This window comes from Cibotium barometz, chromosome 9, assembly GCF_041138505.1.
Source record: "Cibotium barometz isolate CiBa-2024 chromosome 9, ASM4113850v1, whole genome shotgun sequence".
Classification (NCBI taxonomy): domain Eukaryota; kingdom Viridiplantae; phylum Streptophyta; class Polypodiopsida; order Cyatheales; family Cibotiaceae; genus Cibotium; species Cibotium barometz.
In genome coordinates this window covers 40,934,125-40,993,893 of record NC_141054.1, presented here as the reverse complement: position 1 = coordinate 40,993,893, position 59,769 = coordinate 40,934,125, and the positions used below count along the sequence as shown (strand labels likewise).

The 59,769-nt window shown below is 41.8% G+C and overlaps 1 protein-coding gene across 2 annotated transcripts; it reads right to left on the bottom strand.

Annotated features, from left to right (window-relative positions):
* Positions 1-35,854: 35,854 nt before the first annotated feature.
* Positions 35,855-57,720, bottom strand: LOC147635585 (uricase / urate oxidase / nodulin 35). 2 transcript variants are annotated; one of them, XM_086802937.1, is made up of 8 exons: positions 57,221-57,720; positions 56,678-56,770; positions 37,552-37,627; positions 36,958-37,067; positions 36,774-36,865; positions 36,511-36,660; positions 36,307-36,388; positions 35,855-36,200 (listed from the first exon to the last, which is right to left on the bottom strand). In XM_086802937.1, exons 1-8 carry the CDS (start codon positions 57,422-57,424, stop codon positions 36,168-36,170), a joined length of 840 nt encoding a protein of 279 aa, XP_086659063.1. In that variant the 5' UTR covers positions 57,425-57,720; the 3' UTR covers positions 35,855-36,167. The 2 variants fall into 2 exon arrangements, with proteins under 2 accessions (XP_086659063.1, XP_086659061.1); XM_086802935.1 differs by having other exon boundaries at positions 35,855-36,228; positions 57,221-57,715.
* Between the last annotated feature and the right edge of the window lie 2,049 nt (positions 57,721-59,769).

The following is a 59,769-nucleotide window of genomic DNA, read 5'->3' as shown; positions in this document are numbered from 1 at the left end:
TTAAATTTGAAGGTATTTTTCAAAATATGCAAGCGCGCAACCTACACTAAACTCGGGTTTTTTTCAAACACTGCTTTGAGCCCTAATTTTGTACATTTTGTTCCATTAATCTATGGACTGTAAAACTTTTTGGTCATGCAAAGGGGTGGTCGGGCAAACCCACCCCTTGCTTAGGTGCATAGGCGTCACCAAATCACCATATTGTAGTTAATGGGGATATGCACACGCACCCCACCCCTTGCTTAGGTGCATAGGCATAACCCAATCACCATATTGTAGCTAGGGATGTGCACACGTTGTGGCCACCACTGGTGGCTTGGTTGGACAAGGGGATCAAAAAAACCAACGGCACTAAGGCCATCAATGGCCTTGCCACCAATGGCCTCTATGAGAGCAGCCTCAATGAAGACCTTGTGCACCACCATGGACATCACCCTACAGAATTGACCACCCAACTACGTCGTTTTTCAAGTTTCCAAATACTAATGGGTTCGCACGACCTTGTTTACAAAAAGAATCCTTTTACCCATTGTCAATGTGTCACGCTGGCATGGCAGTGAAAGGCCAATAATCGGGGTCGGTCTCCAAAAAAATAACTCTTAACTATCATCATTCATCATTCCTTTTGGAAAATGGCCTCCCAACAGTCAATCCCTGCACCGTCATGCTACAAGGTTGTGGGAGTGTAAATCTCCACCACAAATTTCACTTGCTTTAAAAATAGGAATTTACCACTTGAGTAAAGGAGATCATGACACATCAACAATTGCAAAATTTAAAATTTCCTTTTTACCGTTTGTTAATGTGTCATGCTAGCATGGCAGTGAAAGGCTAATGATCGGTCAATCTCCAAAAAATAACTTTTGACTATCATCATTCATCTTTCCTTTTGGAAAATGGCCTCCCAAGGGTCAAATCCTTACACCATCATACCTCTTGAGTAAAGGAGATCATAACACATCAACAATTGCAAAATTTAAAAATCACAAGTGAATGAGAGAATGGCATGCCATCAATTGAAGAATTTAAAAATCTCAAGTGAATGAGAGAGTGACACCTCAAAATTTAATGTTGGCTATTTATGAAGTAAAGGAGTGTGTCCAGTGGTGTGTGTTCGAACACCCTCTTATTAAGAGGACATAAAATATGGCCTTGGTGCTTGTATATAAAGCATTGTACACGGTGTGGACGTATTATCATGATATAATCGTTGTTGAGCCCTCTCTCTCTCTCTCTCTCTCTCTCTCTCTCTCTCTCTCTCTCTCTCTCTCTCTCTCTCTCTCTCAAAGTACTATCTCCATGGCTTGGACCTCCATCACCATCTATCTTTGCGCAAGATCTACTTCTACAGTCACATCATGGATATCCACCCACCATAGCACGATCTCTAATCCTGTGAATATGAACATGGTATCAAATCATGGGTGAACCCACCATCATACCTATGTTTTTCTCTACTGCCCAGCCTTCACACGTATTTGTTTTCCTAGCATTTTTTAAACTCATGAGCTCTCACGTTTTTATGTTCCCACCATCATCTTTGCTGTGTTTTGCTTTAGAGCTGTGTTTTGCTTTAGAGCTGTGCATTTTTCTCATCCTACCAACATCTAGTAGAGCAACCAAGTTCTCAGCGTAGTACTTCCAAGCAAGGGTGACTAGGTCATAGTCTTTAGGTAGCCTTCACAGAGCATAATTCTCAGTTCCAGGGCATCTAACACAGCCTATATTAGGGCAATAGTAACGCACAACAATGGCAACCATATTTACATCAAAACGCACCTAGAGTAGCAGATCAAGGCAGCTCATAAGGGCAACAAATATAGCCCAAGGTTAGCCAGATTGACCCCGAAAACCAAAGGTCCAAGTCAGCCCATGACAATCCAAAGCTAACTACAATCTACTCCTTTGCGCCCTGTTGCACCTACTATGACCATTATTTTCGCCTCACATCACCATTGTTATTGAGGCCTTTCACACCTAAGGTGAAAATTTACTAATTACAGTTTTTCCATTCATCAAAATTTAGGGCTTTTGCAGAAATGTGGGAATTCTACAGAGAGATAGAAAAATTGAGTCTTTTGCAACTTTCAAATTTGGGACTTTTCTCAAGTACGGAGAATTTCTTCAACTTGGAGATCTAGCACCCACCCAACTTTTTGGGGCTTCCTTTGAATTGAGCCTCGTGCATCAAATCAAAACCACTACATCAACAAAAATTTGGGCCTTTTCCCTTAAAACTATTAATTTAAGCAAATCCTGGTGGCCCCGAAGCCTAAAATGATACCTAAAGTGTCATCACTTGGCAACGCCAAAGGCCAAATCTTCATTGGTAAAGCATTAGGGAGATTTTCAAACTTCCAAAATCCTCTTCTAGTTATTTGTGAGTCAAGGGTTCTCTACTCGGGATGTCCCCCAAAATATGAATATTTTGTAGTCATGGAATCTTTGCATGGGATGTCCCCCAAATCTGAATAATTTGGATGTCTTTTTTGTAAAGCCTTGTTTCTATAAAGACTCGGCTCCTTTTTATCTTACTTTCCCTACGTAGAGCTAGGGGGTTATCTATGGATAGATTGATGTAGGCATTATGTATGGTCAAGCTCTTGTATCAAGCCTGACCAAGTGTTGGAATCATTGTGTTCTTTTGTATCACATGATTGCAGTCTAAGAGCCCAAATCATTATACTGAAGGTCTCTCTCTTAGATAACACTCCTTCACTCTGAAGAGGGGGTTTGTTGGATATTTTTGGAGTCTAATAGTGTGTCCATTGGTGAGTGAACACTTTAGGTGTGAACACCCTCTTATCAAGATAACATAAGTTAGGGCTTTGGTGCCTATATAAAACATTGTACATAGTGTAAGTATTATCATAGTACAATCATTATTATGCTATGTAATCTCTCTCTATTGTTGGCTATCACATCTCTCTCTCTCTCTCTCTCTCTCTCTCTCTCTCTCTCTCTCTCTCACACACACACACACACACACACACACACACACACACACACATACACACACACACACACACAACTATCTCCATGACTTGAACCTCCATCTCCATCTCTCTTTGCATAAGATCTTCTCCTACACTCACATCATGGATATCTTCCAAACTTGAAATTTAAAAAAAAACCACTCCCCTAGACCATGTGGCTAGGAATGGTCCTCTTAGGAAGCTTTTCCCAGTCATAAGTTGAAAATGGCTTCCATCCTACCAGCTAGTCCTCATCACCATGTGTCTCCTCCCAAGAAAAGCTTCATAGGGACAATTCCCTAATCCTTCAACACTGCCAACATATTTTCACCCTCCTATATTTTTTTTTGGTTCTACTAAAATAGTATTACAAAATTACCTTTTTGAGGGACTAAAACGGGTAGGTAAGCATAAACTTAAAGGCCACCAATTCCTTCCAAGTCACCTCTACCTATGCATGGCACCTTGTACATGGGCACACACTTTGATGAGCATGGTCTAAATGTGTAAACACCTTACATTAACACTGTGAAGACACACGGATCACCGTTAACAAATAAGGTTGTTTACATACTTAACCCTTGCAACCCTTGCCCACCTAGAGTGTGTGACAAAATGTCAAAATGGGAAAGGGAAACATGAGAAGTTTTGTTGGTTTAAAAAAAGGGGAAAATAAGGTTGCTTACCCCCGCTAAGCCACACGAACCTAAAGTGTGCAAGGGAAATGCGAAAGTGGGCCAGAGATATATGATAGTTTTTGCGAGACTGAGTAAAAGGTTGCAACTACGTGCGCCCCTCATACAAGTGTTCCCCAACTAAACCAACCCAAAACTTAGTCATTTACTAATCTTGAGAAAAGAAAACACACTTTTAGTAAACACTCAAATAAGAATAAAACAAGCAAAAATTTGAAGAAATTTTGCTTCCATTACATGCTCACAAAATAAAGAAAAAAATTAAAATTCACAATAGGCTTGCTTTTTTACTCTCTTTTTTTTCAACTAGCCTTTGGCCCAAGATCCTCCCATAGTTTCCAAATTTTACCGCATGTATAGACAGCGGCTCGTAGGCCCTTATTTATCCACTCGTATAGGCGATGCCGCCCAAAGAAGCACCAAGGGGTTTTTGAACCAAAGACCTCCTAGTTCTAGGAAAACACCTTCACCACTTGAGCTATCACCTCATTGGCAGCTTGCTTTTTTACTTACTTAGAAAAACAAAGGTTTATTGTTACATAGTAAAACAATTTTTAATCATTGAAAGATTAAAAAAGAAATTGCTCTAAAAATTATAAATGTTCATAGATTTTCAAGCTTTGAAAAATGAATCTGTGAGAGAGACAAATATTGATGAAGTAGATTTGAAATTGCTTAAAAGAAAATTGAACAAATATTTATAGAAAAGTGAATTTAAAAGAGACAAGGAGAAACAAATTTGAGAGAGAGAAATAGAGAGGACAAACAAAATTCAGCATGTCCTTTAAAGTCTTTACATAGCTCTTAAATGGACATAAGCCACTCATGGTTCATGTATGATATTTTGATTTTACAATCTCGTTTATCCTCCAAGTTTTAGATTTTTGATGTGTCATGATGTGCGTTCACACCTCATTAATGGACATAGCAAGTCTCAAGCCTCAATGAATCTAGTGTTTCATCCTTGGCAAGGTTATGGTTTGATGTTCTATTGGCCAAATAAGTTGGTAGTTTGCTATTGAGAGAGTTAGATAATTATCCCACATGTATGAATAAAAACAACACCCAAGTCCTATATAAGCAAGGAGGGGATTCACCTTTTAGGATCTAGACTAGCCCTTGAGGTGAGTTTAGAGATGTCAAACTTATAGGTTGGTATCATGTGTGATATGGGACACGCATGGTGGTCTTTAGATAGGAAGGTGTCATGCTATTATGATGTACATGTCTATCTTTGGTGAACTTGTAGATTGGTATTGTCTGTGATATGGAATGTGCACGGTGGTGGTTTGTGTGCAAGGTGGCCTTAAAATATGACGGCCTAGTGATATGTGCATGTGTCTCTCTCTCCGGAGTAAGAGCTTATGGGAAGCTGAGCCCACCTTGTGTGATCTATGCATATGCATGTTTGAATTTCCTGATCATGGGGATACATCACTAGGATGCTAAAATTGGTATCAAGCCCAACTTCATCAAAAGAAAACTGCCCCCCCCCCCAAACACACAAAAAAGGCTCCCCCCACACATTTATTTGAATTAGGAACAATTGTGAAGGCCCAAGTGGTGGTGTTGACGCTGCTCCGGAGTTAACACAAGGAAGTTAGGCTATTCCAACAACGACATTCTTGAGCATGTTGGCATTGTGGATGGAAACAAGGTGGTGATCTGTCCCTGTGACATAGTGGCGACATTGATGGCTTTAGTGAGCGCAACGACAATAAGACGCCCTATGTGCGATTAACTTCGTTGTCGCCCAAATCATCAAAGAGACTGGCAGCCCCTCCTTTGGACTATGGTGGAGAACGTTGTGATGGTCGAGAAGTCTGTGAGCAATTTTTTGTGATTGCAATTGTAATTCTGTCTTGCGCCGACGAGCAGTTGAGGTTTCTTTAAGAACCTTATCGGATTAAGGTTTAAGCCTTCAAGTTGGTGCTTGCATGTCTATGTCCAATCTAGTGGTGCATGTTTTCACATCTTTGTTTGGGGTACGTTCCACATGAAGCGAGTGGATCCATGTATTGGTGGTGGGCACCCATGACCAAGTTGATTTATGGATCAAAGCTACATACAACCTTGTAAGTTAGTTACTATTTTCAATGTGTACAATCACATAAGGGCCTCTCTTGGCTTGTTGCGGTCTGATCTCACTTGACACATAATCATGTAGTATGTGCTTGTTATGACCATGTGTCTAAGGCAAGAGACTCTTACACAACCAAAGAGTCTATTGGATGGCCAATGAGATTGTAGGAGAAAGACTAATTGTGTAAACATTCAAGTGCCTCGAATGCATTCCAACCTTTGCACAAACAACTGAGAAGGGAGATTGCTTTTACTCATACAACCCTAAATGTACTACTTTTGGGTAAGCATTCAATGATGTTGTGGTAACTAAGCAAGTGGATGTTGTGGTAACTGAGCAAGTGGATGTTATGGTAACTGAGCAAGCGGTCGCTATGCAGAGCTGCACGCATGTAGACCTATGGTTGGGCGAGCGACTTGGGGCCATTTCCATTGAGAAATGTTTTTCCATTGCATGTTATGGAGCCCATGCAGCCTACGATTGGGAGGTGAGTCCTATTAGCTAGTGAGATCTATGAATATGCACGTGTCAGTACTCTAAATGCAATTTGATCATAGAAGGTGGATCATGAGGATATTATATATGTTCGGTATTTCACCTTAGTCGAGTAGTGTGTCCTTTAGTGTAGACAACCTCTTATGGTGTGAACATTCCTTATTAAGGTATAGGTCAAAAGATGAGGATTAATGCCTATACAATAATGTACACAGTGGAAGTATTCATATCATTCATTCATTCATCATTATGTTGTGTAATATCTCTCCATTGTTCCCCCCCTCCCTCTCTCTCTCTCTCACTCTCTCACTTTCTCACTCATGGCTTGAGCTTCCATCTCATCTCTCTACTTGCACTCTACTCCTACACACCTATCATGGATATCTTTCATCCTCCATAGCTGCTGGATATGTGTGATCCTTGTTTCCATGATGCATTTTCTTTTGCTACCTCCCATCTGCGTTTTTTTATTGAGACTTGCAGAGCCATTTTGCATTTTTTTGTTGGATTGCTTGGATCTCTGTAGCCACCATCATCTTCCATGTCATTAAGGGCTGTGTTTTGATGTCGCCGATGTCCACTACTATGCTACGGCTTCTACTACTGGTGATGCTGCCAACAACACCAGAGCGCTGCCTAGATCTCCGATGCCACCACTCTAGTCTTTGCCTCTGTGCTATGTTTTTCTCCCAGCTTTGTCATCGGCCCCTAACAACAACAAATTACCCACACCAGCTGTCTTGGCGGCTTCATTGCTACTAAAGTGCACTCCAACTTCTTGGCTTTTTGCTCTTGGCCTCCTTCGCTCACCTCTTCAACAACTTGCATCTATCAGCAAGGTGGAGGAACTCATTGGGTCCCTCAAGCAAAGATTATAACCATCACTATTGAAGCATCTATTCTTTATCAGTGCGATCCCACACTTGATCTTGGAAATGATGACACATTGGCATTGAGGGTTTGTAATGCTCCATCATTCTCTTTTACCTTGCCTTGAGAGCGAGGGGGGGAGATCACTCTGTGAAGTGGGGTTTCTTGTGTATTTCGGAGTCTAGGAGTGTGTCCTTTGGTGTGAACATCCCCTTCCGGGGTGAACAACCCTTATTAAGGTCTATGCCAAAAGATGAGGCTTGATGCATATAAAAGCAATGTACATGGTGGAAGTATTAATATAATTCATTCATCATTGTGTTGTGTAATCTCTCTCCATTGTGCTCCCTCTCTGTGTCTGTCTTTGCTCTGATGTAGAATATTAGTAGCGGCATTTGTTAATCCCAAATGGGTCGTAATCGTGTAGAGTAGTTTATTGTGGGGAGAATTGAGAAGTTGTGTTGTTACTTTCGATATTGAGTGAATGTTCAATGGTTATTGTTCCTCTAGGGGAAGTCCGGTTAGTAAATGTAAAAAGTTAGTGTATGGTGGGAATACCTAAATAGAGTGAGGGCCTTTTGTGAGTGATTTGCATTTTCTTATTTTATGAGTTGTTTCTTTGTTTTTTTTCTCTCTTAAAAAAAAATCACAAACATGGTAATGTTCTAATTTTGAAGTTAGTGGGAATCTAAGGCACTTGTTAGCAATGGAGGAGAAGAGATGGGGGGGTCTGGAGGAATGCAGACTTAATCATTAGAATGAGATCAAAAATCTTAGTTCCTCATTATTGATACATTGAAGCAACACTGTGTAATTAGATTTGAGGAGAACATGTCCCTGCATTCTTCTTTCCATGTGCTTTTTACCTTTTATGTGCTTGGATTAAATTTCTCTTACAAGTAGAACTTCAATGAAGTGTATGAACTGAGTCCATAGACTCTTGATGTGTAGTTGCTTCTTCAAGCTAAAAGCATCCCTAACCTTGCCGAAACATGTGTTATTGGGAGCTTTGCCCTAGAGCCACAAATATAACTTCACAGTTGGTGGGCGTGCTACCCCGTCATCATCATATCCTCACTCCTTGTCACATAATAGAGCTCCATAGCCATGGGTGTGAAGGAGCGCTTGAATCACCTTGATATGGATCTCACTCACAAGAGGTGAAAGAAGAGGGGAAGCTATGCATGAGAGAAACCTGCAGCCAATCTTATCCAAACAAGCATCCACCATCAATGGGTAGGCAAGCATGAACACCTCTAATCACCCATGCTCACTCCATGCCTAAATCTATGATTTGAGTACATGGACACCATGTAAAATTGTGAACTAACACTTTAGTATCTGTATGTATCCAAGGTGCTTTAAAGATACTTTGAAAAATTGAACCCCATTTTATGAATTGAATCCCATTTCATGGTGAAAATTTACACAGAGGAGGAGGTTCAAGCTCTAGGCCTTGCTATGACCCTTCTTCAAAAACTGATCCCCTTAGACATAAATTAAAATATTCATTCTTTTACATTCAAAAATTGATCCCAAAAAATTCTAAGTGAGTTTCTACACTGACAAGGGGGATTGGATGAGGTCTTTTGACAGTAGCCTTGCTATCACCAAGCAATTTACAACTAAATAATATTAAAATAAAAAAATATTGATACATATGGTTGAGAGGAAGGTTTACAAAGGCAAAAAGACCCCGAACCTGAACAGGGCGACATTTTGCCCAGACAGGCTGAAGGCTTAGAAAAGTTAAAAAAAACCCCAACCTGAACAGGGTGACTTTTGCCCAGACAGGAAGCCTGTCTGGGCAAAAGTCACCCTGTTCAGGTTGGGGTTTTTTTTAACTTTTCTAAGCCTTCAAAATGTACATACTAGCAAGTGAAATATACAAATCACCCTTGCAAATGAAATATACGAATTAAATACATTTAGATTTTTTAAATACAATTTTGATACAGATACACATGCAATAAAGGCCTTGATGGACAACTTAAGAAGCACCAAAAAAAGAATATATTAAGTGAAGTTTTACATTGTCCAATCATGTACATCATAAGGGAGAATATTTAGACATCATGTCGAATGGTGCATGCCAGCTTCATGTCTTTACCCATGATTGTGACCCGCTTTGCATGGACTACATAGGTTAGAATCCTCAGACATGGTGACCAAAAATGCCTCCGTGCATTCTTGGATTACAGCCAAGGCAAGGCTTTGCATCCTCTTGTCTCGACCCCCAAAGTAAGAAATTATGAAGACAAATGTTCAATTTATGGAATTTTAGTAAGCAATTTCAATGGTGATTAATGAACGGTGATAATTAAGATGAGAATATCTTACCATGTAATATGTAATGGAGGTATCTCCCCAACTCTCACTAACAAGCTTGATGAATTCTGTCACATCTATTTTGAACACACTTTGTTCTTCTTGAGTTGTGCTGCTCTTTAACATAGTTGTCACAACCTTGTCAAAGTAAGCCCACACCTTCTTTCGCTTGTTTCGTAGAGTTGGATCCTTGTCGAGATCTGTGATACACTTGCAAAGATCCTTCCAATGCTCCCATCGTCACAGGCTCCTCCCTCGATCGTTCATAGGACGCAAGAATCACCTCACCTTTGCACCGCTCATTGACACTTGTTGAGCAACAATATGATGTGCCCCATACTTCTTAAGATCTTTCACAATCTTTACATTCCCGCTATGCACTCTTAGAGAGTTGAGGAGCTCCTCCACTTGCTTTATTGCTTGGGCTGAGCGTGAGGTTGGCCGCATAGTGAATGCATAGTCAATGTGAAGCTTAAGCAACCTATCAAAAATCCTTATCATGGCATGCAATGTGCAAAAGTGTATACTTTCCATTGGGAAAGGAATAATTGGTGCCCAATTTGGATCCTTTGTGTCCCTATTGGGTGTTGCATCTAAATTAGAAGACAAGATCCCCTCCACCAACCATCGAAGCTCATCCTCGCTCTTTGGCTTGAGAATTGACTACTTCATGCACAATGGACACGGATGGAGGCATTGTGCACTATTGTCACAATTACACATGCATTTTATAGTCTTCAAATCACCACCTAGATGCCAATCCACACAAAAGGAGCCCACACCATCCACTTCAAGCTCCTCCCCATTCATCTGTTGTTTGATGACTTCTAGAATTTGAGGGCATCATTGAAGCATCCAATTCAACACCTTAGTGTTCTCCTTTGGAACCTCAAAGGCTCCAAGCCACCAATTATCCTTCTCAGATTGAACACTGATGACAGAAGGGATTTTATCCTTGTCCTTTGCATATGCCATTGCTTCATTCATATATGTGACTCCCATTCGCTCCAATCTTTTTCCTTTTACTAGTTGAGTCTTATTCAACTTCAGTATAAGCGATAGGACTCCCTCCAATTCTACATATCACATAAACCAAGCCAAACAACACAAGTAATTCATGTCATTAATAAGAAAAATTTGCAAGTTAAATGATGAATGCTTAAACCCAACCTTGATGTGAAACACCTTATAGAATCGGATCATATGTCATTGAAGGTACTTTATGTCCACAAAGAGGTTGTTGTATGTGATACTATACTTCAAGCCTATCCTTGGACTTAGGATCTAAAACCATTGTTCCTTCTACATGAATATACTCACCAAGGATTGATTTAACATTTGCATTGCTTGCCTTCTTTTCTAATGATACTTTGTAGGAAGGAGGAAGAAAGTACTCTTGAATCCCTCGGGCACGAAGAGCTCCTTTGATGACTCCATAAATTCCCTCGTAACCCTTACGACTGATGCCGGCTTCATCACATGAATCTTGTACATCCCTTGCACTAATAAGTCCCTTGATGTCTTGCATAATGTCCTTTCTATAACCACCTCAAGGACCCTCTTATAATTTGGATCACGAATGATTGATGTTATCTCTTTGTTCTTCATTTAGGCTTTGAAAACGTGCATAGTATCTCCCACACCATATGCATCAACTAAGAAATTCCCGAGACATAACGAAACCACCATTAGATCTGTCAGGAAAAACCTTTAAATTAACACATACAAAAAAAATACAAACAAAAAAATCCATGAAAACATACCTTGTTTCCATGACCCTCTGTTTCCTTACGTTGCCTTGCACCGAAAGATTTTCAATATTAGAAAGCTTTCATTTACGCTCACGTGCACCAATTGGTGTGTGCTTCAACCTCCTTATTTTTCTTTGTAACCTAGACAATTTATCTTTGATTATTTATGAGTGTTTCTTGTTCCTTATTTTTTATGTCTAGGTCATGTAAATGTTTTTTCAAATCTTCAATACTTGATTGAAGACTTGAATTAATTGAGTGTAAGTACTGGTTATGAAAGACCACCACTAATAGAAAGTCTTTTACAATAACCTAAGAGCCCATTTTCCCCACCACCTACATATCGAATAAAACTAGTCAAGTCACGAAATGGTGGACTGTACAAGGTTAAAGGATCATAGAGAGAGATTCCCATCCACCCAAAGATCAACATTCTTCTTCCCCTCATTTCTTAGTGTGTGGACATGGTTGAATTAGATAATGGTTGCCTAACATATGGACGTTTTGCTAGTGCATAATCTTCATCTATACGAATGTGAATGTCTACTTTACGCTTTCTACCATTCGTAATATCATCTAAAGGCATGCCTAATTCAAGATGATAGAAAAATAAGATTAATAGAGGATTAAAAAAGAGATTTAAATTAGATAATAATATTCTAACATTTGGAATGGTCCTAGAGAAATATATATTAAGAATATATCTCTCTAGGACACTCTAAAAATAAAGATTCGTCTCATGATAAGGAGATATGATAAGAATAAAAGGAGTGGGGTGGTTTTTTATCTCAAAATGATAAGTAAAATTCAATTTTGAGCTTATATATTTTTTAGAAAAAAATTGTACATGAGAATACATCAAAATATGAAAAATATCTAAAAGTGAAATTTTTAATGGCCTTTAAAAACGACCTTCTTATTTTGGTATTAAAAAATAGATGAAGAATAGTGCAATCTTACAATGATTAGATTTCTTGCTTTAAAATGAGTACTAGTTTGAAAATGACATTAAAAATAAACTTTTCAATATATATATATATATATATATATTTGGGAGAAAAGTTTTACATGAAAATACACTAAAATGTGAAAAGTATCAAAAAGTCATTATTTTAGTGGCCTCAAAAAACACCCTTTTATTTTGGGATATAAAATATTAGAATGCATCTTGTAATCATTAGATAGCATAGAAGTTAGGAAGCTATAACAAGAGTGAAGATTCTGAAGAAGTTATGACATGTATAAGGAGAGTTTTTTGTATGAAAAAAATAAAAGAATAAAATTTTGAAAAAGTCAAATTTTTGGGCACCCTTATGGCCGAAAATTAAACTCTTGGAAATGGTGATGCAAATTACATCCTTGTTTTTTGAATTGATATATTTTGGAGTTAAGGTTTGAAAATGACATTAAAAAATATTTTTTTAATATATATATATTTGGGAGGGAAGTTTTACATGAAAATACACTAGAATGTGAAAAATATCAAAAAGTCATTTTTTAAGAGGACTCAATAAACGCTCTTCTATTTTTTGTATAAAATATTAGAATGCATCTTGCAATCATTGGATATCATAGAAGTTAAAAAGATATGATAAGATTGTTATAAGGTAGTTATGACTAAGAAATGATATAAAAAATTCACTTTTTGGGTTTATATATGTATAAGGAAAGTTTTTTGATGGAAAAACTCAAAAAAATGAAAATTTTAAAAAAGTCAATTTTTGGGTTCTCCTTATGGCCAAAAGTGAAACCTTAGGAGGAATGGTGATGCAACTTGCATCTAAAAGTAGTGGGTTAAAATATTTCAAAACTATAGACTATAAAAGTATGAAAAGCTAGTGAGTGAGTGGATAAAATATAGATGGTAGGATCTAAAAAGTCTATAAAAAATAGGGGAATCATTTGCTTTGTCTCCCACTATGGGGTCAAAATTAGCATTTTTAATTAAAAGATTACTAAAATTTAAGATTTCTTATAAGTCCCATTTTATAGTCTAAATTTTCCCTAATGTCATGGATGAAGTCCACAACCAGATGTTTGAGCCTCGAAAAGACTTCTAGAAGACACTAGACACCAAGGATACCACCCCAATGCTCAGCTCGAGAAACTTTTATGAAGGCTCAAGGTTGGACCCAAACCCAAGAAAATCACAGTGGCCACCACCACCAAGAAGAAGATAGACTTCTTGAGGATGCGACCACTAGCCACCCAAACCTTGCCATCCCTCCCTAATAACCACCCTCAAGCCTCCTCAAGCTACAACACTTCACAATCTACCTTAAACTCCTCCAACACAACATTTTCCTCACCATCCCTCCCTAACCACCCTCAAGCCTCCTCGAGCTGCCACACTTCACCCTCTAACTCGACCTCCTCTAGCACAACATTTTCCTCGATGAGGAGATCCCCACCACCACCACTTTCTCCACCATCCTCTCCAAGGTCCCTTATGCCGCTCACATCACCCTTCCCATGCTCTTCTTCCAAAACTCCATCTCCCTCACCGAGCTCTCTACCATCTTCCGATTCACTCACTATGTCTTTTGCCTTAACCACCAATCCTGGTGTCACATCCTCAACTTCTTCAACTGCCTAGATGAGAGGATTACATCAAACTCTTTCCCACAACTTCTTCAACTGCCTAGATGAGAGGATTACATCAAACTCTTTCCCACAAGAGTTGTGTCCATACCCCACCTCCATCGAAACCATTAGCCAAGCAATCTAGTGGTGCACAAACACGGCTAGCATGCCATTGATGAGCCTATCACCATCTCACCATCAAGGTGAGCACTGCTTATACCCCCATTGGAATCCTTATCCACCTCTTCGACACAGTCCATGTGGCTTATCCCTAGGACATCTCTGACGAGAAATCCTAGGAGGCCCTGGAAGTTTATCAGTCCATGAAGCCTGCACTTGAAATCAAGGATGAAGAAGAGGACATCACTGACGTTGTCAGGTACAATGGCGATGATGATGCTTCCGGTAGTAAAAGACCTATCCTCCAGCAGGCCCTCTAGGCGAACAGGTGGTCCCAGTGTACCTTCCCAGGGCCCTTCACCAGTAGGCAGCCCCTCTTCAACTGTACCTACTTTGGGCACTTTCGCCAAAGGCAAAGAGAACAAACAAGCCTCGGTGCCTTTCCCCCTCGACCAACCCTCTACCTCAGCTACACCTCTCCTCGCCTTCATTTCACCACCTACCACTCCTCCTTATGGATATCCCCACCTGTCTCTCCAACTTTTCCATTATCCCCCTCATCTCCAAAGCCAGTCCCACCATCAACCTCTCTCAGAGTTTTTCTCAATGGACTGCTGACCAAGTCCTCCACCTCGAAAGCCGACCACCCCTTTCTCCCAACACAGGTCTTGGAAGAAGGTGAGATCCCCGAAGCCTCCGTCAAAGAACAGAAGATGTGCCCCCTTGAATTCCCATTCAACTGGCATGATCCTCTTGATAGGATAGATATTGACTGCACACTCCAAATATTGGACCAGAGGCAATGGCCGAACCCTACCCCAACACTAACAAGATCGTTGATCCCCTTGTCAATCTCATTGCAAAGCGAGTTAGGGGAGGATATAAGCAACCACAGAATAGCGATCACAGATGCAATAAGAAAGGAGAGATGGAAGCACAATACTCAAAGTAGATTGATGAGAATGGAAGAAGTACAAGTGAAAAGACATGGTAAGGTCACTTACACACACTAATATGAGTGTGCACACAATCAGGAGAAAATGTTTAGAGAAGTTGTAGCTTCTCAAAAAGCTGTCTTCACTAAGGAGTACAACCTGTCTAGAGCAAACGATAGAGCTAGTACTCTAACCTGAGTGTTTAGTTCCGTAACTAAGCCATCGCACTTTTGCGGAAGCATACTACTTGTGTATGGAAACCTCAAGGGTGGTCAGGCCCTCAAGCTAGACAATCCAATGTTTGGACCTTCGTAATCTAATCACTCACATGAGGGAGAAAATAGTAAGATTCCCTCAAGATTCCTCTCTTCTCACTCCATGATTAAGCTCGATAGTTGATTGTATTAATGAAAAGTGGCCTTACACACCCTCATAAATCACTTATATACAAGTGGACCTTCCTTAATCGCCCACACTTATGGGGTGCCCAAAACATGTTCTCATTATATATTTAAGCCTTAAATGGTTGGGTTTTATTAAAACCCAACCATATAAGGCTTATAATAAAACCCAACCATATAAGGCTTATAATAAAACCCAACCATATAAGGCTTAAATATATAATGAGAACATGTTTTGGGCATCCCATAAGTGTGGTTAGCTGAGCACAGTCCACTTATATATAGGTGATTTATAAGGGTGTATAAGGCCACTATTCATAATACAATAAATTATTGAGTTCAAGCTTGGGAGCTCCTTCCTTCTTACATGTTTTGTTCCTTTCCTAATTCTTGCATGCTTCTGTGTTTATGTTTGTCATCAGCTATATAGAATCTTGTTTAGTTGCTTTCTTTGTATATGTGAGTGCTTGAGTGAGTGTGTGTGCTTGAGGTAAGCTTGCTTGATTATTGCTTGTGATTAACTAGATGTGGAATGTGATTATGATTGATTGAGAGAGAGAGAGAGAGAGAGAGAGAGAGAGAGAGAGAGAGAGAGAGAGAGAGAGAGAGAGAGATGAAGTGAGAAGAGAGGAAGCCTGCTAGATTCTCCATCATCAGTAGATTACGGAGGTCCAAACATTAGATTGGTAGGGCTTGAGGGCATGACAACCCTTGAGGTGTCCATTCCCATGATCAATGAGCTTAATTGAGAAGCTACAACATCCCTAATCAAGAGGTGGCACTGCTATTACCGAGGAATAGAACTACTGCTACTCCTTATGGTGAAGACAAAGCTTAATTGAGAAGCTACAACATCCCTAAACAATAGATGGCACTGCTATTATCAAGGAATAGAACTAGTGCTACTCCTTGGTGAACTTGGAAGGGAGAAAGCATATGTTCTCTTTACTACAAGGGAAGGAGAACAAGTAGACTTCCAAGGGAGGAAAAAGAGGAGATGGCTCTAAAAAGCTTACTAAGCCTGACTTGGGAACCCATAGGGTGGTTTTAGTTTGTTTTAACTAGCTATGTGGCATTGTTATTGTGAGAATAAGCCGACTTACAAGGGAGAAAAAAAGAGGAGATGGCTCTAAAAAGCTTACTAAGCTTGACTTGGCAGCCCATAGGGTGGTTTTAGTTTGTTTTAACTAGATATGTGGCATTGTTATTGTGAATATATTAACTTGGCAGCGCATAGAGTGGTTTTTCAATAGTTTTTCTTAACTAGCTATGTGGCATTGCTATTATGACTATATTAATGGGGGAGTAGAGAGATCCACTAGTTTTATTAAATTCATTTTGAGTTTGTTATGTGCTCTAGGAGGACTCGTTATAGAGATGGGGTGTGGCATTGCACCTCATGACAGCATACATGGTATTTGGACACCCATGATTTTCTTTTGATAATCATTCTTCTATTAAGATTAGTGTGGTGGAGCCCCTTTTGATTGATTTTAATGAGAAAGAGGTGGAGATAATGTGAGTACATTGTGATGGAAATCCTTATGACTCATAGTAAGATACTTTTATCTTAGACATCACTATATTATGCATGTGTGTGACTTTGGTTATGAATTTTTGCTTTTGACTTTGGATTTTGGAATTTACCTTTGGGTTTCATGCAACTACTCATGTGGCAAAACTTTTGGTGATGAGTATGGTACTTTGAATTGTTGGTGTTGTGTGTTGATGCTAGATAGCACATGAGCACATAAGAGTGATGCTTCCAATGTTGAGTGCTTATATTTTTACATAATAAGGAAGTGTAGAAGAAAAATATTGAATATAGTTTCAAATGGGTATAGCAATGTAAATTTGCATGGTATTGTGCTAAAGAAAAATATATGTTTGATTCATAGTTGCATTAAGTTAGAATATGGTTGTGTGATGTTAATATAGTTACTCATAGTCAATTTACGCATTTGTGTTGCTATGCTATTGTTTCTTGGTTACCAACGTGCATGCTATTGTTTTAAAGAAAAATATATGTTTGATTCATAGTTACATTAAGTTGGAATATGGTTGTATGATGATGTTAATATAGTTACTCATAGCCAATTTATGCATTTGTGTTGCTATGCTATTGTTTCTTGGCTACCATTCATTGGTCACTTTGATTTGCCATGTGTATTATTTAATGTGCATGTGTGCAAAGCTATTAATATTAAACCACTAAATTCATGACCTCACTTTGATTTCCATTGTGTATTTTTTTATGAGCTTTCTACCATGCTATGAGGAAAAGGTTGCAAGAGCAATGTCAACTAATGCCACCTATGATGCAAGGCTGAGAGAGAAGAAGACAATGCAATTCTTATTTGTGGATAAATGCTCAAGGATGATGATCATGAGTTTTAGCTCAATTAAGTTGATGCAAGGCTAAGAGAGAAGAAGACAATGTAATTCTTATTTATGGATGAATGCTCAGGGATGATGATCATGAGTTTTAACTCGCATATGTAATAAGATACATTGATTACATGTAATTTGTGGAGGCACTTGATATTTGTGGATAAAAATAACTATGGAAAATATTTTTTTTGTATAGTCAACTTACAAAAAGGCTCTACAATAGCCTTTCAAGATAGCAAAGTTAAGCCTTACAAAAATGCCCTATATTGCCCTGTCATCAAGACACTTTGAAATCGCTAATAGATCGCTCGATTTAAGGACTCAATCGATTTATGGCCTTGATGGATTTTTGCTACTTAGTTTTCTAACTAGCTCTCCTACAGTTGTTGTTGACGACATAGGGGGATTGGTGTAAGTTTAGGGTAAGGGTGGAAAGGAGCTAGGGAAGTGGGGATTTGAACCTGGGCACACCTATTTTAGCTTGCAGTACACTGGATCTTCTTCAAGGTTAGATAGAGTCTTGTTCACTCAACAAGCCACCTGGGCTCCTCATACTATCTACATAGAAGTCCCTGTTCAACTCTCTGTTCAACTCTATCTGATCACATGCCACTAAACTGGGGATGGCATGTGGCGAAATGGGGGGAGGAAGAACTGAGACAGTTCCCTACCACGAAACTGAGAGTTAATAATTTGTTATTGAAGAATGATATGTTTGTAACTCTCACCACTGAGGAGGCAATTAGAAGGTTGAGATGCAAGGGAAGGGATAATAGATCTTGGAGATGGTTTGCTAATGAAATGCAGAGTATTATGAGAGTATGAAAATTGAGAGCAAAGGAGAAGAGGCAAGCAAGGAGGGAACTAGGAGAGTTGATGGAGAACTTTCAATGGAAGAGGCAGAGGGGGGGCTTGTCTGATGCTGAAGCTAATCAATATGCTTGGTGTCATGCTCAATTGGGGAAAGAATGTGATAGGCTGGTTGGAGAAGGGCAAAAGGGGGGATAGTTGGAGAGCTTTCAACTAGAAGAGGAAACCTACCAAATACTTGTTTAGATTGACTAAAGAGAAAGGTGGCAAAGGAAGTAATGGATCAAATTAGGGATGAGAGGGGACATGAGACTGGGGATATTAAACAAATAACTCAAAGGTGGGTGAGATTCCTAGGGGCTACTCTGAGTTTAAAAGAAGACAGCTCTCAGAGGAGGTTCCTGGCAGAGGGGATTATGTTAAGTATGATTAATAAGAGGGTGGAGTCTGATAGGGCTAACTGGATGGAGAGAGATTTGGAGTTGGATGAATGTGAGATGGCCTTGTAGAATTTGGGAAAGGAAAAGTATATAGGGTGGGATGGATTGACTGTGGAATTTTTCATTGCCTTTTGGCCATCATTAAAAGATCTAGTGTGGACTACATGCAAGGAAGCATTTGCCACAAGGATGATGGACAAAGATTTAAAAGAGGGGATAGTGAAGTTGATGCCCAAGCAAGCAGCTTGCCATATATTTAGTCACTAGAGACCTATCACCCTGCTCACAATTATACAGAAGATCTTGGCCAAGGTCATAGCTCTAAAGATTGGACCTATTCTATAGAAGGTGATATCCAAAAGGCAGTATGGGTTTATAAAAGGAATGTCTATCTATGATAACATCTATGCTACTATGATGGGCAAAGAAGTGGCATAGAGGTCAGGACAAAAGTGTGTGCTACTACAGCTGGATGATATGAAAAAAGCCTATGATAGGGCGCATTGGTCCTTCCTCACTAGAACTATGGAGAAGTTGGGATTTGGAAGAAGAATGACCATAGTAATCTATGCTCTACCTGCAGGGGCTCAGTCTAAGTTGTTGTGAAATGAAAGACTAGTAGGGGGATTTGAGATAAATAGGTCAATAAAGCAAGGGTGTCCTTTGGCTCCATTGTTATTTGCTATTGTATCTCATCCTCTGATAGTGGCTCTAGAAGATACATGTGAGAAGGGATCGGTGACAGGTCTGAGAATGAAAAATGGGGAGCAATTGGTGGTGCAGTGTTTTGCAAATGATGACTCATTACTATTCCTACAGGCTGATAATGACAATGTAAGACAAGCCCTGTAAATAGTACAAATGATGGCTGATGCTTCTGGGTCCATATTTAACATCCATAAATCTAGAATTATTAGCTTGACTCAAGAGGATGACTTTGATATGGAAAGGTGGGGGTGGAGGTTATAAGGAAGGGGAAAATTTTGTTAGGCACTTGGGAGCTCCTTTTGGGGTTGGGGTGACTAATAAGGATGTAGCTAACTGGGCAATAGATAGGATTCTTGACAAAATAAAGAAATGGGAAGGAATTAGGGTGTATTTTCATGATAGAGTGGCTATTGTAAACTTAGTCTTGAATGCATATGTGATGTTTTTGTGCCCCAGTTGGTTGACTTCATAAAATGCCATTAGAAAAGGATCATGGCTCCAATTAGGAAGTTCATCTGGAAAAGGAACAAGGATGGCAGGGGATGTTTAGCTTGGCTGACTTGGGAGAAAAAGTAAGTATGCCTAAAGATTTGGGAGGGCTAGGAATACATCTACCCACTCATGCCAAAGCCAGAGTGGCAACTAGCCTACCTAAATGCTTACAGCAAGAGGAAATTTGAACTAGAATGGTACATTGAAAGTTCAAAACTCTCCCTTTTATAAATTTCTTTGTTACAATTGGAAGGAGGTGATGGGTTTAATGAGGTGGGAAGGATGTACAAGGGTTACAAAGAAATCTTTGTTTAGCTTAGGGATATGGTGAGCCACACGTTTACTCCTCCCTTATCCCAGTTGAATGTAAGAGTAGCTAGGAGGTTGAACAATAAGGGAATGAGATGGATTAGAGATTGTTGAGATGGGTCTCAGGTGGGGTGGAAGGATTTAGGGCAAGTAAGTGATGAGTTTGGGTTACACTAGAGAGACCTAGAGGTGGCAAGACAAGCCTTGGAGGAGGTGGGGAGGGCCTGGAACTCTACAGGCTTTAATGAGGCATCTTGGATGAAGGATTGGACTTGGATAAATGGGGCCAAGTTGGCAAAGCTGACTGCTTTGGGGTAGGGTGGAGTATGGATACCTAGAAGAAGAGGTGGCAATTGCTTTGGAGTCTGAGCATACCTTTGAAATCCCAAACCTTTTTGTGGAGAGCATGCATGTGGGCTCTCCCTTTTGGCTACAAGTTGGTACACATAAACTTTACCTCAAGGGTTTGTCCTAGGTGTGGATCAACAGCAATAGAGGATGGGAAACATGGATTTTGGGGATTTCCTACTATCAGAGGGTTGTGGATCAAGATAGATAAATGGGTGTTTACTAGCATAGGTTTAAGGGGTTCCTGGGGAGACTAGTTAATGCGAAAATTGTCTAGATCAGAGGCAACGGTTGATGTGGTGTTCAGTCTGGAGATTTACTAGTTTATGGGAAATTTGGATCTCTAGAAATTGTATGGTGTTCCAAAAGGGCTTAAGGCAGGGATTGGATGCTTTGGAATTAATGTATAGTTGTGTGCATTACTGTTGGTCTGTATACTATGTGAATAAGATGAATGATAGCACATTTTTGGAGCTGGTGCTGTCATTACAAACTAGAATAGGATGAGCCACTCACTTGATGATGGGATAGTTACACATACTAGGGGAACTCAACAAATTCATTACATGTGGGAGGTATATGCAGGGAAAGATCTGAAGGGGTCAAGCCCTTAGGGGTTTGTTCCTCCATAGCCTCCTTCTTGTTCCATATCTTTACATCAGGCCTCTATCCAATTGGATACTTTATCAATGCCAAGAAGGAGTGTGTTGGTTATTTCTCCTTGGATACCATCTCTGAGTTTTAGGCCTAAACTTTGGCAATCCCACTTTGCTTACTGTGTGACATTAGCTAGGTCACACTCCGAAAAAGCTATGGTTTTGGAGCCTTATTTGTTTGTTGATTTTGACTCAGTGTCTATTTTGCATAAGGATAATCTATAAGTTGAATTAGAGTGAAGGTGTCAATTCTTATTCATGCATTTCATAATTTGTTTATGTATTCTGGAATTAGTAGAATAGAATCATATGATAAACTATCAAAAAACACTTAAAGCTACATCACAATCATTAATTAAGGTTAGGAACACTAAAGACACCCCATCAAGTCTAAAAATTCACAAAACCACTAAAAATTAGGCCAAACCAAGTCTCGGGTAGGGGACATGTGTCCACAGTCCCACATAAAAAGATGTGAACCTGTAGACATGACATGAACCATGACCCTAGACATGTGAGCCTATAGATGTGGACTTGCAAATGTAAGCCTAGAGTTAGGTATATCTAATATAGTATGGACTAATTACTACAATCATAAAGACCTATACAGACACACCTACGCATGTCCTTAAAGATATTCTTGTCATACAATCTATACCAGCTATAAACTCCAAGGAAAATTCTTGTCCTTTATTAGAAAATTAAGTACTCTTATTACCTAATAAGTGATAAGTGCACACCAACCCTATCATAGGCCTTGTTCCTAGATTTTTGTGGCTTATTTCAATACGTGAGCCAAGTTCATACAAAAAAGGCATGAGCCTATGTATGTAAACCTACATACGTGAGGCAAGAGACATGAGCCCAAACCCATGAACTTGTATACGTGAGCCAAGAGACGTGAGCCCAAACATGTGAACATGTATATATAAGCTAGGAGAGGTGACCCTAGAGACATGAACTACATATATGTAAGCCTAGAGACATAAACCTACATACGTGGGCTTAAATATGTCAATCTATAGACATAAGCCTACAAATGTGAGTATAGAGACGTGAACCTACACACATGAGTCTAGCAGCACATAAAATTTAAAAAACTAAATAACACTTGTCTAAAACCATTCTTAGACTTGATCCAGAAACACTAGCAAGGGCATTTAATGCTAACCCAATGTGGACTAATTGTTAGAAACGATAATATAGTCAATTGCAACACATTAAACCACACCTCCTCAAACCCATAAAGCCTTCAGGTCCCAATAAATGCACTGAAAAGAGTGCTTCCCTATTACGAAGGCTAGATTTCTTTGGATCCACCTCAAAGCTTTGGGGAACTTTAGGAAGAAAAGAGCCAAACGAAACATAGATGTAAGTGAAAGAACAATGAAACACCTAGAAACACAAGCCATCGTGATTCTTCAAACTTTGGATTCACCAACTAGATCTATAAATACTGCCTTAAATTTTATGAAGAAGGTGTTCAACCCACCCTATCTTTGGGCATAACTTTAGTGAGATCAAGACTTAAAACCTCAAGGTTCGCTCTAAGAAGCAGTCAAACCATGTCGGATGCCACAATGTTTTAAATATTTGATGTCAATTATGAGCTGGGTTCATCCTAAGCCAATCATGATCAACAAACAACCTAACAACTACAATTATGGCAAACGAGACATGTCTCTTTTTCTATACCACCTAGGGAAAGTGATCCACAAGACACCCAACAACAAGCTCACATAGCCCAAGAAGTAGGAGTCTTGCTTTGCCTACTATAGAAGTGCCTTTACCATAGAACCAAGTTTCAATTCTTCTATGTTTAGACATGAGGAGGGAACAGAGGACACGAGAAAAATTAAAGAGCTAATGTTCAAGACTACCTCATCACAAAGTGTTAGCCATAACCTCTATGGAGACACCCATTATTTTATTTCGAGATATTTTATTTTGGATGCGCCTTTTATTTATATCATCTACCAGGATTAACATGTTAAATCAGTTGTGTAGTTGGTATGATGTCTAGTAGGATTAATGTGTTTAATTAGTTATATTCACTAACTAATATTATTTTGAATGAAGGCGATGATTGAGTGGTAGATTATGTATTAATCTACCACTCAATCATCACTATGAGATATGGAAGACATGTGAAACACCTTTTATGGTTTCATATTTAGACATTAATGTTTTTGTAAGGCTAAGGCCTCAAACCATTATACATACAAATTAGTATTTTATAATTTTGGTAGGCCTAAGACTCTATATATGTTGTTGTTATATTTTTGTAGAGCTTTTACGCTTGAAAATTCAAAAGCACTTGTGCTTTGTTTTTGGAGCTATCTTTTTGAAAAGAAAGCTTTTCTATTGGTGAGTGGTACAAGGGCCACACTCATCTAGGGGAGATTCAACCCAATCTTATGTCAATGATAATCTCTTTCTTATTCTTTAGCTCTCTTGTTTATTTAATTTTGTTTATTAAGGTTTATGCTTTTAATTTGTGAAAGTCTATGCTATGCTCTAATTTTTGGGTTGAGAACTAGAATTCGTTCTCCAAGTGTCTTAAAGGTCCTCATAATGGTATTACAGCTTTAGGGACCACTCTCAAGGAGAAGGATTTTTAAAGAAAAAATCAAAAGCAAAGTTTACGTAATTATTTGGAGCAAAGAAGACTAAGGATTTAATTTTTGGTAAAGCTTCAAATAAAGAAAGAATACTTGCACAAGAAGGCCAAGTACAAGAGATTTTGATATTCAAGCGTGCAACAACAAGGGTACAAGAGATTTTGATATTCAAGCGTGCAACAACAAGGGTACAAGAACTTTGGAGAAAGGAAGAAGCTCACAGAAATCCAAAGGATAAAGAAGGCAAGGGCATGAAAACATTTGAGCAAAGGATTGAATCGTGTATGTGCTTTTTGTAGACTATTAAATGGAGCCTTAGATTAAGGGTTACGGATCTATGTCACCTTTTCTCCAAGAACCACCTCTGTGTAAGCAAAAACCATCCTTCTTTCAAGAAAACCACCTTTTGATTCCTTCACCCTCTCTAAAATGCAACTGTATAGATGGAATGAGCATAGATTAAAGGTTCGTGTCCTATTCTTAGACTTTTTAAAGCTTTCATCTCCTAGGAATGGTGAAGAAAAATTTCTCACCAAGCTTTCACTTATTAAAAAAAACTTCTCTTTGTTTTCCAATATTTTATTTGATTTATGTGCACTACGCCCATCAATTTCCTTTTTCTTTTACACCAAATGGTTGCTCACTTGTTTTTCTCTCTCTTCACGAATTACGTGGCTACTGGCGACCTCTTCTCCCACTTCTTTTTTTTTCTTCGTTGATTGCACTAGCATAAGCTTGCCAAGCTTAAAAGCTTTTTAAAAAATATATATTCTACAAGCGCCATCTGCCAATTTTTATTCTCTCTTTACACTAGCGATTACTTCTTCCTTCTCTCTAACTGTGACATGTTCCATTATTTCTCTCTTTTTAACCTTGTTACGTTGCCCAGTAAGAAGCTTTACCTCAAAAGATTTAAAGCTATCACAATAAAAGCTTTATACTAGAAAGCTTTAAAAGGTCATAAAGCTTATAAACACTCAAGCCTTTTATTTTGGATGTGCCTTTTATTTATACCATCTACCAGGATCAATGTGTTTAATCAAATGTGCGCTAGTATGATATCTACTAGGATTAATATGTTTAATGAGCTATGTGCGCTAGTATGATATAGTCTAGATTAATGTGTTTAATCAGTTGTGTGCACTGAATAATATTATTTTGGATGAAGGCAATGATTGAGTGTTATGTGTTAATTGTGGGTGGAACATGTGATGGGACCCCTATGACATATTTTGGAAGACATATGGAGCACCTTTTATGGTTTCATATTTAGACATTAATATTTTTGTAAGGCTAAGGCCTCAAACCTTTGTACATACCAATTAGTATTTTATACTTTTGATATGCCCAAGACTTTATATTTGTTGCTTGCTATATTTTTGTAGAGCTTTTACGCCCAAAAACTCAAAAGCACTTGTTCTTTGTTTTTGGAGTTATCTTTTTGAAAGCAAGATTTTCTAATACATATAAATGTGTACAAGGATCACACTCATCCAAGGGAGATTCAACCCAATCTTATGTTAATGGTGATCTCTTTCTTATTCTTTAGCTCTCTTATTTATTTAATTTTATTTATTAAGGTTTATGCTTTTAATTTGTGCAAGTCTATGCTATGCTCTAATTTTTTTGTTGAGAATTAGAATTCCTTCTCGAAGTATCTTAAAGGTCCTGACACAAAGAAATCCACAAGGCCATTCAATGAACATGTCCTTAGTCTTGCCATGTGAGCTTGCCACCTCAAGGTTGTGCCATCAGAGGATAAGTGGCATTGGAAACCATGCAACCAAAACACACACTGCATGCACAAATCCACCGTCTAAAAAAAACACTTTAGTTAACATGATCTCGTCCGCCTGTCCTACACCTTTGTAAGGTACTCCATCTTACTTAATAAACAATGCCAAATGGAGAAGTTATAATTTCGTGTATATAATTATGTAGGGTAGATATAGTTACTATGGACTATTTTTTAGTCTTGGTGGCCAAGTGTGAATACTAGCCACCTGTATATATAAGGTAATTTTGACATTAAATAATACACAATCATCCCCTTGCAATAGAATACTTGTGAACTCTCTTCCTTATTCTCTTATTTGTGTTCTATTGTATGAAGGCAAAGTAGAGATATAGGCATGTGTTGAGCATGGATGATATATGGAGGATCATAAAGGCCACTTCATGGTGATGTTCACTCTGTACCATTGTACAGCTACTCATTTATATTATTGATGAATCCATGTATAGTTTGGTGATTTAAATCTTATAGAATTAAATTGTCAAAGTGAGACCTATTTGTATCATACATTGCAAGAATATAAAGTCTTTTGAGAACTATCTATATCATACATTGCAAGCATGTATCATTTGAAGGCCTAGAAAAGCAAAAAAAGCCCCAACCTGAACAGGGCGACTTTTGCCCAAACAGGCTTCAGATAGTTCTCAAAATATGCTTCCAACGTCAACACTAGGGACAGTGCAACATTTTACCATTTTACTTTGAACTCTAAATAACTAGGTGATTCAGGGCTAGTGTGAAGGCACCACATTTTCCATTTTATCGGTAGTTCATCATGGGAAAAATCTATTCATCTATGGTTCACATTAATCAAACTCTCTCCTTCCATGTGTAAGAACTCTCTCATCATGTAAAAGCGTATCTTTTTTACGATCTTAATACTACTTTGTAAAAGCGTATCTTTTTTACGATCTTAATACTACTTTGTAGGGCACTATATATCTTTAATTTTAAGCACCTAGTTTATAGCAAGGCCTATATGAATGCTTATACATGACAATTGAAGGCTAGAAAATGCAAAAGGAGCCCCACCTTGAACAGGGCGACTTTTGCCCAGACAGGCAATTGTCATTCACACAAGCATTCACATTCACATACACATAGGCCTTGCTATCAATTAGAGCTGGGTGTTGGCTTTATCAGATAGAACTACACACTCATTGTGGTCAGAGAGGACAGGGGGAGACATCATGGCCCAAATTAATCACTACTGATACCACATAATAAACATGCATGCAATCCAATGTTATCCACAATGTCTCTCTCTCTCTCTCTCTCTCTCTCTCTCTCTCATATCATGGCTGGATAAGATAGAACTACACACCCATTGTGGTTAGCGAGGATAGGGGACATCATGGGAAGTTGGCCTAAATTAATCAGTACTGATACCACAAAAACTAAACATGCATGCAATCCAGTAATATCCACAATGGCTCTCTCTCTCTCTCTCTCTCTCATATCATGGAAACTTACATTATTCAAACTTTATGTAGACATTACGTATAGAAAAACCCACTTGTATTAATAAAAAGGAGTTACATTGATTGTCTTTAACAAAGTAGTAGTGTCGAACACAGTATCTCCTACGATAATTTTCTAGGCTAACTCATAATGTTCTTGAGATGCCTAGCTATAGTCTTGTGCCTCTTCTTGCTAAGTGGAAGGGTCCCCAACAATATGGCATTGACGACACAATCTGGGTCCTTCTGACCAATACTCTCTGCAAATGCAGTGTGTGCGAGCACTTTAGAAGAGGAACCCCCTTGGAAGGCAGTGTACGCTGCAGCCTTGTTGATGAGCACTATGTTGTCAGCGTTTCTTGGAATCGTTTGACAAGCATAGGACCTTGCTAAGTACTTTGAGGGCTAACATGTAGAAGCTTGCCATGGGGGTGAATGCATTGTGCACCACAACAAGGTGTTGAGGTGCAATACGTAATGGGCAATGTAGTATCTCTTCCAAAACCCTCGTGTGTGCCACCTTTACGTTGAGCCCAAGCATCTACAGAGACTATATGCTGCACAAAAGAAAGATGATTAGTGGAATTCTAGTAGTATTATCAATTATATTTATTAGATTCATACATAATTTATCTTACCGTGTGTTTGAAATCAGAGTCAACCACCTCAGGCTTGCGAATGTCAATGGAGGACTTGTGTTCCTCCAACGACACTAATGTAGCATCCTTGGACTCTCTAGTTGGCGGCAATTGTTCCTAAGCTTTTCTAAACTCCTCCTTAGTCACAAGGCTTTGATCAGCCTCCGTGATTTTGCTGATTTTAGGATCATCACCGACTCATGCACACCACCCTGCACTGGAACAAGCCCTTGTTGCAAAGCCTCCGAGCCCTTGTTGTCGATGGGAAATTCATCATTCACAAAGGAGAGGCAACAAACAAGGAAAGGCACTCGGCTTGGTTGAGCTTGTAGACCTTTTCTAGGTCATGCAAAAAGAGGAATTCCTCCCCTTCAATCACCACAGAGCTGAGCTTACTAAGCTCAAGCTCCGGCATCTCATGTGTAACCTCCTTTTCCTTGCCCACTACATCTGGTACATCTCATGTGTAACCTCCTTTTCCATGCCCACTACATCTGGTACATCTAGGGTTGATATATCGTAGGAGATTGCATGGCACCCAATCACCGTTCTCTTGTGGTAGCTTGTTGACAGTCCTCCAGGGCCTCATGCACTCCTCCATGTAGTCAAGAGTACCTATGTAGTCCTCTTCTACCAAGAGGATGGTCGTTTCAAAGTCAATGTCGTGAGAGAAGATAAAGAAAAGTTCCTCTCTGTCAGGCCACTCGGACCTCTTCAAGAACTCGAGAAACCTCTCGTATGCCATGTTTGGGTTCATGCTAGAAGAAGGGAGTGAGAAATGCTAGAAATGGAGTGATGAGTGCTGAAAGAGAGAGAAACTTCAAAACAAAGTGTTAGAAAATGAGAGAGGTCCTATATTTATAGACTGCAAAATTAAACATTGGGTATTTCAGACTATAACATAAGTGACTAGTAAATAACTCCAAATTTATATAAAGATATAAATTAAATCGACAAGACATAACACAAGTGGTCATTCACAAGGAACCATAATTTTATAATAGGTTTGATACAAAACCATCTTAATTACAAAAAAAAAGACAAATAGCCCCTCGAGAGACGACTTGCGACACTAATTCTGAAGTTGAAATTTACATCCACCGTTACTCCTGTCTTTGCAAACCTTTAAGCTCTTCTCCAAACATCTTCCAATCCAAACAAGGAAACACAAGTGTAATAAGTAAAACAACATATTCAAAAAACACAAAGCAATGCAAATTTACACATATCAAAGCTCACCTTTCGTCGGCCAATCTTGATGCTTGCTTCTTGGACATCTTGAAATCCCAGAATGAGCAAATGCTCCCGAACATCTCCTAAGCTCCATTCATTGCTTGCATTCACCACCTCAATTGAACCATCAGAAAGTGTTACAGATAAATCTATGGGTGTATCCACATCCTCACTTGATTACAAGGGAATCCACTCTCCATTTTTCTTCATCCGTCGTTCATAGAAGAATCGAATAGATAAGCTCTAACGAGTCTTTAAGTAGTATCGAAAGGTCACACTTGAAGGCACCACTTTACACGAGTAGATGTCACCTTTGTGTAACCCCTCCACAATACTCTATCCAATACCCAAGACATTGTCAATTTGTTCAATTTGTAATTTCTTACAAATGAACATTGTTGGGGTGGGTTGTGGAGAAAGCTTAGTAGAGAACATAAATACAAATAGATGGATTGGGGAAAACCATCCAAGCCCCACAGACTTAGAGGCCTTAGAGAATTTTAAGGAGGAGTGTATGTCAGAATACATACACTCCATCCAATACCCAAGACATTGTCAATTTGTTCAATTTGTAATTTCTTGAGCAAATGAACATTGTTGGGTGGGTAAATACAAATAGATGGATTGGGGAAAACCATCCAAGCCCCACAGACTTAGAGGCCTTAGAGAACTTTAAGGAGGAGTGTATGTCAGAATACATCTTGTTTTTGAAAGCATTAACACTCCACCTATTTGGAACTGGCCACTCTACACTATGTAAAGAGTCCACAAGGATCGTCTCAAGGCTACCATATTCTCTGTAGGGCCGAGAAGGGCCGAGAAGGGACTTTGTAAGAGTGTGTGTAAAAGAATATATTTTTGTTGAAGAGGGCTCTATGATTCTCACCTGGAAACATTAGCTCACCTATTGTACTATGAAAAGCACTAAACACACCAGTGAGGCTTCTCAAAGGTTGTTCTTCAATATAGCTTGATGGGAAAATGTCTGCAACCCACATACCATAAGTAGTAAAATAAAACAAGCCATTTTCAAATAAAATTACAACCACATACTTACAGTTGTAAGGGAGCCTATTCCTCTCTATGGAAGGAGGAAGATATATGTCTACAGCCATGTAGACATGTTATATTATTGCCTTGATTTCTCCATTCTTATCCTTCTTGAAATGAAGAATCCTTCCCTTCCAATGGTGTTCCAAAACACCACGGTTAAGAACTCAATGTTGTGGACCTGTGGCACTTGGTTGCATATAAATCCAATCTTTCACCCTAAATGGATGCCCGATCCACTCACCTTCATCATCTGTAGTGTTGTAGAGAAGGTATTCAAAGATGGAATCACTTAGTCTCTTACTAGAGGTAGGCATAATGAGATGTATGGGTGAAGAAGAGTGAGAAAAAGAGAGAGCACAACAACTTAAGAAATGATTAAAGAAATAGAAGATTAAAGTTTGGTATGGGTGAGCAAGATGAGATTAGGGAGGATACAGTAGCTTTAGAGATGATTATGCAATAACAGAAGATTAAAGAAGCTTGTGGAAGAGGATTAGAGAGAGGTTAAGAGCTTAGAGAGCTGAAATGAGCTTGAAAAATGGGTTTCCCACCATAGAATATGATTAGGTAGCCTTTTTTGAGGTGAAAACACCTTTTTGGAGGGAAAACCAAAATTTAAAAATTTTAGGGTTTTTTTTTGGTCGAGCTACACTTTTTTATTTAAAAATGTTGGTCCATATCATTTCAAAAAGGAGACTTGACCCTTGCCTTGAACTTTGGTGTGACCTCTAGAGAGAGGTGGAAGATAGGGGGACAAGGCTAAGAAATGTAATAACTACCCTATATTTTATAGCTAAAGCTAGTGGATAGAATGTGCACTCCCCCCTCCTTCCCATTGGTGGATATGTTGATTAGCACTAATTTTTTGATTAGTAAAGGGCCCATTTTATAGTCCATTTTCTCCCTAATGGCTCTTTGGTAGCTGTGGGCCATGGTTTCAACTCTCTGAAGTGTAGCAGCGGTACGGGTGAGCTCTTCTTGGGTCTGGGCTTTGGTGGCCTGAGGCTCTCCGACCTCCGTGTGGGAAGTACTTCTAGTTCACGGGCGGTGAGGGTGATCTTGGAGTCAAACTCTAGGACTTGGACTTGTAATCTATTGTTGAGGGGCAATGGCTACATTCTCTTGGGTCTCCAGCTAGGTGAGGTTTGTGTACACTAGGAGGAGGGCTTGCTATGCTGTATCCGCTTTTTATGCCACATCCGCTTGCTCCTTGTGCATCGAGCCATATAGGCTATCATGTTCCCTACTAGGTTTTGCATGAGGAGAAGGCGACAGGGAAATATGGCAAGTGGCCTTGGGAGTGGAAAAGAGCTTGAGAAAAGCTTTTGGTCGAGGCTAGATTGCCTTCCTAGATCCACAATAGTGTGCCTCCGTGATGTTCTATGCCTCATGGGATGTGAAAAAGGGCCCACTCTATCGAAGTGGACGGCTCTCTTAGCACCTTTGGGCATGCTCAACAAAGTTGTTTCAACATAGGCTTGACTGGTTGGTCTGCCGACCTAGTGGGGTTATCCATGAGATTGGTCTCTATAAAATCTGCAAAGGTTTTGCTTGCTATGGCCTCCTGTCTAGCTTTTTCTTCTTGTGGATCAGAGAGTCGACAGGGGAAGGAGCAACTGGTGGGGGTGGGATGCGGAGGGGACCTACTTTGTGTGGCGCTGCTTTGGTAACTGTAAGGCTCGGGGAGCTGTTCCCAGCCTCGACGATGTAGTAGAATACTTTAGTGAGGATCATAGCTGCCTCAAACTTGCTGGCTGGGTTGACACAGATACTGTGGAACTCTTGATGGAAGTGGTCTGCCTAGTTGACGGCCTGATCCTACTTGAGAAGGGAGAGGTTGCTGCTGGCTATGCGTATCCGTCCAGTAGAGGTTTGTTACCATGGTAAGGGTGCGGGCAAGGGTGCGTGGATCCTGGCGGGTGATATCTTTCCACTTCTTGCTTACCACACCCCTGATGATGTCACAGAGCATGCTTTGTGTGCCTGGGGCAGGTGCAAGGCCTTCAGGGATGGATTTGTAGCCTGGGGCAGGTGCAAGGCCTTTTGTGGACCATATCGAAACGGTGAGGACTAGGGTTAGGTCGGCACTTGTGGTATCATGGACTGTGCTTGTACTGAGATGTGTATTATAAGAAGATATAAATCAGAAACAAAGGTCGGGGCCCCAACCAAGTGGGAAGAGCAGCTAGGCCTTCGAATCCGAGCCTGTTGAGGTACTCCATGACATCTGAGCTCCTTGTAATCTGGTAGCACTCCTGGTGGGTATGGTAAGTGAGCTTATGCTTGACCTTCTTGTTTGATTGGATCCAACTGTGGATCATGTGGAAATGACTTCTCGAAGTGGTTCCATGCCCAGTGGAGCTATAAGTTGCTGGTGGCTACCTGATATTCCATAAGCTTGGTGACTTTGGTGGCCTTCCTCTTCTTGGTGGAAGTAAGGAGTACTTTGCCAAAAGAGGTCTCAAGATGCCAACAACACTCTCGCCACAATGAAATGAAAGTGGAGGATACTAAGGGAAAGAAGGCAGGGAGAAGGCTATAAAAAACTGGCAATAGTTTAGCTAGATGCATAAGAAATAGTGAAAAATGAGAGGGGACCCTTCTGTTTTTATAGTAGTTTAGTTGGGTACGTGCATATGCAGTGGGCACGTAAGTTTGTAAGCCATTCTTGGGAATGTGTGTATGTAGAACAAAGTACATGTTCAAAACTCCATACGTGCATAGTGATGTGAACGTGCATGTGTAGGAGTGAACGTACGTGCATAGATGAAAATGTGCATGCGCATCTTGCACAGGGTTATTTTTTTGTGGAATGCCTGAGGTGGTGGTATTTTGATCACTAGTAATCAAGGCGATATGCTATACCACGGACCAAGTTGAGGGTTTCCATATTGCTCAAAAACCATGGGTTATTCCAACTCTGGAAGTGAGGTAAACTTTGATCTTTTACACTCCTTATCCAACATTTTATGATAGGTTTGGCATATGATTAGCTCAATGGTGTTATTAGTGATTATGGAGTCTTTGGCAAAAGGTCCACCACTCATTAGATGAGTTTTCCATGTTTGTAGATTCACTTTAAGGATTTATTTCTTTTCCAAACGTAGATGTGGTCCATTTGTGTGAATAGTCCTTGCATTTGTGTGAACACTCACTTATGTTAGTGTGTAAACAACCTCTTATATCACTACTTACACATGGTGTATATATCGATGATATTTTATTTTGGGATGCTCCTTTTATTTATATCATTTTCTAAGATTAATATCTTTAATCAGTTATGTGTGTTGATACGATATACTCAAGATTGATGTGTTTAATCAGCTTTGTGTATAGACTAATATTATTTTAGATATACGTGATGATTGAGTGGCAGACTACTTTGTTAGTCACAAGTGGAACATTTGTTAGACCACAATGAGATATTTTGGAAGACATGTGAACACCTATTATGGTTACATATTTTGACATTAATATTTTTGAAAAGCTAAGATCATTGTTTCTGATAGAGAGAAAGGTTTATAGTGATTTTTGAACTACTTTGCATGATAATCTTTAAACAAAACTTAAATTTTCTATTACTTTTCATTCAAAAACAAGTGGACAAACTTAAGTAACAAACAATACAATGCTTGATTTACTTAGATCTTGTGTTCATCTCAACCTAAGCAATGAAATAAGTATTTACATATTTTACAATTTGTGTAATAGCTATCCTACTAAGTTAGCATTATTTGTGATAGTCTATCTATGGTAAGGCTTTACTGACTCCTATGACTCGTCTTTTGCATTCTATTGGAGTTCCAAGAAACAACCTCAAGATTCTTAAGCTAACAAATTTGTTCCTTTTTGTAAGTTTCATAAATATATCAATGACACAAGCACAATTCTTGCAGTGGTTATAATTCTCCATTCAATGGTGATAATGTATGTTTGAAAGGGTTATGGAAATCTAGTGGTTGTACACTCCTTAGCCATACCCAAGCCAAGAACTTATACCACCTTGTCCTAAGTAGTGATGTCATCAATTTAGCCGTGTGTCATTGCCCCATGAATGTGATGTGTCGAAATATAAGCCTTTCAAGTCTATAAAAGCAAGCACTTGATGTAAGGTTAATTATCAATCAAGCTCATCATTGAGTTATGCAAATCACTCTCTCTCTCTCTCTCTCTCTCTCTCCCCCCCCTTTGAGTTTATTACATCTCTCTCTTGCTCTCTCTCATATGCCCCATGCTATGAGGATAGCTATAGACTAAGGATAGAGATTGGCAGAGCTGAGTAGATACCCATAGAGGACAGGAGATTAGACTCTGCTAGACATGGGCCCAGATCGTGGAGTACCCGGATTAGAGGCCCCTTGGACTCTTCCTACTAGTGCTCAGATGACACAGAGAGTCGATCCTCACCCCCAATAGCCTTCCTCTCAGCTTTACATTACTAGTTTTTCTTACAGCCTAGAGGGGTGGATAGGGAGGCACAAGGGCCCATCATAGTGGATATGGGAGCCTACACCATAGTGCCCCATCGCCCATGGGAGTCACATCAAATCGGGCACGCACACTCCAAAGAGCTAGACAGCCTCGTCCCGTCACCCCCAGCTCATCAGCCCCGGATTCAAGAGCTCCTAGCCCGCTATCGAGCAGCCTCATCCTCACAGTAGATAACGACATCTCTAGCCTTCTTGTATCACTCATGATGGACATCATGGATGGGCCCTTGCCTGGCATATAGGGTTGATTGACTGTTTTTATTCAGCTCTCCCATATCCCATCATTTACTGTACCCTATACGTGGCATAGTAGGATCTAAATTTTTCATCTTGTATAACCTCAAGAGTCTGAGATCTTAGCTTTCAGTTTTCAGTTTTAGTTTCTTGTTGCTTTTTCTTATTTCATCCATGACAAGATTTAATGGACACTGCTGCGTATACATCATTTTGGTCTCATAGACCCTTTGGGTCTTTTGAAGACGTTAATATAACTTTCTTTCTTTCTCTCCCTCTCTACACATTCTGGCCACGTTTCACAATTAGGTAGGAGATCACCTTCACCAGAACCCTCAAGCACATCCCCCAAATAAGAAGGATGCTATTGCTAGAGTGAAGCTTGGGGGGGGATATCGCAGAATGGTAAACACTCTCAACACGACAAAGAGGAAAGGGGAATTCACTAAGTGATGGGAGGCAGGAGCTGGGAGGCAGGTCTCTCAAGGCCACCTAAGGGAGATGCACTTACAATATATGGAGGCCCAACATTGGAGATGAATCAGCATGGTGGATGGATGGTGTCTGCAGGACATAAAAAGGGTGCGGGGATCCTACAAAATGAGGCGGGCAAGGACATCTAATGGATTTGGGTGCAGTACCCATGTGGAGGTATGGTGGAGAGGGGGGGACATGGTGCTATTGTGTGCCTGACCAGGGCCAAGGGGGGGCTCGGAGGGGGAAGACTGGAAAGCTGCCGATGTGGGGGCATGGGGGAGAGGGGAGAGGGGAGAGACAAGGGGCTGTCAGGCACATGGCTATGGGCGAGGGGGGGAAGCCTTGGCTATTTATCAGGTAGAGTTTCTTTAGGGCAATATGAAGTGCAAGAGCACTTTGAAACACTACACACACCACTACATATATACAAAATGCTGCTGGCAGGGTTTTAACCTGCAACATCTTAACCAAGTGCAGAATTCATTTTTTTACAGACCAAGTTGTACACCTACATATTCATGAGCATAGGAGGTAACGTGCCTTTTCTGTGTTCCAGTCAATCTACATATATCAAGAGTATAGGATGTGCCTTTTCTGTCTAAATGTACAATGACTTAAAAAAAAAACTCCTTTTGCTTATTAATTGGCACCTACATATCACGAGCAGAGGAGTTCTGTATTTGGCACTCTTTATGTAAAAAAACTTAAGTGTGATCCATTTGCGGCAGAGTTGCAGGAACTTCACAACTTTGAGTGCCCAACGTAGTTTTTCCTGGTCAATGAGGCTTCAATTGTTCCATGTGGCTCATCTGTCGGTAAGTAAACATCGTGTTCAAACTGCAGCCATAGCAACTGGGAACTTTAGCAAACCATGCAACTACAACCAATACCAAAGGAACTAAAGGGATCTTATACCTCTATACCAACGGTGGGCATGTTGACTGGTAAGAAGTGTAGATTGGGCATGCTTAATTTAATAGATTCGATTTCTGGCAACCTGGATCAAAAATGCCGACAGCAGACAACAATACAGATTAGTCCTGACATTAAATTGCAGTTTGAAACCTTGATTTGTATACATTAAAATGAACTGGACAGAGAAAAGAGTTAATATTATACCTTTGCAGAACCTCTTGACCCATAAGGTAAAGTGTATTCTGCACTGAGGGACTATAGATTCCAGTTTCAAGAGGACCAAAAAACGTATGTATGAGTGTGCCCTTCACTGTTTCATATGCCTTATTATAGCAAGAAGGCTTGCTATGATACCTATAAATCATGTTTGAACACATAAATACCCACATACTATGACATACAGACAAGTCCTTTGAGAAAGCTAATTGGCGAAAATAGAAGTATAAAAGCATATACACTCATCTAACCTCCAGACAGACTGAACCTCGGTTGCTAGAATACGCTCACGCACTTCGGGCAACAGAGTGAACTTATCTCTGATGAAGCCTTCGAAACCAGACTACCACAAGAAATGATACGTTATGTAGCAGAGAAGAAGCCATTTATCATGTTGGCCACATCAAACAAAGCATCAGCAGAAGAGATCTGTACCTGAGTTGTCTTCAGTATAGCCAAGCCTTCTATTCCAGATGACACAATCACAGAACCATTTTCACTGACAATTACTTCACAAGTATGGCTCCCCTTTCCAAGCTTATATCCTATCTCCAAAATACAAAGACTTAGGTCATTAATGACCACCCTCTTTTTTCATTTACCTTTCTAAAAACACATGCATGCGCACAATCCTAACTGATTGAAAACAGAAAACCCCAAAGTGTTTTGAAAACTGAAAAAGGAAAAAGAATAGCAGAAGTCATCATGCCATGCCATAGGGCTAGTTACATTCCATCAAGGCGATATAGGTGTGATTTGAATGCGAAAGGTTTTACATTGGCAATGGTGCGCTTAATTGATGTCTTCATGTGACTACTAGGTAGAATGTTATTTTCTAAGGCCAGGATTAATGTGATGTTGCAATATGGTCTTTTCCAACTTGCCTACCAACACTTTCCAATGTTGACAAACTGTCAATAGTGTTGAAAAGCCTCGACTAGCAATTTGGGATGATACAATCTTGTTCGCAACAGCTCCTCCTGGACAAAATGTGAGAACAGGCTTGTTACAGAACTCACAAATACTTACCATGGCCATGCACTTTCTCATCAATCACAAGTGATTCCCATGGCTTCTCAGTTATATTCACTTGAGCACTTGTCACCTGTAGAACCCAAAAAAAAAAAAACACACAACAAACTGTCACAAACACCTGTCATGCAAGCATGTTGCTTTTCTTCTCATTAATTAAAAAAAAAACACTTAATGCAGATTTGAACATAGTGAGGCTATACATTATTATTACGTCTACATGTTCACATTATTCTGGTCAACTATAGAATAATTTATTAAGCAAGTTCTGTAGTTACGTCACTAAAACAGTTCACGCAAAAACATTTGCCAGGGACTTAAACATGTGATGCAATAAACATCTTGTAATAGACAATCTCCCATTCATGTAGCTTGTATCCAATGATCACTACGACCTTGTATGTAGTGGAGAAGAAGGCCTTGCTATCAAAGCCAAGATTATCGGATTTCATCGCATCGGGATGAAACCCTTGCCAGTGTCTTGACCTTACGGTATTTTTGGTCAACATAGGAAAACGAAGCCAAGTGGTTCTTCAACATCAAGTATCCTAGTGGAGCCAGAATGAGGGCAGTGATGGGGCATAGAGTCCTTAGGTTGGGGATCATGGGGTATGAAGGCCCCCCAGATGATCTTGACGGGATGAGCAGAGGAACAGAAGTTGCATGTTTTCAAGACGGGATCAACCTCAGCCCAAGAAAGGTACAGGCCTTCAGCCCAAGGAGGTGACAAGAAGAATAGGTGCACATTTCTCAACGCAGAATTCATGGATATCTCATGGATCGAGGATTTTTCTATGGATTTCTATTATCGGCTGAAATGCCTGTAAAACTATCAATCGTAGACATACTCATGGAGAACCAAGATCTCTATGCCTTTGACTCATTCTTATCTTATCCATGATGGACTTGCTCATGTAAGAGTTGGTGACTCTAGTGAGTGAGTATCTTGACTCATGGAAGACTTGGTGGCTCTAGTAAGTATCTGAACTCATGGAAGGGTTGGTGACCCTAGTGAGTGACTAAGGGTTGGCGACCCTAGTGAGTGACTAAGGGTTGGTGATCCTGTTAACTCATGTAAGAGTTGGTGACTCTAGTGAGTAGCAAGGGTTGGTGACCCTAGTTGAGTGACTAAGCGTTGGTGACCCTGCGAACTCATGTAAGGGTTGGTGACCCTACTGAGTGAAGTCTCATGCAAGGGAAATCTTGACGAGCATGTATAGCTTCAAGGAAGGGTTGTTGCCCTAGTGAAGCAATTGTACTCTTGTATAGGGCGCACTGCAGAGCGCAACTACCTGTGAAGAGATGGACATGTGAAGCATGTTAGGCTTGAGCATGGGTGTCCTTATGCAGTCTAATGGCATGGAAAGACCTTTTGTGGCTATGTATTCTGCTTATTTTCTTTTTGCAGGTACTTAAAGCTACTCATGGATTACCACCAGCCAAGGTGGCCAGGGAGAGATTATGGTGACTCTGGTGAGTGAGTATGTGAACTCATAGAAGAGTTGGTGACTCTAGTGAGTGTGTATCTAAACTCATGGAAGGGTTGGTGACCCTAGTGAGTGACTAAGGGTTGGTGATCCTATGAACTCATGTAAGAGTTGGTGACTCTAGTGAGTTAGTATTTGGATTCTGAACTAATGGAAGGGTTGGTGACCCTAGTGAGTGACTAAGGGTTGGTGCGTATGGATCATAGGGGTGGTGTCCTTATGCAGAAGATCTTATGTGGCTATGTATTTTGCTTGTTTTCTTTTTGCAAGTACTTGAAGCTACTCATGGATTACCACTGGCCAAGGTGGCCAGGGAGAGATTGTGGCGGCTATGGATATGGGAGTGCCAACCTATGGAAAGGACCTCGACCTGGATCATTACACGGGGCACTGTTGCTTGATCCACACAGGCTGAGGTGGTCAGGGCTTACAAGGAGGATGGGGGTGGGCTAGCCCCTCAGGTCTCTCACCATCGCATTTCGGCAATACCAGTCACAGCCCCACCTACAGATCACTAGCAACCATGCTCATGCCAGAGATGGGAGATTTGCAGTAGCATTGCAGCTTGGCACACATGGCGAGCTAGATGCAGCGAAGCCATTGACGGTACCCACACTCCACCAACAGATTCTATCATGAGCATTTGGCTCGATATCATACATACCCTCCGTGGTTAGTGGGGGAAGTTGCAGGATGTGAAAGAGTGCACAGAAAGGAAGCAAAAGAGCACTAGAGTGTACTGAATAGAGAGTGCAAGAGAGAGAGAGATATGGAGCAACTATGCTGAATATACTGAAGCAATACAGTCCCAAGCAAGAGACAGAAGTAGTCTCATAAGTGAGGGAGCAAAAGATAGACTAGGCAAGATACTAGACTGAGAGGCCAGCCCACCTATTTATAGGTGGGGAGTGCTGGCCGACTGGAGATACTGAAGCTGGCCGACTTGGAAAAAACCATATGGGCTGGGAAAAATCCCAGAAAAATATGTAAAATAGGAGTGGCCAGCCCACAATCAAGGGCCATACAAAAGAGACCAAAAAGGACACCAGAAATGGAAAGAAACTGGGGATGAATGTGCTAACACCCCCTCTCAGCACCAGATGCTGAACAAACTCTGAGAAGCCGAAGAAGTCGTCCTCTATCAAAGAGAAAAGAATGCAACAACAATAGGTACCAGGAAAGCTCCACAAGCAATCTCCACAGCAACTCAGCTACAAAAGCAACAGAACAAGCAACCAGGTACACTGCTCCTCTAGAAGAAAACAACCATGTAGGCTGCGTCGTGCTGTTCCAAATATCGGTGCCAAACCCAAATGTAAACACAGTGCCACAGAGATCCCTAGAAGCCTGTAGCTCCAAGAAGATAATACCCTCAAAAGAAATAGAGTCCATCTGCTCCAACTCTATACCAAGAGTAGCCAAATGCTGTACAATAGCATCCTCCTCGAGTCAGCATCGCCAGATGTAAGAACTCAACTGTCCCCTCTGAAAATTGATGTCGGGACTCCACAAGCCCAACCAAATCCAAATCCCAATCCTTCAATCCCTGGAAGGACCATTGTGCCCTAGGCACGGTCACGGACACACCCAACCACAATCCAGAATCCTCACACAGAGTAAGGGAAATAGGAACATTCACAGTAGTGGTAACTGAAGTAGTAGTAGCCTCCTCAATAGCATCACAGTGTAGAAGCAAGCTCCTCCATAGAAGGCAAAGGGACCAGCAACACATCCTGGTCACATCCTGGTCACTGGGTGTCGAAGAAAGAGTCGGAGGCAAAGCAATAGGAGACAAATCCCCCTTAGAAGCTGTGAGCAAAGATAGCCCACTTTCTTCCCCAAAAACATTACCAGAGATATCATCCTGGCAAGGAGAAGTATGCATAGAAACTGAAGGCAAGGCAACAAGAGAAACAAACTCCTTAGATGCAGTGAGCAAAACTAGCCCACTATCCTTCGCTGCAGGAACATCTCCAAAAGAAGTATCCATAAGATCACTGGCTGCATAGCACCTAGAAGTAGAAACCATATGCAGATCACTGGCATCACCATACAGGTCACAAAGCAACTGCCACACATAGAAAGTAGAAGCATCATCAGGAGCATAGATGAAGTGTCGAAGAACCGAATCCTGACAATTCAGGAGGAGAAAGCCATAGATCTGTCCATCAGTCTTCCTCCACCGATACACATCCTCCACAGAGGCAAGGTCCGGCAAGCACCGATTCTTGTACGAGAGAAACTCCATCAAACCATACTCCCTGAGAATAGAAGTAACCTGCAACTTCCATGACTGAAAGTTACCACCATCCGACTTGTCTGTCTCATCTACGAAATAACAAGAAACTGGTACGGGAGCCAAATCTGAAGCTATCATCATTGATCCAACCAATAGGACCAAACCTCATAAGATAAAAAACTGTCCAAATTAGAAAACGCTGATGTAGGTCCCTCCCACCAAAACGCAGCCCTAAGAGACTGGACAGCACCCAAAAATCCTCCTGTAGCAAAAAACACAGAAGCTTCTGTCGACTGTACCTCCAACCTTGAGGCCACCAAAAGAGGGAAGCAAAAAATGCAGATTTGATATAGAGAGGAAGGCAGCCACACAGGGCCTGGGAATATGCTGTAAGAGGGTGCAAGAGGGAAAGGCATCAACTAGGATTGTAGCTTGGGCTCTCCTCAAGAAAAAAACGCACAATCTCAGAAGAAGAAGTGTCCTCCACAGGTACCAAGGGTGCCACCAAAGCCCAAACCACCACAATCCCCCTCTGCAAAAGGGAATGTCCACCGGAGAGGAAAACACAGCCAAAGAGAGGCTGCTGTCCTAAAAAAAACAGGCCACCTAGATCCAAACTCCAAGTAGAAATGAAACGCTGATGAGAAAGTTGCCTTCTGGCTGCAAGCGATGAAGCCAAACTGAAGGAAAACAACCAGCAGAAGCTGTCCAGAAAACGCAGCAAGAAGAAGGCTGCAAATCTGAGAAAAACGCGGAGGTTAAGGGGCTGTAAATAGGGCTAAATCTGGGGCAGCAAATGGAATCGTTGAACCGGGAGCGATGATACCATGAAAGAGTGCACAGAGCAGAAGCAAAAGAGCACTAGAGTGTGCTGAATAGAGAGTGCAAGAGAGAGAGAGATATGGAGCAACTATGCTGAATATACTGAAGCAATACAGTCCCAAGCAAGAGATAGAAGTAGTCTTATAAGTGAGGGAGCAAAAGATAGACTAGGCAAGATACTAGACTGAGAGGCCAGCCCACCTATTTATAGGTGGGGAGTGCTGGCCGACTGGAGACACTAAAGCTGGCCAACAGGAGGACTGAATTGGCAGACTGGGAAAAAACCATACGGGCTGGGAAAAATCCCAGAAAAATATGTAAAATAGGGGTGGCCAGCCCACAATCAAGGGCCATGCAAAAGGGACCAAAAAGGACACCAAAAATGGGCAAAAACTGAGGATGAATGTGCTAACAGGGTGGATCTGACTGCATGCGGCAGTGGCGGGAAGCTTTCTTGAGGATCTGGCAGCCTAGCCCTTTTCTCACTGATAGAGGTGGTGACCCCACTTGGCATTACAAACCACCTGTGTGGTTGTTTTGTTAGAAGTCATCTCCTGTCTTTATTAGACACCACGGCCTCTGTTGTGGGTGTGCCCGCCCTGTATAGGTGTTTTCTCATTTTTCCTCACTCCCCGTATTTTTTCCCCATTTTTCCCTATTTTTCCCATGGTGTGGGAGGCAGTTTTCTGCACCCTGGCTGATCCAGATGCTGGCCGACTGCTGGTCACAGGATCTGGATGCTCGCCGACTACCCCCTTCTGGTCCCCGACCTCTCCTGCTTGCTGGCCGATTGTGCGCAGCTAGCCGACTGCTGGAGTGGGCTGGTCGTGGACATGTAGGCCCAGTCGGCTGCTTTTGCACACGCCGACTGCATGTATGGGGCCATATAAAATGGCCCCATGGCCCCCACATCATTGTATCTTTTGTTTAGTATTCGAGATCTTGTGTATAGAGAAGAGTTACACGCCTATCTCTTTCCTTCTCTTGTGCTGTCTATTTTCTGCACTATACTTGCTCTTGTGGTCTAAGATTTGGTTATCATCTCCGCTGAGATTTTGTCATGGTATCAGAGCCCTAGGCTTTTGAAAGATCTTGGGAGTTTTCTGAGCAAGAGGGGGATTTTTGCGTTGTTGATTGGTGGACTGTTAGGGACTGTTTGGGAAGAGAAGTAGCAAGAGGAAGGTGGGCTAAGTTGCTGGACAGCCACTTGCAGGTTTAAAGTTTTTTTTTCCACCCACCCACCCTTTTCAGTTACATCCTCGCGATGGCAGATTTGTTAGAGCTGGCTGAGAAGCATGTGAAGATCCCAACTCTCCCCACGTTCCCAGTGGACTGTCAGTTCGACGGGAACAATTACGGCATTTGGAAGGTTATGATGGAGTCTGTGTTGGAGTCATATGACCTTGCTGATTTCATTGTTATCGGGGTTCCACGGCCGGAAGCAGAGGAAGGAGAGTTACTGTCAACAACGAAGAAGGACCGCGAGGCACAGGCACAGATGTGGGATCGTGTCAACGCCAGGGTCCGGTCATTTATCTTCCTCAACTGCACACCACAGGTAATCAATCACGTAAAGCATATGACACTGGCCAGAGACATATGGCAGCACTTGGCTTCTCTTTATAACAGGGTATCGCCCATGAAGAGGATTTCCTTGGAAGTTGTGCACAATGTGTATCTACCGTGTGCTACACGCATGCAAGATTAGTTTCGAGGCTTGGGGAAGCTTGGAGCTAGGTAGGCTGATTGACGAGCTGAGTTAGGGATAAACTAACGGGTGGGCACCCAAGTATGGACGGATGGGCGCCCAAGTGTGGACGCCCGATGACCGGCCAAGAGCCTATAAAAGGGTGGCCAAGGTTAGTTATTGAGATATAGAGAGTCTTGCAAGTTTGTGAGAGCTCTATGGTCTTGGAGCCTGGATCTAGTGCAGACGTGCACCTGCTTTACGCAACCGAGGCCGGCAGCAATCTCGAGGCCCACGAGGGTAGCTTCGTGGCGGTATGGGACATCACGAGGAGGAGATTGGTCGGTACGTCAACCTAGTTAGCTCAGCTCATGGCTCGGTGGGGACAGCCAAGATTGTGGGCTTGCCCATGGCTGTCATGGTTGGGAGGTGAGTCAGGTCTGCATCCCCTTGTTGTTTGTTTGTTCGTTTGTTTGCAGTTTTGTTTGCAGGATTCGTGTCTCGTACCGGGAACGATCACGAGGAGATCCGGTGGGGATTTGATAGTGGTATCAGAGCATACCTCGTGAACGAGCAAGTCGGTAGGTAGAGAAGATGAGGTCGAAGAAAGGTATGTGCTAAAAAAGCTTGCTGTTTTTTCTGTGCATACTGCTGTTTTCAGAATAGTATGTGTTTTTTTTCATCAAAGAAACCCATGTTGATGGGGGAGGTAGATGGTAGGGTCGTTTGCTTTGCAAAGAAGAGGCATGATTCGTTTGTGCAGTCGCATGCACGTAGAGAGAAAACAGAAAAAAAAAGCAGGTTTGCTTTTCGTTGAACGAGTGAGAGAGAGAGCGAAAGTACGCGAGGTGTTGTATTGGAACTGCTGGTTTTGACGTGGTGCAGGTGGCAGACAAACGGGCGCCTAGGGCTGTGTATGCAGGCGTCTAGGCTTGCGTAGCCAGGCGGCCTAGGCCTGTGTAGCCAGGCGGCCTAGGCCCATGCGGCCTTGTGGCTAGGCCTACGCGAGGGTGGTGTAGACCACATGTGCGCACACAGGCGCCAGCAGGAAAGCAAGCACCGGCAGCACTTCACGACAGCAGCACGCTGGCGGGGTTAATCCAGGAGGAAAGAGAAAAAAAAACAAGAAAAGCACATGCCTCTTTTGGGCTTTCGTTTTTTTTATTAGTTTGATTTTTTTTTAAAAAGTTTTAAAAACCCCTCCTCCAAGGTTTCAAGGTGTTTTATTTTTTATTTTTAGAAAATAGAATATATATATCCATATATATATATATATATATATATATATATATATATATATATATATATAAAATACAAAAGCAAAAGCTAAAGATAGCTTTTGGGGATTTTTAGCTTTTGGGGCTATCTTTATAAACCCCTTAAGTGGGCTTCTTGCTACACATCTCTCAAGTTTTCAAGCTCTCAAGCGCTCAAGTTCACTCGCACTTTTGTTGTGCAAAGATCGAATTTTCTCTCTACTTGCCCTCTTCACGATGTCGACCCAAGAATCAGAGTTGGAGCCCCTTGTTGAACGCGAAGGCTTGACGGCTACGGAAGATACCGATGCCGATCTTTTTGACGATTATGTGTCAAAATCAGATTTCCAAGAGTTCAAAGTAGCTCTCGAAGCTTCTTCGTCGGAACGTCAGGCACAAATCGCAGCCCAGATGCAAGCTTTGCAAAACTCCATCGCTCTATTGACCACTACCCTCTCTACTCTATCGGGTATGGATACCTTGGCCTCTGCTTTAGGCCCCAACATTACTCCGGAACCGTTCGGGGGCGAGTAAAAGCAGCGCACCAAGGAGATAGTGGACACGTGGCTACATAAGTGGCAAGTTCACTTTCAGTTTCATCCATATGATGATGGAAAAAAGATCCAGTTAGCAGCAGGTTTCCTGTCCGGCAAAGCTTTGCTTTGGTGGAAGGAACTCAACCCTAAGCCGACTTGGGCACAATTCGAAGACGTCTTCAAGAAGGAATTCCTCAAGAAAGAGGATGATTATGATGTTGTTGCCCGGTTTTCAGCTTTGACCATGATCTCGCAGCACCTCACTTATGAGGTCTACCTCCAGAAGTTTAGGGACTTGCAGATGAAAGCTACAAAGATGGATCCTACTACTCTTTTGGGGTTCTTCGTAGCTGGTTTACCAGACTCATACCGTTTACAAGTAAAAAATAACAAATGCAAAACATTGGACGAAGCCATTCATTGAGCTCGTATCTATGATGATACAATGGTCTCTTCCAAGTCGAAACCCGTTACCGAGCAGGGGAACAAGCATAAAAGAAAGTTCTCCGCACCTATGGCTAACACGACAGAAGGAAAGTCTTCGAACCAACCTTCGAAGAATTCCAGTTCGACACCAGCGAAGAAGAAACGACTCCTTAGGGCTTTAAAGCTCAAGAAGGAAGGACGTTGTTTTATCTGCGAAGAAAAAGGACACATGCGTAACGAGTGCCCGAAGCAAAAGGGTGCAAAGACAAACGCAAGACCCAAGCCAAAGGCAGCTAACCAGTTGTCTTTGACAGAAATTGAGTCTTGATACGACACCCAGCGATCATACCTATGAGGTACGCTTACCTGCGGGAAGGCAAGTTTGGGATTGAAAGGTGGAGATGCTTCCAATCCAGATTCAGGACTACAAAGATACTCTAGAATACTATGTAATGCACCTAGAAAATGTAGACTTGTTATTAGGGATTGAGTGGTTTAAGACTCTTCAAGTCCAGATAGATTGGTCTAGTCAGATTTTTTCTTTTCACCTTGGGGTGCACCTGTGTTGCTTAGGAGAAAGAAGGACAACACCTGGAGAATGTGTGTAGATTCCAAGAGATTGAACAAGCTGACCATTAAGAACCGTTATCCTCTCCCTACATCAGATGACTTGATTGACCGGTTAGTAGGAGCGAAATATTTCACGAAGATAGATTTACGTATTGGCAATCACTAGATACGTATTCATGAAAGGCATGTCGAAAGAACCGCCTTTCGGACTAGGTATGGCCATTACGAGTTTCTCGTATTACCTTTTGGGTTAACCAATGCTCCAGCCACTTTCCCAGCAAATGATGAACGATCTTTTTCGTGAACATTTGGGGAAATTTGTGGTGGTGTTCTTGGATGATATTTTGATATATAGTCGTACTCTTGAGGATCATGTCAGACATCTCACGATTGTCTTATCTATTTTAAGACAGAATCGACTATATACTAAATTAAGTAGATGTGAGTTCTTTTTGACTGACATCATTTACTTGGGACACAAGATCAGCATTGACTATGACCGAGTTCAGAAGGTTTTGGACTCGCCTATACCGCGTACAGTGAAACAACTTCGTTCTTTTCTCGGTTTTGTAGTTTTCTTCGGAAATCTGTGCGGGAGTACTCTCAGCTCACACTACTGATGACCGACTTATTGAAAGGTCGTGGACGTAAGTCAAATCAGCCTATCACTTGGAATAACGATTTGGATATGGCCTTCAGACTTTTGAAAGATAAAGTCAAGGAAGCACCTATCTTAGCATTACCCGATCCTAGTCGGCCTTATGTTCTTGAAACTGATGCCAGTGACTATGCTATCGGGGCTGCTCTATTTCAAGATGGTAGACCGGTTGCTTTTGAAAGTAAAAAGCTAGACAACACTCAATCTCGTTGGCCAACCCTTGAGAAGGAGCTTTATGCTGTGATTCATGCTCTCAAGGTTTGGAGACATTATTTATATGGCTCCAAGCTTGTGGTATTGACTAATCATCAGTCAATCAAGTATGTGTGTGATGCGGATGATTTGAGAGGAAGGAAAGCTCGTTGGGTGGAGTTAATGCAAGATTTTGATTTTGAGATCAGTTATCGGAAAGGGTCCATGAATAGTGTTGCAGATGCGCTTAGTCGAATTAGAGAGGTGAATACTTTGTCGTTCACCGAGATTTCTACTGACTTATTTCAGTCATTGAGAGGGCTTTGCAGGACTGATAGCTATTTTGGTCCATTTTGGCAGAAGATCCAGGACAGGAGCTCATTGATTGACCAAGACTCGATGACTGAGCAGTCTACCATTCAGGCTGCAGGAGGCCAGTGGATGATTCGGAATGGTTTACTATTCCGTAATGACAAAATTTGTGTACCACAGATCCCGGACATTAGGTCCAAGATTCTTAAGGAGTGTCACGACGCCCCTTCTGCCGGACACCCTGGGGTACACAGGACACTATTGTCAGTGAAACACACTTTTTATCGGCCAAAGATGAAAGGGTATGTAGAAGATTATGTTCTCAAGTGTCAAATTTGTCAGGCAAATAAAGCTGAACGCTTTAGACAGGCTGGGTTGTTGCATTCTTTGCAAATCCCAGGTAATAAATGGGAAAGTATTTCCATGGATTTTATTACCGGATTGCCAAGAACACATCAAGGCCACGTCGCACGATTCTATTTGGGTTGTGGTAGATCGCTTGACAAAAATGGCTAGATTCTTACCGACCCGGAAGACTATTATAGCTACGCAATTAGCACGGCAGTTTATCGAGCAATTGTTTAGACTGTACGGGTTACCCACAGGACATAGTCAGTGATAGTAGGGACTCTAAGTTTACGAGTGATTTTTGGAAACTTGTTTTTGAGAAGTTGGAAACAACTTTGAATTTGAGTTCCTCTGATCATCCTCAATCTGATGGCCAGCTTGAAAGAGTGAATCAGATTTTGGAGGATATGCTTCGAGCATATGTATCCAAAAGACAGAGTTCATGGGAGGATTATCTTCCTATGTTAGAATTTGCATATAACAGTACTAAGCATACGAGTGCAGGTTTTAGTCCTTTCATGCTTATGTATGGTTTTCAACCTAGATCACCTGTTACAGTAGGATTCTCAGGACTTCAGCATGATGCAGCATAATTTTTTGCAAGATATGCAGAACATGTTACAAGTTGCAAAGAAATCTATTAGAAGTGCTCAAGACCGAGACAGATTTTATTCTAATAGACATTGTTCACCCAGAGAGTTCTCTGAAGGAATGATGGTGTATTTGCGAGTTCCGAAAGATTCCGAGACTTTACGGACAAGTCGATCTCCGAAATTATCCCGTAGATACTGTGGACCATTTCGTATTACATGACGGATTGGTTCAGTTGCATATGAATTGGATTTGCCTTCTCATGTGAAAGTTCATCCTGTATTTCATGTCAGTAGACTTAAGGAAGTACTAGGTGGAACAGATCAGTTAGTTACTCCTCAAGAAATTATAGATGTCGAAGACATGACATTTGTTCCGCACGAACCTAAAAAGGTTCTTGGATTTCGTGAATGAAGATTGCGTAATACGCTTATCACGGAGTACAAAATCAAGTGGAAGGATCGTGTTGAGGAGAACGCTACATGGGAGACATTGACTACTCTTCAGAGAGATTACCCTGGCTTTTTAGTGAGCTCAGGAGTGAGCTCTTAGAGGAAGGGGAGTATGTCATGTACACAGTGTGTATCTACCGTGTGCTACACGCACGCAAGACTAGTTTCGAGGCTTGGAGTAGCTTGGAGCTAGGCAGGCTTATTGACGAGCTGAGTTAGGGATAAACTAACGGGCGGGCACCCAAGTATGGACGGGCGAGGGCCCAAGTGTGGACACCCGATGACCGGCCAAGAGCCTATAAAAGGGTGGCCAAGGTTAGTTATTGAGATATAGAGAGTCTTGCTAGTTTGTGAGAGCTCTATGGTCTTGGAGCCTGGATCTAGTGCAGATGTGCACTTGCTTTACGCAGCCGAGGCCGGCAGCAATCTCGAGGCCCGCGAGGGTAGCTTCGTGGCGGTATGGGACGTCGCGAGGAGGAGATTGGTCGGTACGTCAACCTAGTTAGCTCAGCTCGTGGCTCGGTGGGGACAACCAAGATTGTGGGCTTGCCCACGGCTGTCATGGTTGGGAGGTGAGTCAAGCCTGCACCCCCTTGTTGTTTGTTTGTTCGTTTGTTTGCAGGATTCGAGTCTCGTGCCAGGAACGATCACGAGGAGATCCGGTGGGGATTTGACATGCAGTGCTCGTTGGGGGTGTTCGTGGAGCTCGATGGTGATGCATCTCCTACGTGCGTTAGTCTTCCACTGCGCATTCTGACATGGTATCAGAGCCCGGGCGTGTGTGGTCTTGGGTGACCCCCTCGTGCCTCGGTGGCTTGCGGAGCTCAAATCGAGGGAGGGTGTTGGAAGGTTGGCGATTTCGAGCTTGTGATCTATGGCTAGAAGGTGCCTTGGATTATCCCATAAGTGGAAGCATGGGAAGTTGAAGAGCCATATATAGGCTAGAGGCACCTTGTCATAGTCATCTCCTCCGGCCGGTGTTTTGGGAGGCAGCTCACCGGGAGATGGGAGCCCGGTGGAGGGATGCTACAGTGCCCGTTGGGGGTGTTCGTGGAGCTCGATGGTGATGCATCTCCTACGTGTGTTAGTCTTCCGCTGCGCATTTTGACAAGGATCGCCTTCAGAGAATCGAGTTGTAGAACGCAAAAACAGGACTATGGTGGAGATGGCGAGGACCATGCTGGAGCATCGTGATCTTCCTCGTCCACTTTGGGGAGAGGTTGTGGCAACGGTTGTCCATACCCTCAACCGGTCTCCAACGACTTCAGTACCTAATATGACTCCGTTTGAGGCATACTTTGGCAGGAAACCTGATTTCTCGCACTTCCGTGTTTTTGGGAGTGATGCGTATGTACATATTCCAAAGAAGCAGAGGGGGAAGCTTGACTCCAAATCCCGCAAGCTTATATTTGTGGGGTATAATTCTCTTTCCAACGGATACAGATTGTATGATCCAGAGAGGAATGAGATTGTTGTCAGCCGGGATGTGGTCTTTGATGAGCATGTTCCAGTATCCACTATCGAGGAGCCGCCACTTCTTGGAGATCCAGAACTGTCTGATGATGATTCCCACACTATTGTTCCAGTTGATCGACCTCAGTCAGTACAGGAGGTTGAGCCCGCAGCTGGAGTAGAGCCCCCGCAACGGCAAGAGGCTCCACGATCCGTTCGAGTATCATGGTTGACAGACACCCTTCGGGAGTCAGGTGTCACGGAGCTACCCTCCGAGTGGACCACAAAGGACGGCCCTCGAAAAATGCACAGAGTCCGCGACAAAAGCAATACAGTGGAGCTTCTTCAAGTAAACTATGCTTTGATGTCTCGTATAATGCGGGACAAGGAGCCCACTTCCGTTAAGGAAGCCCTTTCACAGGATACTTGGAGGAAAGCCATGCAAGTGGAACTTGATGCCATCGAGAAGAACAAAACATGGGAGTTGGTACCGTGGCCGTCGAAACGGTCAATCATTGGTGTCAAATGGGTCTTTAAGACCAAATATGCGTCAGACGGGTCGGTGGACAAACACAAAGCCAGACTTACGGCTAAAGGTTATGCTCAGTGGCCACGCATCGACTACGAGGATACCTTTGCACCGACAGCACGGATGACCACGATTCGGACTGTTCTTGCCATTGCTTCTTCTCAGAGATGGCCCATGTATCAAATGGATGTAAAATCTGCATTCCTTAATGGTGACCTGCAGGAGGAGGTGTATGTTGAGCAGCCTCTAGGCTTTGTTGTTCCAGGATCAGAAGGGATGGTTTACAGGTTACGTAAGGCCTTGTATGGTCTTAAGCAGGCTCCCAGGGCTTGGAATCAGAAGATTGGTTCCTTCTTTGTTCGGACTGGTTTTCAGAGATCGGTTGCAGATCCCAACTCTTCCGAGAACGTGGCATGGTTACGATAATCCTCCTTTATGTGGATGATCTCATTCTCACCGGCGGTCATGTGGAGCACATTGGTGTGACGAAGGCTGCCTTGTCAAAGGAGTCTGAGATGACCGACCTAGGCTTACTCCACTTCTTTTCGGGATTGGAGATCTGGCAGACCCAGAGGGGGTTTTTTGTCTCTCAGCAGCGGTATGTTCATGAGTTGCTTGAGGCCTTTGGGATGGAGAACTGCAAGCCTATTACTTCGCCGATAGACCCAAATACAAAGTTAACTGTTAATGATCCTTGTGAGCCAGTTGATGCCTCGCAGTATCGGAAGTTGGTTGGTTCATTGATCTGGTTGCTGAACACCAGATTGGACTTGAGCTTCTCCGTGGGGCTGTTGAGCTCTTTTATGCAGACGCCATTGAAGTCTCATTGGGACGCAGGATTGCGGATCTTGCGGTATCTACAGAGTACGAAGGATCTAGGACTCTTTTACACAGGAGGGGATGGAGTCAGACTCCAAGGTTGGAGTGACTCGGATTGGGGAGGAGATCCAGACACGAGGAGATCTACTTCAGGTTACAGTTTTACCCTCGGCTCGAGAGCAGTTTCTTGGAGCAGTAAGAGCCAACTATTGCCCTATCTTCGACAGTGGCAGAGTACCGGGCTGCTTGTGGTGCTGCTTGCGAGGTTGTGTGGCTACGGAGGCTGCTAGGCGAGATTGGGTTTCCATAGAAGGAGCCCAGTCATCCAGTGTGATAACCAGAGTTGTATAGCTATTGCTCGGAACCCGGTCTTCCATGCCCGGACTAGGAACATAGAGATACAGTATCACTTTGTACGTGAGAAGATCTTGGCTAGTGACATCTTGCTACTTTATTGTTCGACGGAGGACAATGCGGCGGACCTTTTCACGAAGTCTCTACCTCAGGCTACGCTCACGTGGCCCTCCAGCTCCCTAGGGTTGATTTCACAGCCACGAGCTGAGAGGGGGTGTCAAAAGTCATCTCCTGTCTTTATCAGACACCAGGGCCTCTGTTGTGGGTGTGCCCGCCCTGTATAGGTGTTTTCTCATTTTTCCTCACTCCCCGTATTTTTTTCCTATTTTTCCCATGGTGTGGGAGGCAGTTTTCTGCACCCCGGCTGATCCAGATGCTGGCCGACCGCTGGTCAGAGGATCTGGATGCTTACCGACTACCCCCTTCTGGTCCCTGACCTCTCCTGCTTGCTGGCCGACTGTGCGCAGCTGGCCGACTGCTGGAGTGGGCTGGTCATGGACATGTAGACCCAGTCGGCTGCTTTTGCATACGCCGACTGCATGTATGGGGCCATATAAAATGGCCGCATGGCCCCCACATCATTGTATCTGTTGTCTAGTATTCGGGATCTTGTGTATAGAGAAGAGTTACATGCCTATCTCTCTCCTTCTCTTGTGTTGTCTATTTTCTGCACTATACTTGCTCTTGTGGTCTCAGATTTGGTTATCATCTCCGCTGCGTATTTTGACATGTTCCCCCACACCCCTCCGCCCCCCCCCTTTCCCCTGTATGAGATAGCCTTCTCTTCATAGAGCGGCCAGCCGGAGGAGAAGCGTCTCTTTTCTCTCTTTTGATTACTTGATTCCCACCCCATTAATGAGGCAAGTTTGTATCTAGCCCTTTGTGGTTGGTTTTTTAGTAACTAATAGAAGAATCTTTTTCCTGGGAAAAAAAAAACTACTCATGGATTTATGAATATTTGGGACACAATTGGCTCTTGTGCTTGTGTCTCACTCTTGATATGGCCGGTGGAGCTAGCAAAAGTTTGTTTCTTGATACGGTTGGCTCTTGTGCCCGTATCTGGTTTCGGATTGTAGATCTGGACTTATGGCTTTAAGACCCGGATTATAAAATACTACACATTGGCAGTGGATCTGCTACACTTGAAGAGTATTCCAATCATATCAAGCTTATACAATTGCAGACAACTGTTTTATAAGACGGAGGGGATGTCACCATTTGGTTCCTTCACCAGTCTTGATCAATGTTTTGGGGCAAGCCCACACTCAGAACGGAAAAGTAGCGATCTGCACTTGGATTCATTGGATTTGGATTTGGAATTGGATGCATTGGATTTGGATTTGGACTTGGATCTGGATATTGTACTAGCGGATCATGCTCACATGATCTGACTCACACACATCACTATCACATAGTCGATGTTGTGGGTGAATCGTAGAAGCTATCGATCGCGGCCCATGCAAACACTATTGCGATAGCGGCCAAAGTATAAGCATGCTCGATATGCATCCTCCACGGATCCAATCTTGTCATGCCATAACTCACCAAATATATCCCATGAATGATCACCATGATCATCATCACCCATGCAATCATCTATGGCCACATCAGAGTGGATGCAGATATTGTAAGAGTTTGATTTTGAAATCAAATATAAGTTTGGAAAAGACAATTCACCTATAGTGGGTATATACCCTTACTTGCGACTGTAACGGTTGTATCAAATCCACTCCCTACCAAAATTATGGAGAAGATTGGGATGGATGTATACTTTGCTTTAATTTTCATGTTATTGATGTAGGAAAGTAAAACTATTCACGAAATGAATAAGGTACAAGGATACAAACTTGAAGATAGATGCGTATACTATAACAATTGCTTATGTGCAATGGTCAAGAGCTTCTTTTGGCTAGGAATGAAAAAGGATGTACTGAATTATGTCCACTAATGCCTTATTTATCAAAATATTAAAGCAAAAATGGTCAGATTACCTCGGAAAATGCATCCTCCTTTAGTAGATATTCCAATGATAGAATGAGAGTATATTAGTATGGATTTCATCACTAGATTGTCTTCTAGTTCTAGATATGATTCCATATTCGTAGTGGTCAATAGACTCAAGCACCATTCTTGGTCAATATGCAAGAAAAAGCAAAAAGTCAAGCAAAGTTGACCACGAGCCAAGGGTGGCACTGGAAAGAGGAGACTGAGCCGGACCAAAAAGCTAAAAGGCGCTTTCTCAAAAAGCAGCTCCAGGGCCAAAAAGCAAGGCCTTGAAGTTAGAAAAGCAAAGTTTAAGAACTTTGATAAAAGTGAGTAATTTTTTATTATAAAGTGGAAAGCAAAGGGAAAAAGACAAAAGCAAAAGCTTGGTTAAGCTTTTGGCAAAAAGCAGAGCCCTCTTCAAGTATAAAAAGGCTTGAACCTCTCTTGTAGCATCATGAAGGAGATCGTGGAGTGTATGTGTGGGCATCATTATGATCATGGCGAGCTTCTTCTTTGCCATCAACACCTTCTCCAACTTGCTTTTCACATGTACGGTTAGCCCTAGACTTGTATGGGCATATGCATGGGCGATACGGACACGTGTACGGAGAAAAATTTCAGAAACCCTAAAAACTACTTTTTGGAGGTTTTCATCACCCAAAAACCATTCAAGCAGGTTTTATGTCAATTTTCTTGCGAGAAAGAGCTTTTCCATGGTTTTCTTCATGGACAAGGCTATAGGAGTTGTGGAGATTACTCATGGGATGAGCGAGTGTTTCTTGGACTTGGACATAGAGCTTGGACATGGAACATGAAGCTTGCTTGGACATAAGCATGGAACTTGGTTATGGGACTTGCACTTGGATTTGGACTTGGACTTGGATCTGGACTTGGACTTGGACTTGGATCTGGATTTGGACTTGGACTTGGATTTGGATTCATTGGATTTGGATATTAGATTTGGTACTCGTCCGGTGAGAGATACTTGTGGGTCATCCTCGTGGTGTGCTTGACATCAGAGATCTTGTGCCTCGACATCGACATTGACTTGGATATTCGACATCGGCATATCTGTGTGTTTTGTATTCATTGATTATATTGATCCTGGCCAGCGTACCCATGGATTGTTCCTGAATAAATTCCTGAAAGGGGGCGGAGCCTGTTCCTCGCTCAATGTGGTGTACTGTGCAAGATCCCTATTCCCTTCTCTCTCTCCCCTCTCTCTCGCTCTATGTCTTTATCTCTTGGACACATGGTTGAGTCTGTCACTGCACGCCCCGCTCGGCTTACACTAGGGAGGGAGAGGGGGGGGGGGTGTTCAGTCTAGTGTGGTGTCATGTATCTTATTATGTTATTTTCATGTGTTGTAATGTGATTGAATGAATGGTTCATAATTTGTCACAAGCCTCACCTAAGAGTCCAAAGACAGCAGTGACTAGCCATCTCAAATCTCAAACAAGGAGCTATGCAACGTGAATTGAAGATGTATATCATCATGGGGTGAGGTGACAAAGGAGGACAAGGAAAAAGTCAAAGTGGAATATGTAATCTAAATGAAATAAGCCATCATGTGTTTAAATAGTTGAGTAAAGTTCCTTAAACACCCTACCCAGGTTACACTAAGAGAAAAAGTTATAGACACTACTAGAATTACCCTAGGTGCGGGATAACTTTGCCAAATATTTGGATTAGTAGTAGAGTAACTGTCTCTCTGTAGGCAGAAGCCCTCAAACAGGTATGACCACTAGGCCGTCGCATAACCTACATAGCGTTGCTTTCCATGGGGAGGTCAGTATAGAAGAACACAAAATATCCCTCCTGGGAAGTAAGAAAAGAGGGCCAGCCAGGACTTGTGAGCAATGCGCAAGTGGGGTGGAGGGGTGGTGGGCACACGGCCTGTACAGAGAGCAGCAGAGGAGCAGCCAGAACACCTGTGCAGAGCAGCCAGCGGTGACAGCAGATCTGTACGAAGGCCATGTGAGCCCTCTTGTATAGAATAGTGTGCGGCAAAAACAGGCTACTGTATGGCCTGCGTAAAGCCAGGGCAGTAAGCACAAGTGTGTAGGCAAGGTGGCAGTGCACTTGTGCTTATAGAGAGCACTTGTGGGTATGTCCACGTGGCAAGGCTGCGCATTTGTGGCCATGTATATTTAAACAAAAGACTAAGCATCAACATTGGCAAACAAATCCATTGATTGTTGTGTTGTCTGGTATATGGACACTTGGGAAAGGGCAACATAATTTGCCTGTTCCAAGCAAAGCATTGTACCTACAACTGATCCCTAGTGCAGTGTACAGAGCATCTCATAGGCACAATATCCTTGCATGAGCACTGCTTTTGCTTACTGGAAAATGCCTCACTATGGCGTATTCTAAAGAAAACAAAAAAGGACCAAACTGCAAATACCTCTGGATATGTCTTCACAAAATGCTGTCCAAGGAGTGTACCAAATTCCTCCATTGAAATGACATTCGTACACGCCTTTGCTTTGGCATACACCTGCAAATTGCAACCCTTGTCTTCAGTTTTTTCCCCCTCTATCACAAACTCCCCCTCCTCCTCAAACACACCCACACACACGTACACAAAAAGAGAAAAGTGCTCAAATAAAGGACTGATCCTCTTGAAATTTATGAATAAATGAAAGATGAGAACTCAAAAATATACAATTTTTATCTTCTTTGATAGCTACCCTAATTTCTAATTAAGTCTATGTAATTTGGCTGAAAAATAACTGTAATGCATGATTCTAGTACTAAATACAAAACTGGTTTTTTTTTTTTGGGAGGGGGGGGGGGGGGGGGGGGGGGAATGGGCATAGCTGCCCTAATTTCTAATTAATTTCGTGCGAAATGTTTGATGCAAATACAATGGTGCTTCTTGAAGATTGGAGCGGGAAAAGAATGCAAGAATCGTGCAAATTTTAAACAGAATTACGGCGGTAATTACCGTGTTCTTGATGGAATCGGTGGTGACGATGGCGGAGTTGTCACCGAGTGTGAAAGCGGGCTCGCAGTGGGAAGAGAGGAGGACAGAGACGCTCCACTCCACGAAGGTGTGGCGGGGCCCATCCCTCCACACGCGCCCAACCCTCACCCTTGTCTTGCCATGCCTGTGCTGCTGCAGTTCCGCCTCAACGACCCTACCGCCCATGATTGCTTTCCTGCTTTTTGCTTTTCTTGCCCTTTCCCCCTTGATCAAAGATCTTCCTTCTACTAAAGGCCCTCTCCTTCTCTTGCTTTCCCGCACACAAAGCCCCTCTCAGCACAAAGAGCTCTAGCTTTTCTGCTCTATGCAATGCTCCACACACAAACCCACCAAGAAAACCTTCTTGTTTGCCAGTTCCCCTCCGCGAATTTCAGATGAATCGTTTGATCGTGCAAAAGCAACTCGCACAAACTTTCTACAGCACTTCTGATGAATCTTCTGATGCAACTCCTATTTACCGTGGATCACGTGGACATTGTTGCTTTTGAATAATACTTTGGGGAGTGGGCAGTGGGGCACTTAGCACTGGGCGGTACTGAAATTAGATACCTTTTAGGTGTCCAGTGTGGATTCTAACATGGTTATACGTCTCATGAATCAGATTGCAATTATAAGGGTGTTTACAGACTACGGGCCTGCCTACGAAAAAGGTTGAAAGTTGTGGGTTTGATAAACAATTGCTGGGCGACAATACCCTTTATAGATCGCGGGCATGCCCACAGAAAAGGCGTCTTGCACTAAGAGCTATGGGTAGGCTATTTCTCCCAGAATTAGAACGGTGGTTGTTGGGCTTCAGTCAGCAAACACTTCAGCACTAGGGTGCATGTGCGTGGTCATAGTCTGTAAAGAAATGTCAAACGGGCAGGTGATTGTGGTGATCTGATTGGTTGGGCAAAACTTTTTCATGGGCTTCCACCCAAGTGTGTAACACCCTAAGACTACCCACCCTCTTAGGTGGGGAGATTGGGTTGCTTTTTAACGGGCATCATACTCATTTTTAGGCGTTTTGGCCGTAAAAACAGTCGTTTTCTATAGTAGCCATCAAAAAATAAGGTAAAGTGTGAAAAAACAGGTACTATTTCTATTAAACTCGTCATTTTGAAAGGTGACCCATCTTATCAAAAATCATCCTTGGGAGAAGAAGGGCATCCTACAAAGACTAGTTTCTCTTACCCATCCTGCATCTCAAAGACGAAGATGAAACATCAAGGTACGTACACCACCATCAATTTTACTCACTCGGGTAAGAAGAAAGCCCATTCATAAGCTTGCTATTTTTGTGGTATCACCCTCACTCTTGAGAGGGCCTACTACTAAAAGGTAAGGCCCACAGTTTTTCCAAAACCCCACTACCCCCACACTATGGGGTTACCATTGACCAAGCCTCCACAAACCCCACTCCCCCTTGGTGGGATGAGACTCTAAGAGCCTCTTTCCATGAGATGATAACGCTAGCTAACCTATATCCTATACATGGTGGTTCTGTCATTTTCTAGTATATAGTATAACACGTAAGAAATTGCAAGCTTTAAGTTACATTTCCATTAGCTGTTCTTCTCATATTTGACTATTCGTCTCAAAACATGTTATATTTCCATTAGATAAGCCTTGACCATTCATCATTTCTACAAGAGTAGATTAAGGTCTCTTTTTCTTCATTTGCTTGCTAGACATTCAAAGACGAAGCCTCTTTGAAACAAGCTAGCGCTTTTTATAGAGCTTCGAGATGGTTGTCATCCAATCGACAATGCACCATTTTCTTTACTTGTCTACATAGGACTAACCTTGTGAAAAAGAAACCTTTTTTTTTCCTTAAAAAAATCATTTTTCTTTAACTATAATGCTTCCAAAATATTGTAACAACTACCAAAAATTTTACAAAACATAGTTTTCCAGGGTCATCATTTTTGCATTTTTCGTAGGAAAGCTTTACTTTTTAAATTTGGTTTTGAAAACACCTTGAATTAGACAACAAATACAATACATGCATTATTCTATATGTATATAAGCCATTGGCATATAGCTTTCATCAATTGAAGACATATTATTTTACTTACTTCAAAGGCAAGGCTATTACAACATTTGTATGCTAATTTAATTATTTTTTAAAATTATGAGAATTGGCTAGGTGCATGATTTTTTAAAAGAACTTTTACCATGTAAATGTACATGTGTGCTAACCAAGGAGACATAAGAGCCCACATTTTTCTTAAACATCTTTTTTGTCGACAAATTGGGCACCTTGGACACATTTTGTTTGGATAAGATCGTCAACAACAACTGAAGACTATCACACCCAAATAGATACACTCCGACATCTTGTCTTATTGATGTAGTTTACCCACCTCGTTTTGCGACCTGTCTGAACTGCCCTTACTTGTCCATTTGTTTGTGAACCCAAGCCAAGAGAGGCTCTTGTTGCTACTATGATGGGTCCACTAAAAACTATCACACCGAGATAGATACACTATGACATCTTGTCTTATTAATGTAATTTCACCACCTCATTT

Bases quoted from the DNA above. Each gene is read 5' to 3' on its own strand.
- LOC147635585 (XM_086802935.1), bottom strand. From the start codon at position 57,424: ATGGGCGGTAGGGTCGTTGAGGCGGAACTGCAGCAGCACAGGCATGGC. The intron at 36,661-36,773 runs GTTAGATGAGTG...CATGATTTATAG, and splicing joins GAGGTTCAGTCTGTCTGGAG to GTATCATAGCAAGCCTTCTT. The intron at 36,229-36,306 runs GTATAAGATCCC...CTATGGCTGCAG, and splicing joins TGCCCACCGTTGGTATAGAG to TTTGAACACGATGTTTACTT.